The sequence below is a fragment of the Neodiprion fabricii genome, chromosome 7 (assembly GCF_021155785.1).
Source record: "Neodiprion fabricii isolate iyNeoFabr1 chromosome 7, iyNeoFabr1.1, whole genome shotgun sequence".
Lineage (NCBI taxonomy): Eukaryota > Metazoa > Arthropoda > Insecta > Hymenoptera > Diprionidae > Neodiprion > Neodiprion fabricii.
This window is the reverse complement of record NC_060245.1, coordinates 14,011,716-14,072,663: the sequence shown is the minus strand read 5'-3', so window position 1 is coordinate 14,072,663 and position 60,948 is coordinate 14,011,716. Positions and strand designations below refer to the sequence as shown.

Below are 60,948 nucleotides of genomic sequence, written 5' to 3'. Positions count from 1 at the left end.
TTTGTTCTTCGCGATACACGATTAAACATATCTTAAAAATGTCCGCAGCTGCGTATATTGCATTTTTATACATATGTGATTTGTAATCACCAGGTGACCTAATCACAGCACCGTTTGACTCATTACCTGTAATAAAACCCGCAAATGTAGACCAATTATCCACTATATTTGAAACGATACTCAGTCTCACCTCTGCGTGTCGATCCTGAGTGCCGTATACACGATACGTCAACGCGCGAAAAAGACAATTCCCGTCGGGAATCATCTTGATAATTTTCGTTTGCATGTTCATTTTTTGCGCGTCAGAAACAGATACCTATAAAGATATTTGTCAAAGACTGTCATAAACAGCCGATGACAGCTGTCAAAGGGTTTGCTAGATGCTTTTTGTTTTGTTTTCGTGATCTTACCCCACCGCCAACTTCATGCGTATACTATTGTTATTATAATCTTTTTTTACTATTGTTATTATAATCTTTTTTTACTATTGTTATTATAATCTTTTTCTACGTTCATTTGTTTGAAACTTTTTTATTAGATAGAGAGATTTACTGCGTGCGTGCGAATAAAAAAAATGATCGAGAGCAAAACTCGAACAAACAAGTGTCAGGTTATAACTCGTCGAATTCTCGGGATAAGAGGCATCAATTGTTTACATTCGCGAGCCGCGCGCTTGAACACGTCACGTACACGCAAAGTTAGCTCGAATTTCTTCGCGTAACCGAAAACGTATTTACGTTTAGCGAGAATCGAGAAGCTTTCTTTCGAAATTCAAAGAGATAAGATATCTTTTTACTTAGAAATCGACTATTTCGATATCTTTGTCACTGATACAATTTAATTTTAAATTAAAAACTTTTTTCTTTGAAAATAAAAAATGTACAACTGAATCTTTTAGTTTTTCATATTGAATCGAAACAAAGTGAATCGATATTTGAACAAATAAATATATTGTTAAAATTTAGCGCGTTAAAATAAAAATTAGAAACCTAGTTTTTTATCATTTTTGTGAGACGCCTGCGTGCGTACACTAGGAAAATTGCGAGACGCCTGCGGCGTACCTAGGCTTAGCTAGTTTCATTGTAATACGCTCGTAAGCGTAAGTTAGGTTTTATTTTTCCGTCACAAAAATGGGAGACGCGGCTGCACTTGATGCGGCACAAGCGCAAATTGCTCAGCTACAAGAGCAGTTAGGTCAGCTTCAAGCGGGGCAGGTACAACGAGAAATTCCTGCACCACAACCGCAAATCGAAGCAACGCGAGTTCCGAAACTTCCGCCGTTCTTTCGAAACGATCCAGCTTACTGGTTCCTACAAATTGAAGCCTCGTTCCGTAACGCGCATATAACGGTTGATAGGACAAAAGCAGATTACGTTTTAGGTGCTCTCGATTATGAGATCGGTCAAACGTGTCGCGATATCGTCACCGATGCTAATATAGCAGACCCATATGTGAGAATAAAAGAAAGGCTGATTTCAGCGTATTCAGCTTCTTCTGAAGCGCGTTTACGTCAACTGTTAAAAGGACAAGTCCTAACTGATGGAAAGCCATCGTTGATACTTAACAGAATACGTAGTCTCAACGTAGATAACCGGCTTGATAAAACTGCAATCAAATCGATATTTTTAGATCATCTACAGCCAACAATTCGAGGCATATTAGTTACAAACACTTACGAAAGCAACGATGATTTAGCCAAAGCCGCTGATTTGGCTAACGAAATTATGTATAACTCGCCTTAGTTTGTTTCCGCGGCATCAACAGCGCAATCAGTTCCGCAAACGAATGATCTTACAAGTACGCTTGAACAAATTCGCAAAGATTTAGCGAATCTCGCGACGAAAGTTAATTCTCTCGAAAAAACGTTTCGCTCAAAAAGTCGCGATCGTGCTCCTTCCAAAAATCGCAATAGCAACAAAGATTTGTGTTGGACACACCAGAAATTCGGAAAGAAGGCGAAATTCTGTCGTGGCACCAACGAAAAGCCATGCAAATGGGTAGACAATCCAGAAAATGGGCAATGACTATCTGCCTCAGAAGTCATTACTCAACAACAACAACTTTCCTCGCGACTTCACGTTTTTGATCAAACGACTGCAGAGACTTTCTTGATCGACACGGGCGCGGAAATGTCGCTTTTACCCGCTGGAAACCCAGCTGATAAAATTCCGAATTCTTTTAAACTTTTTGCTGCAAACAACACGAGTATAGATACTTACGGTAACGAATTTCGTACTCTTCATCTCGGAATACGACCGATTACTTGGAACTTTTGCGTTGCAGATGTATCGCATCCAATTATAGAAGCCGATCTTCTAAAACACTATGGCTTACTTCCCGATTTAAAAAAACAGTAGGCTCATAGATCCAAAAACAAATGCGTTTACCCGCGGTGTTGTTAAAAAATTTGCAGCATTTTCATTTAACGTTGTTGAAATCGCGGACGTGTACGCTAAAGTTTAGTCTGATTTCCCTGAAATCACAGGCAAAGCAGAACCAAAACCTCTCCCACAAACAGGCAACGATGAGGAGGACATTGTCCACCACATCGTAACCAATGGTAGGCCTATAGCCGAACGCCTGCGTCGTTTATCGCCGGAAAAATTAAAAATCGCAAAAGCTGATTTTAAACGTCTTTTAAAACTTGGTCATTGTCGTATTTCTGAAAGCAAGTATGCAAGTCCAGTTCACATGACTGTAAAAAAAGACAAGACATGGCGTATCTGCGGCGACTATCGTAGATTAAATGCAATTACGGAGCCCGATAACTTTTCGGTACCGCATTTGCATGACTTTTCAGCAAATTCACACGGTAAACGCATATTTTCAAAAATTGATTTGTATAAAGCGTACAATCAAATACGTATAGCCGAAAAAGATATCCCAAAAACGGCAGTAATTACACCGTTCGGATTATTCGAGTTTACGCGTATGACGTTTGGTTTGAAAAATGCAAGTCAAACGTTTCAACGTCACATTTTTCGTGCTCTTGGCGATTTAGATTTCGTGTTTGCTTACATTGATGATATTCTCATCGCCTCTGACAATGCTGAACAGCATGAAGAGCACTTGCGCATAGTTTGTAGTCGACTTAAAGACATAGGCGCGCTCATTAACATCTCAAAATGCGAATTCGGAAAAGAAGAAATCGAATTTTTGGGACATCTAATTAACAGCAATGGTTGCAAGCCAACCGTAGAGAAAGTTCGTGCTATTCTCGATTTTCCCAAGCCGGAAAATAGATTAGAATTAAGACGCTTCCTCGGGATCGCGAATTTTTATAGACGCAACATCCCACACGCTGCACAGATTCAAGCACCGTTAAATGACTTTCTCAAAGACTCTAAAAAGAACGACAAGCGACCAATTGCTTGGACGCCTGAGTCAGAAAAAGCATTTAACGATGTTAAAAACAGTATTGCAAACGCTACTCTCTTGTTTCATCCTTCAGATGGAGCTGAAACAAGATTAGTCTCTGATGCATCCGACGTCGGTATGGGTGCCGCGTTGGAGCAAAAGATCGACGGCGCGTGGAAACCCCTTGCTTTCTTTTCACGCAAGTTCACGCCAGCGCAACGTAATTACAGCGCGTACGATCGAGAACTAACAGCTCTTTTTGAAGCCACCAAGTACTTCAAGTATTTTCTTGATGCTCGGGACTTCACTTTTGTGACAGATCACAAACCACTTACGTTTGCTTTTCAGCAACGTACTGATAAGAAATCGCCTCGTCAAACTCGACAACTTTCGTTTCTTTCGCAATTCTCGACAAAAATTTTGTATTTGCAGGCCCAGAAAACGTCATTGCCGATTCTTTATCGCGCGTTGACTCTCTCGCTCTTGCTACTGAATTGAGTTTGCAAGAACTTGCAAAATTGCAAGAAAACGACGAAGAGTTAAAAGAACTTCTGGAATCCACCGAATCTTCCCTTAATCTCAAGCGAATTCAGTGGGGCCCAACACACACGTCACTTCTCTGCGATTTAGCAGGCGAAACGTTAAGACCGGTAATACCGAAAGCTTTACGAAAACAAGTTTTCGGTCTTTTCCACACTCAGGCGCACCCGGGTGCAAAGGTAACTGATCGTGTTATTCGCAAACGCTACGTTTGGCCTAAAATGCATAAAGATATCGCAACGTGGTGTAAAGAATGTTTAGAATGTCAGCAGTCAAAAGTTTCACAACATACGCATGTCGCACCCGCTGAATTTGTAGCGCCAGACGGTAGATTTAAACACGTGCATATAGATATTGTAGGACCCTTGCCAATTAGCGATGGCTACAGGTATCTTCTTACCATGATCGATCGTTTTTCGCGGTGGACGGAAGCCGTTCCGCTAAAAGATATAGAAGCTGAAACAGTTTGTCGTGCTTTTATAGATCATTGGATCACTCGTTTTGGAGCGCCAGAAACGGTAACAAGTGACCAAGGCGGCCAATTCGAAGGTCAACTTTTTACTGCACTTATGCAATTATCCGGTTGTAGGAAAATTCGTACGACTCCGTATCATCCTGCCGCAAATGGCCTTATCGAGCGCTGGCACAGATGCCTAAAAGCAGCCATAATGTGTCACAAGACAAGCAATTGGACACGCGTTTTGTCCACTGTAATGCTTGGTCTTCGATCAAATGTTCTTGACACTGGCGCGTCACCGGCAGAATATGTTTATGGAACAACACTGCGTATTCCTGGCGAATTCGTTCTCTCTGACGATTTCACGCCGAACCCGCAAATCTTTCTCGAAGAATTCCGCGAGCACATCCGCGCGGTTAAGCCTGTTCCGGTCGAGCATCGCCATAAGAAGCGCATTTTTGTTCACAAAGATTTGAGCACTTGCTCACATGTATGGCTTAGAGTTAATAGTACGATAAAAAAGTCGCTCGAGCACCCGTACACAGGCCCGCACAAAGTTGTTAAACGCGTGTCCGATCGAATTTTCGACATTGATGTGAACGGAACAACTCGTAGCGTAAGCATCGAAAATGTAAAACCTGCGTATTTTGTAAGAGAGGATATCGAAAATCTCTTAGCGCCGGAGCAGGTACCTGCTATTCGAACCTACGCGCGCAAACCAAAGGTTAGCTTCGCACCAAATGTAAAATAGAATAACGTAATTTTAAGTTTTCTATTATATTTTTTTATACTTAGATTTAAGAAATCTTGTATAAAACGTGAAGCGTTATATATTAAAAGATTAACATATTTTCTCCACTTGTATTAAATAACAAAGATTGTTTATTGTCGTTAACACTCGGGGGGGAGAATGTGGGGTATAGATACTCTGTCTCTCTCTAAGCGCTAGAGTGGGAGTAGCGGCGAAGTAGGAGAAAGCCAAGAAGGCGAGAGGGGAACATGGTGACTCTCGCGCGGCAGTTACGTGTCGACGCTTAAGCTGTACACATCTCTTGTACTCTTTATATCTTTAATAAATTCCTTTGTTACTATTAATCAAAGTGTTAATTATTTGAGTACACCTTCTCATTGAACACAGCGGGAGTGGGCCTGCTATCAACTAAGTGGACAACTTCACAACCTCTAACCCACACCACCGCAAATAGGCCATCCCCCTGTGGCGAATATTGGTTACTGCGTGGTCATACGTTTTCCAAAATTACCGCTAGATGTGGTGTAATGTGCTGCTCGCGATTTCGTCGTTGACACCAACTCGTACGATTTTGTAGCTGCTTCGGTTTACGGTCCAGGCTGCCTATCATCGGGGACTTCTTTGACAGAGGCATACACAGGGTGCCTCTCGGCCAAAGTCACCGGGTGGAGAGTGACGCCTCATTGTTCACCTCCACCGGCTTTTGCACAGACAGTAGCTAGCTGCCTGTGCCTGAGGTCGTGCAGTCAGACGGTTGGCCAAACCGTGGACCACGACCCACACAATTAGTCCTTGCCGATAGGAAGGCAGCGTCGATCCTCAGAACGATGGCTTTATCAACCTGAACGTAGTGGTTTGGGGTCGGTCCGGCACCAGGCCGGTAAGTCGGAGGATGGCAGGCTACGGTCTGCCCTTCACGCCATCCTTACGGCATCCGATAGAGCGGGCGGCTGGTTCCTCTTCGAGAAACGGTGCCCTCGGCGGCCGGGAGGATTTTTATCTCCCTGTTCACCGGCAGTTGAGGCGATAAGGAAGGTTCGGGTGGATGCTACCCCAGGTGTATATAAAGGTGCACCAAGGTAGCCAGTGTAGTCTAATGAGACCGTCAGTAGGCGAAGTCGTCGAGAGCTGCAAACGGTAGCTAGTGGTCCCTTGTTGATCGGGATCGTTGTCGTCCAAGTACCTTGTTAGCTTGCGCCGAAGCGCGAAATAAAGAATTTACAAAAAAAGAATTAGTTAAAAAGTAGTTATTGCCTATTTTGTATCGAGTTCGGTTGGAGTACCCTGCTGAGGACGCGTAAACTAAAAATAATAGCGGTTGTGTGCCCTTGTGACGGGCGATTCTGAAACGCCACGTTACAGTACAAAATGCAGGAATTCAGAGAATAAAATATTCAATTACTCGAAAAGCAAGAAAAAATACTAGTTGCTATTGATAGGGTAAGTAGTCCATATCACCCCGAAAATCATATTAAATTTTGAGGAAAAAAACAATGGGGCTTTTGAGAAAAGTGATTTTTTATATTTTCCAAAATCGTCGATATTGTCGGCAATTTTCAAAATTTTTGGGAATTTTTTTTCCTCGACAGAGTACGAAATTCCGGATCAAATGAAACAAGAATGGTCGACAAAGCTCGAGAATTACGGATTGGACGGCTATTTTTCGAATATTTGGCTCCTTAAATTGGCGAAAAACGTTTTTTATTTTTAAATCTTAAAAAATCGATATCGGACTTGGATAATTTTTTCAGGGTAAACAAAAAAATACGTGTTCGCTCAGTTTGTATGGGAAATAACATATTTCAACGCCGGATGATTCTGGAACATCACGTCCGCTGGCCTGCATGATTTCATTTGGATTCAGTCTATAATTTAAATTCAGTGTTGTGTTCCTGTAGTCACCAGCTAAGGTAAGGCTTCTGCCTTTGTATTGTATCATTACAAAGTTGCTTATAATTTCTATTTTCGTTTTTATCGTATTTGTCATTTTTGGTTGCATCATGTGATGCCAGTTTTTGTGTGAATCATGGTACACGGCTTTGAGTTGCGTTAAGCTGCCGTGTGGCTGCATGGTTTCAGTAATTGATTAATTCCGTGCTTTTGAGTGACCTGGTAACTACCAATTAAGTAATTCTTTTGTATTTGTGAATTTCTCGGATTATCTGTAAATTTCTATTAGTCTGCTTCTGTAAAATTCTACTGTATCTTGAGCTATTTTGCTTCGCTTTCTTTTTAATTTTCTGCGTTAGTGCTTATTATATTTTATTTCTTTTACTGCTTATTATATTTTATTTATATTGTGCCTATTGTATCGTAAATCGAGTTCCTTGGAGTATAACCGAGCATAGATTGAGCCGCTAAACACTACCGTACTTTTTCTATAGCTATTGGCAATTCTGGATTGTTTTCACTTGTTATTCTTTGCATTTCTCTGCCATACCGTAATTCATTGCTAATTCAGGTTCTGCGTATTATCGTTAATTTTATCATAATAAGGTGTATTTAGTGTATTTCTTCATTTTGCAAACTCGTCTCTGAATCTCTCACTTTCTTATAGTTTTATGTTCTCTCGAAAATTTATGTTTCAAGATTTCTTTCACAAACGTATAAAATTTCTAAATATTGTAAAACAATAATTCTATTGTCTACGAATAACCCTCTCTCAAGTTTTCTCTCGTATTTTGCAGTCCTTCTTATTCTCCCGGCTAAGCTACCGATTTCGTAAATTGTTAATAAATGTCAATCTTTCATATTAATTAAAATCTATGGTAACGTCTGTCTTACTCTTTTGTCACATCTTCCGAGCTATCGTCACTTGGTTGTCTACCGATTTACTATAAAGTTTTCACTCTTGCTATAAATTAACAGAATAATAATTCTCAGTGTCATTCTTTGGAAATTGGGTGAAATCACGTCGCCCAGTGACGTGTAGTCTTAAGTAAATTTTTGCATTATATTGCCTCACCCAACCTACGTTCAACTCTCTCTGTTAACTGTCGTCTCTTATTTAAAGCTACCGTTTTGATTTTATTCTATCGAAATTGTTGGAACTGATCGGTGAATAACAATGATGCATCTGGTGCACAAGTTAATCAAAAAGACTTTGTTTCCATCCCATACGTTGCGGGTTTGTTTAAGTCACTCAACAGAATATTCTCTAAGTATAAAATCCAATTTGTGGGTAAAAGTGCACGTGATCTATCCTCTATGTTTGACTCTGGTAAGGACCCTTTACCCCCGTGTATCCGTTCTTGTGTAGTCTACAAAATTCCCTGCAACCAATGCAACATGTCCTACATAGGTCAAACAAGTAGGCAACTACACACCAGGATAACTGAACATAAACGCAATATCCATGAACATGAGGATAATTATACTGCACTGACTAGGCATGCCATCGATTTTGACCATTCATTCAATTATTCTCAAGCCAGCATTATAGACGTTGAACCATTGTACTACAATAGATTATTGTTAGAAATGTGCAATAACAATGCACATCCCAATTCTGTCAATCGAAGACAAGATATTGAACATCTGAGTACTATTTACACCTCTGTGATACACCCATCGTAACTATCTATTACCGACTGAGCTTGCTCTCGATTTTACGTTCTTAACATTTTCTGATTTCTATTTAACCCGTTGACTCTGTGCTTGCTCTGATAATGACTGATATCGGTTTCCCCCCACTACATACTAGACGTTCCACACGTTCAAAAGTGCTCCAGACTCGAAACCTAAAACGGTCGTTGTGTGTTTTTATTTAATTAACAACCAGGATAAATGCTTGGGAGTTTCGTATCGCTGTCGTAGTGTTTTTTAGAAAAATGAACTTTTGTGTTTTACTCGGTCATTCTAACACGCATTCACTATATACTAGTTGGTTCCTTTTCTTCGTTATTTGAAAGTGTCAGTTCATCATCAGGTAATTCCTCTCATTTATATTAGCACAAACATCCCTGCTTATTACCTAAACCTTTCACATTCAATTTTGTTATAACTTAGTTGTACATTATTTTATAATTTCTGTTCGTGACAGATGTTCTAAATAAATTGTTCCGAGGAGGGGCCCCCATCCGGGCTGAAACGTTAACACAAAAAAAGTGTTTTGATGTTCACGACCTTCATATCCAAGAATAATATTATTCGACATTTTATAATATCGCAAAAAACATACGTTGTTAAGGGGGGGGGGTAAGGTCAAATCATACGAAAAAAGCCATGTTTTCGTGATTTTTTTTCTGACGACGTAGTTAAAATTTCTTTACTCAACCAATGGTACATTGAAGTATGACATTCGAAGAATATTTCATCAAATTTTTACAAAGAAATATTAAAAAATACGGCAATGGCAGCAATTGTTCGGACGTGTCTCGAAAAAGAGTTGAATTGCGGTGCCCCTCATAACTTGGTGCTGGATCATCGAAAATCAAAAAATCAAAGTTCATTCGTTAGATAATAGTTTTTCCCAGGTAACGCTGTCGAGTTTTTTTTTTTTTTGTTCATAATTTTGATTTCGCAATAACAAATTAGGCGATTTTTTCCCAAAAAATTGTGTTTTTCATTTCAAAGTGTTCGAAAAAATGAAAAAAATTGGAAAAAAAAAAAATCGACAGCGTTACCTGGGAAAAACTATTATCTAACGAATGAACTTTGATTTTTTGATTTTCGATGATCCAGCACCAAGTTATGAGGGGCACCGCAATTCAACTCTTTTTCGAGACACGTCCGAACAATTGCTGCCATTGCCGTATTTTTTAATATTTCTTTGTAAAAATTTGATGAAATATTCTTCGAATGTCATACTTCAATGTACCATTGGTTGAGTAAAGAAATTTTAACTACGTCGTCAGAAAAAAAATCACGAAAACATGGCTTTTTTCGTATGATTTGACCTTACCCCCCCCTTAAAGGTCATGCAAACAAAGTGTCCAGTATAATAACAATCACACAGATAAATATATGACATTATATCATTGTTATGATAACTAACATTAAGCAGGTCAATTTGACAGACGGATAGTTCACTTCCTTCTATAACTCCATGTAAGAAACAACTGTTAAGCTAAGGAATGTCTAAAAATGTGAGTGTATAATATTCTATTATTTTATGACAACATAACAACTATAACAAATAATGGCATTTATGTATATAAATAATTTTAATCGAAAGTTCAAAGTGTAAAATATGTTAAATTCAAATTAGCCACTTTTTTGTAATTCTCTGTATAATATTTTTTTAAGAAACCTGATGATGGTAGGCGGGGTCCTGCTAAAACGTCGTTAATAAAAGCATCATTCCATGAATTGCATCTTGTCATCATTGACTGTTAATACCAACGAAAATTTAATCAAACGATGGTAACGCAGAGCGCAAAACAGATGTTTTCTCTGATGATCGATACGGTGGTAACACATAGCGCAGAGCGGATGAAGGTTGTGATAACGTCAGTCTTGGCGGTGATAAACCCCCTCTCTCGAAAAAGTTTGTGGCCACGGCTGTGTCGGTGAAGTGGGAATTTATATCCAGAACTCTCCTTGTATTACTACTCTGGTGCGGTTTTTGTGACAACTTATTCTACAAAATGGCGGAAATTCAGCTGGTCAATTGGATGCACGAGCTTACACGTTGGGTATAAGATAATATCCAATCCAGTGTAGTTATATATCAGTGTCTATGGGCTTACCTACTTTGAGTTAGGCGGGCGTATTCAAGTAGTTACGACACCTGGTGGCACCCGGAAATGCAATTTTCTTCTTTTTGATTTTCTCGAAAACCGTATGGGAGCAAATAATAAAAATTAGAGAGCAATTAAGAATAATTTGAGAGCAATTATTTGTCGTAAAAGCTTTCAAGAAGAAATCCGAAGCTCGCAGGCCAACTTTGCATAGATCTGTGTGTTTTTATACATCTTCAATCGACGGACAAGGATATTTCGTGCTGTCATAAGTTCTATGAGATTTTTTTTCTCAACTGTGTAACTTCTCATCTTTCTACTACTCAATAAAAATAATTATCAACATGTTTGATGATGAGCATGTAGCAATGCGTTGGAAAAATATTCCAAACCGTGTGTGTTCATGAATTAATGTGGAAAAGAAAGGTTAAATATCAGTTTTAAAGTAATATACTCTCTGGTATACTATATTTACTAGGTGCCACTGAACATATCTGAAGTTACTATTAACTTTTCCATGAAATACGAGATTCGACATCCAAGCCTTTACCCTCGTTTAAACCCTGAGATTCAGAGCAAATTTTTTATTGACTGGATGTGTTGAAATGGGGCGCCAGTAATCCAATTACCTATCTGCGGATCACCGTATTACAATTTGTTTAACATACGGACATACACTTTCAGAAAAACACAAACACATGTAGTGTGAGCCATGAACTTCAAATCAAGGTTCTGACTGACAAAGAAGGTTGAAGTAAACTATTGGCGATTCGAAAACGACCTGGACCTGTGTCGTATAAGTGGTTTAATATGTATCGCTTCGGATGGACACACATTCTAAAAAAAAACACGTGAATGCATATCGTGTGAACCATGAACTTCTAATCAAGCTTCCGACTGATTAGGCAGGTTGAAGTAAACTACTGACTATCCGAAAACTGGCTGTGTACTTCTGTCGTCCAGGTGGTTTAAGAAGTATACCTCTGAACAGATATTAGACAGGAAAGCAAACGCGTAAGGCTTTCTCTAGTATACTTCGTACACTAAAGGAGTGCCTGAGAATACGATCGTGTTCTCTCTTTCCCAAAACGTCTAGGAATATAGAAATTTTTTCCACCGAGGTTTTCCTTGATAAATTATCCACTTATCCACTAAAATCTCATAATTATAATCAAGTGTTACGATGCAAATTTTAAAGCCATAGTTTCACTTGTTTTGATTAGTTTTCCAAAAGGTTCAAGTTGAACGGAAGTCTTCATGTTGTAGAGTTGAAAAAATTAATGCTTGAAGAGTCTAGAGTTTAAAGAACGTAACAAGATCATGTTGACAAATGACCGCTGATTCTTATTCAAATTCTGAACATATTATGAACGTGAGTTGAGTGTTGATATCACTAAAATATTGAAAATTATTTGAAGTTTTTTATACACGAACTTTTTTGGACTGAAACCAGTAAGATATCTTGTAATTGTGTCTAACAATAAATTTAACTCAAAGAGAATTTCTTAGTACATAGTGCGATTTGAGTTATCGAATAAACCATAGGAGTAGTTGCCAATTTTTCTGCGAATGAATGCAATCTCAAATATTTAGGATTTACGTTGTTTACGAAAATATACAGTTTTATAATTTTTTTTTATTTGAATATAAAGCTCACAGTTTATTAAAAACATCTTTTTCGTTTTCATAATCTAACCGTCGATTTTAGAATACAGCATATATTTTCGTTTCCATTTTTATCTACTTGTGGAACCACATTCAAATCACTACATCCATTGCTGTGTCAATAGCCGCTTCCGGTTCTGCAGGAATAGTTATGCCCCCGGTGTCTATGTTCTCTTCTTCTTCCCTAGGGATTGCCAAGAAGCAATGCATCGTCTCGTCGTCTTCTTGATCCATCGTCAAACTCCCGCTCTTAGAAACGTGCTCACTCGTGGGCAATGTACCTTCCAAATCTTTCGACGGTATTTGAATCGTAATGGTCTGCGATGTGCCATCCGCGGACGTCGACGATGTCATTAAATTCGCCTCGATTGTTTTACCGTCTTTCGAAAATGCGCCAAGACAACTGTAGATCAATTGAGCCGCAGCTATGTTACCCGGAAATACCTCCACGTTCTCGTCACCTTGTTCGTAGAGAAAACAAAATTTGTTATTTAGTATAAATGAAAACATAATTAAGATGGTACATACAAGTAAACGGCTAAAAAAGAGAGTGAATTTTGAGAATTCATAACTCGACAACCAATTATTCAATTCGATCTAGGTTTGTTTTATTTAAAAGTATAAGATATGTACACCCACGAACACGGAATCTGTCGCCCCGGAATAGGCAATTAAAGTGACACGTTCAATTTAATTTGACGATAGCTTGGGTAATATAGGGATCCGTTAACTCGAGTGCAGGCAAAATGCGAGGCTAGCGAGCGAATAAAGCTTGTAGTCACCAGATCCCTACTTTATCTAAACTATCGTCAACCTAAATTGACCGTGTCACTTCGGTTACCTATTCCGGAAGCGACAGACACCGTGTCGGTAGGTATACGTCAAGCTTCATTTAATTTTTGTTTTTAAAATCAGAATCCATCAACAGGTGGCTATAGGTAATGGCATCAACCTTTTTGTTCAATGATAGGTGTGAGCATGATGTTACTTCAAAGCGCATTGCCGGATGACTATACGAGAACTACCCCGCTCCGACCTTATCTTCATTCAAATCTATTGCGTACTCATAGGTAAGTAAGCTCTGAGTAAATTTTCATGTAAAAATATTGATTCATTCGCGTGGTACTGTCAAAAAACAAAAATTCGAAAATATTTTTTGTCTCACAAACTATTTGAATGGTTTGTTCCGCCTAAACGCAAGTTGTACACTACCAAGTAGTATAACTTTAATAACAAAGTATAATTTTTGGACTGTAAAAAGTGTTTATAAAATTTTTGAATTATTCCATACAAAATTTTCGGCTGTCTCGGAAGAATACCACTCTATTTTTTGTAAGTTATATTTCTATAACTACAATACGACATATATTTTTTGAGTATTTTCCAAGTGGTGGAACAGGGCGAAAAATAATAATAACAATAATAATGAATCTTAATAATTCTCCGTTTGTTGAGGAAACCAAGCAAGCGAAATTCTAGCTGCATAACAAGTGAATGTTGAAAGGTTGTTGATTTTTTTTTTTACTATACGATTTTGGATACGAACGAATATCCCATAGGAAAAATGGTTTTTGGTAAATTTCTTCGTCGGGTTCGGAATTATTAGTTTTTTGAACGAAACAACTTTTCATAAAATTCCTATATGCAGTTGATAGGATCACACTGTGGAATACGTGCAAAAATCGGCGAATTAGATGTTTCAGAAGAAAAATTTTAAAAGAAAAAAATAATGAGTAATTTCCTGTTTTTACTGACAGACTGCTCAGTTCTAAGTATTATAACTTTCACTGCAATAAGATATGTGCGTAATATGATAATAAATTAAAATCGAAACTTATCAGGAGGAATAAGCCAAAAGTATATTTCTATTTTTATTTCACATGAATCAGATGTATTTATTCACATCAATTTTATGTTATTCTACTGAGTCAATGATTTGAAATTCATAAAGAAGGTTCAAAATCATCCAGCACTCTACATAATGGATTTTACGTTGTCCCTTCGTCCCTTATAGCCTGCAAGTAATTTGTAGTAGGCTGCATCTTTGACAACTTTTCGATCGTCTTTTTTCTGTCTTTCGTGCAATCGATTGCTCAGTCACTGTGAATTCGTTGTCTGAATGTTCCTTACATTAAATTCGCTTATTGCCGTCTAGAAAAAAGAAAAGGTGGGAACTTAGAATGAATTGCATACAATGCTGGACAGTTTTCGAATTTTTTAATCGATCCTAAATCATTTACTGGAAAACATGGTACCATGTTGCTGTTGTTACGTACTCAGTTCCGCTTCGCACTCACACCTCATTTTTCGTCCCTTCTATCTAGAAGCCTCTTCATTTCTGTTCAGGCCGTTGGCCAGTATAGATATTCAAAGTTGCCGCTCGTACGACTTATCAGCCGCCAGAGGCGCGCTTGGGGTCTCTCCCCTCTCGCGAAAACCGTTGCCACGCCGTAACAGCAGCCAGAGATCTCACGACGCCTGATCACATGGACGTGCGAGAAAAAAATAAAGAAACCCAAAACCAGCAACACTGAGTTTGATTAACCTACAAAAAAAAGTAACAAATAAAAGAGAAAAAACGTGCCAAGCACACGGCTAAACAAAAGCTGCACGTAACATTGGTCCTTCGAGCCGGATAAAACGAACTGTTAGCGCTAAATACGCGTGTTTGTGTGTGTGTGACTTGTGCGTGCGACAACGGATATTTTTCGATCGTACCAAGCACGATCATCGTGACACGTACAAGCGTGTAAATGAATCAATTCAAACAAAAAATATTCGAGAATATTGCATCTCTATAGCGTTGTTTATCGAGAGCGAAGAAAATTTCGTTCGCGTCAACACCACGAGGTACGCTCGTAATTCGAAGACCGTGCGAAATAAGGCAGCAAAGAAGCAGGGCATCGTTGATCATCCAAGGACGAAACGAGATGTACGGCGACGGCAAATGACAACAATCAAAAGGTTCTCAGGTGAGTCTCCGTTGCCCATTCCTTAAAAATACAGTCCATTCTCTAAAAAATATAGTCCATTTAACTCCCATAAATTTATATCGCTTCGGTAAAAAAAAAAAAAAAAAAAAGGCGGGCGTATTAACATGGCCGAAGGCGAGGCCGCACAGCGTCTTGCAAAGGCGGAAAGAACTCAAGCAAAATCGGCATGCACGCGTGGAAAAACTTTTGTAGACGAGTTGGGCGAGAGGCAAGTTTCGGTTGTCGAGCTGCGGCAACGACAAACAAAATTTCGCGAATGTTGGCAAGCATTCGAGGACTCTCAATCGGAGATCGAGCTTTTTGAAACAACAAACGAACAACAAATTGCGCACAATGTTGAGCGTCAAACTTTCGAATCGAAGTATTTCTCGGTTGACGCGAAATTCGAGGAACTTACTGTCGAACGTTCGGCAGTCGGACTCAGCCCATTCGAGCATCTCAGGCTATGCGAGAGTCGCGATGACCTTCACCAGCAAAATGTAAACATGCGTTTACCGCGAATCGATCTTCCGACGTTCTCGAGTTCGTACGAAGATTGGCGTCCTTTTCACGACATATTCTGTTCCATGATATAAGAGAATGCGGCTTTACCAGCGATTCAAAAACTGCATTATTTCAAGGAGGCTTTCAAGGGCGAAGCAGCTGACGGCATTGGCTCTCTCGAACTAACGGTCGAGAATTACGTAGAGGCATGGGCAATGTTGAACGAACGATACGATAATCAACGCGTGATCGTGCAAAAGCACATCAAGGCCATTTTTGATCAGCCGGTTTTGCACAAAGAAAATCACGTGGAGCTTCGACAGCTTTTAGATACGATTCTGAAACATTTGCGGGCTCTTAAGGTCTTGAAGCGTTGTACTGACACATGAGATGACCTCATCATTCATTTAATCACGAGCAAGTTGGCACCGGCCACGAATAAAGAATGGGAAACTAGTCTAAAGGACTCGAATTTGCCAACTCTGAGTGAATAAACCGATTTTCTTTCTCATCGTTGTCGCGCTCTCGAAGCGGTCGACAGAAGGCCACCGGGTACAGCGTCGTCAAATAATACTGACAAAACAGTCTCGAAAAGATCTACGTCATCGAACGTAGTAACCGAAAAGGTAGTATGCAGTTTCTGTAAGGGCGATCACCCGGTATTTCGTTGCAGCAATTTTCGCGGGCTTTCGGTCGATCAGCGCTTTCAGGAAATAAAGGGGCTAAGACTATGCTCAAATTGCCTGAATTCTACCGAATATCAAGCTAAACAGTGCAACGCCGGTTCGTGCAAAAAATGCAATAAAAAGCACAATACTCTGCTTCACATGGAAACAAATCAGCATTCGAAGGGCACCGAGACGAGCTCGTCGAAGTTCCGCGCTCTCGCCCAATCATCGCCAACAAGCGCAAATCACGCAGCAAGCTCAGCAGGACATCACGTTTTATTGTCAACAGCGATGGTTCACATCCGAGACGTCAAGGGTGGCATACATTCTTGTCGCGTGCTTCTCGATAATGGTTCACAATCGAACTTTATAACCGCAGATCTCGTGAAAAAACTCGGGCTTAGGCAGTTTTCCACCTGCGTACCGATTAACGGTGTGGGAGATCCGAGGGCCGAGACGCATAGCTCCGTTAAGGTGATTTTACAATCTCGTTTTAACGGTTTTAACTCAGAACTCAATTGCCTTGTATTGCGTAAGATCACGCAAGACATTTCAACAGTCCCTATCAGTCAATCTGACATTCGCATTCCACCGGGAATCGCGCTAGCTGATCCAGTTTTTCTGAAGTCATCAAGAATCGATATGCTCATAGGCGTAGAGGTTTTTTGGGAAATCACGTGTATAGGTCAAATAAAGGCTACGGAAACTCAGCCATGTTGGCAGAAAACGCACTTGGGATGGATCGCGGCAGGCGGAGTTGTCACGGCATCTCGCATGGGATCGACGGTGTGCAATCTGAGCATAGTAATATAAATGACGAGTTAAACAATATGATGATGCGGTTTTGGGAAATCGAGCATGGCGCGCGGAAGAGCGAGATGTCCCTCGACGAACGCAAGTGTGAGGAGCATTTCGATTCGACTAGCAAGCGAAATACAGAAGGACGATTTATTGTCAAGCTTCCGATTAAATTGAAGAGAACAATTTCGAAATTTTCAGGTCAGTTGAAAAATTAACGACGGAGCCAGGAATCGAACCTGGTATCTAGAGAAGCTTTACCGGAGACTTACTCTACTAGACCACTTAGCCGCCCTGACTACATGTCATTAATTTCTCTCATTACCTGTATTTTGAGAAATGTTTGTTTTCGTGTGCCTTTGAATATATTTACATATTTTGAAGTTCGTCGCGATAGCACATATTTTGACTTTGTGTGTGAAACTTGTTGACATGTGCACACATGTGACGTTTCTATGTGGCTATTAATATTTGTTGATATGAAATACCATATACGATGATCTTCCGATTAAAGCCGAAGAATTTTCTCGTCTTGGTCTATCCGAGGACACGGCAATACGTCGATTCAAAAATCTCAAAAGGCGTCTCAATCGAAAAGAGAATACGCTGAATTCATATACGAATACGAATCCTTGGGACACATGAGGGAGGTCCAGGGCGATGATTCAGCTACGATGCCTAAATACTATCTGCCGCACCACTGTGTAACTAAGGTGGAAAACTCTACAACCAAATTGAGGGTTGTTTTCGATGCCTCATGTAAGACGACTTCAGGTATTTCGCTCAATGACGCTCTTATGATCGGTACTGCATTACAGTAAGATTTGTTCTCAATCGTCGTGAGGTTTCGGACATTCAAATATGTTATGATCGCCGATATTGCCAAGTTGTACCGTCAAGTACTCGTCGACCAATGACAAGTGGCTTTGCAGCGGATCGTCTGGCGCGATCACCCGGACGAGAAAATCAGAGAATTTGAATTGTTGACGCTCACGTATGGAACGGGTCCAACGCCGTTTTTGGCGATCAAATCGCTCAGAACTCTCGCCGAAATAGAAGCAAAAAATTATCCCGTTGCATCGAAAATCGTTTTGCGCGATTTTTATGTCGACGATTTAATCACTGGGGCAAACTCGAAACCGGAGGCCATACAAATTCGTAACGAAACGACGAAACTTCTCGTTAAAGGCGGGTTCGTACTGCGAAAATGGGCCTCAAATGACTTGGAGCTGCTCGACAATATTCCCGAGTCGTTGACAATGAGTTCGATACGCTCATTGCATAAGGGAGCTGTCTTCAAGACTCTTGGCATTCAGTGGAACCCGAGCGACGATGCATTTCAATATATTATATCAATGGACACGAGTCATACTCAACGCGTGACTAAAAGAACAATCTTGTCATGCGTCGCACAAATCTTCGACTCATTGGGTCTCATCGGTCCGGTCATCTTGCTGGCGAAGATTATTATCCAAAGGTTGTGGATATTGCAGCTATGCTGGGATGAGTCACTGCCGTCGGAATTGCACACGGAATGGAACATTTACAAATCACAGATCGAGCAACTCAATCAACTTCGAATTCCACCCAACGCGGTAGAGGCCAACGCCGGCAGTCACGTTGAACTGCATGGGTTCTGTGACGCTTGTGAGAGCGCATACGGAGCATGCGTATACATGCGTGTTACCGATCGCAATGGTGTGCATCGCACGAGTTTATTGTGCTCGAAGTCTCGGGTAGCTCCCTTAAAGGCGGTATCTTTGCCTAGATTGGAGTTGTGTGGCGTTTAGCTATCGGCACAATTAATCGACAACGTTGTCCCGATATTGGAGCTAAAGATACACGCGAAATACTGTTGGACCGATGCCACAATAGTCATCGATTGGATCAGATCACCAAGCCACAGTTTCAACACGTTCGTCGCAAATCGCGTTGGAGAAATTCAAGAGCTTACAACAATAGAAAGTTGGCATCACGTGGATAACCCTGCGGACATTCTATCTCGTGGTACTAATCGCGAGGCACTCAGGTGTTCAGCTCTATGGTGGAGCGGTCCACAGTGGCTAAACAAGGACAAATCTTCGTGGCCTAGAGTAGTCCGGGCAGTCGCGAATATCGAAGAATTACCCGAACAGCGTAAGGCGGTTGTCGCAGCCACTGTATTACAGGAGTTTGACATGACCGAACGATTCTCATCCTACGCTCGACTATTAAAGAGGGTTGCAATGTGTCTTCGTTTCGCGCATAATGCACGGTCTGAATCAGATCGAAGAAGGTCGGGTCCCATATCGGCACGAGAGCTAGAAACGTCCAGAAAGACTACTGTTAAGAGATTTGAACGCGTGACTTTCCATAAGGAAGTCGCGGATATCGAAGATCAACGATCAATCGGACGGGAAAGTCGTCTACTCGGCTTAAATCCGTTCTTGGATCGCGAGGGACTATTACGGGTCGGTGGCCGTCTAAAAAACTCGAATCTATCCTATGCGGCCAAACATCAGTTGGTTTTGTCGGCTCGCAATCGATTCACTCAGCTCATCATCGAGCATGAGCATCGGAAATCGCTTCACGCGGGCTCTCAGGCTACGTTGGGGGCCGTACAATCTCGGTACTGGCCGCTAAGCGCTGGAGGAGTCGTTCGCACGGTCGTACATAAATTCGTCACATGCTTTAAAGCAAAACCCCGTGCGTCCGAACAAATCATGGGCGACCTTCCTTCTTCTCGCGTAACACCGTCGCGCCCGTTCAGCAATACCGGCGTGGACTATTTCGGTCCAATTTTCGTTCGAGAAGGGAAGAGGTGTAACGCGAAAAAATCGAAGGCCTGGGTCACGATATTTATTTGTCTCGCCACGAAGGCCGTCGACATCGAGCTAGTGTCGGACTTGACCGCGGAAGGTTTTCTAAACACGCTGAAGCGCTTCATCGGTCGACGAGGAAAACCATCGGACATATTCTCAGACAACGGCACCAACTTTGTAGGAGCAAACCGAGAATTAGAGGAGTTGCGCAATCTCTTCAATAGTGAGGAAGTTCGACATCGCATCATGAATGAGATGGCCGCTGATGCTATCACGTGGCATTTTATTACCCCGCGAGCACCGCATTTTGGTGGACTATGGGAGGCCGCTGTACGATCCACCAAATATAATTTCAACCGAGTAGCAGTGGATGCGTCGCTGACCTTCGAGGAAACGGTCACTTTATTAACTCAGATCGAAGCGATATTAAATTCAAGATCATTAACTCCCGTGTCCTCTGATCCTGAAAATAGCTCCTATCTAACTCCTGGACACTTTTTGATTGGAGACTCACTTATTTCCTATTATTATATATTATTATATATTATTATTTTGGCACCGGAACCGAGTTTGCAACATTTGCCAATGAATCGGCTATCTCGCTGGCAACGCATCGAGCATATGCGTCAGCAGTTTTGGAAGCGGTGGTCTGTTGATTACTTACATCAAATGCAACGACGCACGAAGTGGAAACAAAATGAAGGGCCTCTCATCGAGCTCGGGCAAATGGTGGTCGTGCGAGAAAACGATCTGCCCCATCAGGCTTGGCTCATGGGTCGGGTCGTCGCAGTTCATCCCGGGGCCGACGAAACCGTCAGGGCGGCCAGCGTCAAAACATCTAGAGAAATCTTTAAGCGACCAACTAGAGATTGCATATTACCGATTGAAACCTAACTTTTTGTTTTTTGACCTTACAGGCCAAGTTTTCTTTTAAATATATTATCTGTATCAATTATCTATCATTGTTTTTCACAAATCTGTATTCATTTATGTTGATGAGTCTGACCACATCAAGGCGCGTGATATGTTCAGGCCGTTGGCCAGTATATATATATATATTCAAAGTTGCCGCTCGTGCGACTCGTCAGCCGCCAGAGGCGCGCTTGGGGCCTCTCCCCTCTCGCGAAAACCGCTGCCACGCCGTGGCAGCAGCCAGAGATCTCGCGACGCCCGATCACATGGACGTGCGAGAGAAAAATACAGAAACCCAAAACCAATAACACTGAGTTTGATTAACCTACAAAAAAAAAAAAAGTAACAAATAAAAGAGAAAAAACGTACCAAGCACACGGCTAAACAAGAGCTGTACGTAACAATTTCATTAGACTATTCAATCTCTCGCACAGCCGGTGCACAGCTGACTATCTCCTCTCATTCCTAGAACCCTGATCATGCACTCTGCTTTCTGCACTCAATCAAGCTTTGTTCTGCTCATCCCAAGTCACTTTATCTTTACCTCTCAATCTACGTACTTTTCATCTACCTTCGAAACTGTTCGCTTCGTCTCCACGGTTTCAAACCAATAAATAAACATCAAACTCATATGCCAATAATACCACGCATTTATTCAATCCTACTGCTCAACTTCTCGGTTGCTCTTAAGCGCAAAAGCAAAGTTGAACCCAGTTGGACTCTATTATAATAGAAACATAATGTGAAATACTTTTTTAAACATCTACTTGGAAAGTTGGATTTTCGAACCCTGTGAAGCGCGCGTAATATGCCCTATTTTCTAACGGTGCGGTAAAACTCTCATCGTTGGCGCATGCTTACTGTTAAAATGCTATATTTTACATAATAGGACTTTTTTGGCACATGCGCACTTTCAAATAGCTTAAATAGACGCATTGTGTAATTGAGCGTAAATTATCTAACTTCTATTTCATGCGCTGTCAGTGGCACCTCGCTTGAAAGCAGACGAATGTGCGAAAGCAGTTAAGTAGTAACGGTAGAACAATAGCCGCGAGAAAGCGCGTACATATGTACAATAATACAAGCGCGCTGCATATCCTTATCCGTTGAAAGTATCAAGATTGCCACATTATTTTCGCTTTTATAAGCAACAAAATGAAAAAAAAAACTTTTTTTGCGTATAATTGTTAATAAAACAAAGACTATAGATACGAGCTGAAAACATAAAAAAATACAACTACGGACTGCCGTTCGTGCGATAGCACAGTCGGAATTCCGTTAGTAGTTTTGTCACAGAATCACTTATTTTCTGCTCTATTGCTTGGTCTATGAGTCTTGTTGCTCGGCACAGGCGAGCAGCTTTGGATGTTTTTGGCCTAAGTCAGTTCCGCTCCGCAGTTTCGGTGTTCATTACAATGTGCATGTGGGGATGTAACGTCACAGAGTAGTGACATGAGGCAGCTCTAGTGAAAACCAAAGTCTGTGAAAAAGACAGCTTTGGTACTCGTAGCGAAGTCAGTGACAAGGCGACTCTGATGCAAGCTCGAATCCGTAAAACGCATTAGAACAGCTAAACTGGGGTGTTTTCAAGTTGGCCGGCCCAAACGCTTCCTTTTATGAATAGAGGATTTCTGTTTCTTGTATCATAAATTCCATGTATTACGAATCACAAAACTCGCCGTAACAGGGGATTCACGAGCTGACGCTTTTACAAAATTCGGCCACGTTACAACGGAGACAGAGTGAAGTCGAAAAAAAAGGAAACTTTCATGAATTATGAGCTGTTAAATAGCACCAAAAAATAGCCACTCAAACATCGACCCCCAGTTTTTCACCGTATTATTGAAGTCTATGTATTCTTCCTAGCATAGACATTTTCGTCTGCATCAATTCTAGGCACGGTACAAAGTAAGCAGCCTAATTATATTTTTATATTACCCATGAACTCAAGCGTGTGCTGTAACATGCACGAGATTTTTGAGAGCAAACTTCTCATGAACCCGCGTTACTGTGAATAATCTTTGTCTTTGTACATGTGGAATGTGATTAAAGAATAAAAAGAAACTACCCTTTTACATGGGGAGAAAACTTAGTTGGGTCTGCTAACTCGAGGTACCTTGAGATATCGAGCCTGCCTTTTTCGTAGACTTGGTCGAGTCGCCAGAGATACCTTCTAGCCCTATTGCAACCGACTAGGGTAAAGGTTGCCGTAGCCGCCATGTACCACAAAACAGGCAAATCAGAATTCGGTGTCTGTCGTGCCTAAATCATGTTTTAAAAATTTTATCTGACCTACTTTTTCAATTTATATTTTTAATTCTTATAGTTTGCAGTTTTATTAATTAAAAATTTGCTTAGTCTAACTATTTTTCAAAGGTTGTTCTGTTTATTTTACCAGAAACTTCGTAAATACAACGCTATTCGTAAATCATATTTGCGATAGCAAATTCCGTACGGTAAAAAATCACTTCAATAAATGTTCGAAAACATTTCCGCTCACTTCAAAGCACCGTTGATTATTTATTTGAAATTGTTCGACTGTCGATAGTAGTACAGCTTGAGGTACAGCTCTCGAAATTGCGCGACATTCGTTGATAATTCGATAATTGTAATCGTACATACGGTTTACGAATAACGTTTCATTCTGAAGGTTTCTGACAAAATATACAAAAATCCTTTTAAATATAGTTTAAATGCGGTAATTTTCTACTACTATTCGAGCCCTACCTATATGTACGGAGGATCACCTTAAGATCACACTTTTACGTTTTACGTTTGAAAGTTTGAGAATTTAAAAATTTTTTAAATTGAAGTAATTTTTTAGAATTTTTAATAATAAAATGAACAAAATTATGAATAAATATCTTCAAATCAGTGGAATAAATATAAAAAAAATAGTTTCCACTTTCGGATAGGGGTTATACATAAATTACATCAGACAAATGTCATGGTTTCTGCCCCTTTCTTCGTTGTGACGCCATTCATTTAGCAATTTTTAATTCAGAACTTGATCAAACCAACACTTTAAATATTACTTGTTAATTATTATTATTTGTTGTTTTTTCAAATAAAGTAACAATTTGCACGTTTTCAGATAATAGATAGGTACTCAAAATCAATAGAAAAAATTCTTATATTGTTTTTAGCTGAAAGAAAATTTGATAATCCTGTGTCCATGGACTTTCAAAGCATTTCTTTATATTATTAATTACTGGTAGCCCCTAATTCCTTATATTATTTTATGGCGATGGAAAAAATGGAAGAATCAACATGTTCTTCGTCGAGTTACAGAGCATGGTCGTTATTGTTTATCAAATTGGTTCTTGTATAAACTGTTTACTTGGAATGGCAACTAAATAATAAAATTAAAAACAAAAAAACGAACATATGAAGAATTTTGGAGAATGTATTCGTTTTGAGGGTAGGAAAGTTATTAAAAAAAATAACCGCTAGGGAAAAAAATCTAAAGTGATTCAGAATTAATGCTATTTAAAGTTAAGATAACCATACGAAAGATTATGAACAAAATCAAAAATGGTGAGGGATAATCATTGGTTGAGTTGGCATGGAATACCTCATATACTCGTATTTATATTAAAAAAGGCGGATTCTCTCAGCCTGCCCCAGGTTCCATAAGCGATGGGTAGAAAGTTATCGGCTATCCAAATCTAACCGTTAAAATAGTAATGACTTGTGGAAATAAACTAATAATCCAATTACCAACAAGGTCGTTGTATTTGAAACTTTCTCATTCATTAAGCACAGTGCATGTATACATTTTTGAAACCTCTCCTAATGAGGTAGTCCAGAATAAATTATTTGTCTGATTTACCATTGAAATTGACAAATAATATGCAATATGCATAGTAGTTTTTTATCTTCTCAACAAACACTCTAAAATATAAAGGTTACTGGTACTTTAAGTTTCATTGTTACGCCAATATGTAGCATTGTGGCATCATTAACAGGTAGTCGAAAACTGGGAATATTTCATCATTTTGGAAATGTTCAGAATCGAAAACAGTTTGCGAATAAACATGAATACAATTTTTCAAAAGATGCAATAAGAAAATGTCAAAAACAAGTCTGTTGAACTTATTCTTATTTCTATGTCAAATAAATACGTGTCCACGATCTAGTCTAGTCGATATGCTCAAAATGGTCTAAAATAGAGATACTGCTCTTAAAATGATGTGCGATAGCTCATTGGATTCGGAATGACGCCTAGACAAATCTACTAAAAAATTTTATCAGCACATAAAAAATTGCAAAAGTTATAAACAATTAAAGATGAAAAAAACGTCATTTCGTTTTTCGCCAATATCTCGTAGACTATTCATACTTCTGAAATTTCAAAATAAGATTCTTAAAGAGAAGGAAATTTCCAATAAAAAACTAAATAACAAAATATTGTTGAGTATGTATATAAGAAAGCCTCCACGAAGCGAAATATTTTTGCGACAATTATTTAAACATTTTTTTTTCATTTACAATGAACACGGAAGTTGGACAAAATTTTGTTACTTAACAATCGTTTAACGTGTTGAAAAATTAACTTTAAGTAAAATTTCCAACGGGGATAAATTTTTTGAAATGTTCAAAATACACCATAATTTTTTCAAATTTTCAAAAAATATTCAATACCTTAAAAAAATTAATCAACATGTCGTACTCGCTTTTGACGCTGTGCGCGTGACCTAAAAACGAAGCGCGGAGACCCATTTTCAGCGTTAAATTAAAATTATAAATAATGGAGATAGAGTTCCGGAAGCTAGAAGTTTTTTATTGGAAATCTCCTCCTCTTTGAGAATCTTTTTTAAAAATTTCAGAAATATGAATAGTCTATGAGATATTGGCGAGAAACGAAATGCCTTTTTTTCATCTTTAATTGTTTATAACTTTTGCAATTTTTTATGTGCTCATAAACTTTTTTAGCACATTTGTATAGGCGACATTCCGAATCCAATGAGCTATCGCACATGATTTTAAGAGCAATATCTCTATTTTAGAACATTTTGAGCTTATCGACTAGACTAATATAGGTATAGTGCCAGCTAAAGGTTGAATAGGGGCTATTCCGCGTCAACCGGATCAGTCATCTCTCAGATATTTTTTTAATTTGGCATGTGGATTGTGTAGGGGGAGTTAGATTTTTGTGCCAAAGCGCGAATCTCGTAATGCAAAATTTATTATTTTTTTTTATTAACAATAACAAATTAGACTCCCATTTTTTTCAAAAATTCATAACTTCGGCAAAAAATTAGATACAATATTTTTTTTTTTTCAAATTACGCGGATAGCTCCATAGAATTAAAAAAAAAAATACGAAATGGTAAAAAAAAGTTGTTATCAATTGTTTATTTAACAATTAATTTTTCAAAGATTTTTAAAACAGTGACTGAGACGACCAAAAAATTTTTTTTAAATTCTGACATGTTCCTCGAACTGTACTACAACCTGTGAATTAATTCCAGAGGGGTGTTTTTCTTCGTTTTCGAATAAAAAATCATTGAAGGTGTCGATGCGCATGAAATTGCGGCGCGCCGAGTCTCTACGTAATGGCGGGCGGCCAGTTGCCGTCCACCGCTAGCCCGCGGTGGCGTCGCAGCGTTATTTTAGAGTCATTTTCACGATGTAGGACATGATTGAAGAATCTGAAAAAAATACCGTACCTTCACAAGGCCTGCTCAAAGCGATAAGTGAAGTTTCAAGAATGTGTTTTTCACCGTTTTTTTATTACAGAGATTCAAAATCTGTTATGACGCATTATGATTCACGCATGAATTACGGATACAGGTCAAGGGTTGTTCCAGGATATGGAATACCTGCACCTGTGCATGCGACACCTAAATCCTTTATTATCCGGGTAATCCGTGTCACCACCTCGATTCCGCGAAGGGGTCATTTGGTCATTCTATTCTTCAATCAGTTGAAGACACGTCACCAAATATCAAATAATAGAATTCAGGCAAATAGATTCGCTAAAATCAGGTACATTGAATTGCACCTGCATTATGTTAGCCCCATTGGTGGAATTCAACCAATCAGAAGGGTTGTTGGGTGGGTGAAGCACTATTCTGAACGTATATTAATTTCGAGCATTTCAAAATGCATAACATTCAATCGAATACCAGTGTATCGATCAGTGCAATATATCGTCTCATTCTTCACACAAGTAATTCATATCTGAAAGCAATGTCTACAATAGTTGTGAAACGGTGCCGTAATTCTTTCCAAAGGGTTGGCCATAATTGGGTGCGAAATTTGATAAAGCCAGTGACACCAGCATTACGGAAAAAGTTTCCAGACCTAGGAGAATATGTGTGCATGGATTGTCGAATAAAATTGTACAAATGCAACACAATTACTCCATCTGATAAAAACGAGGTAATTGATATGAATCATAATTATGCGAGTGGTGACGATCTTGATTCACCTTCACCAATTAGTGAACAGAGTAGTGTGGAAATATTTCTTGAGAATGATATCGGGCAAGAATTGTTGTGTGATATGAAAGAATTGTTTATTAACGCGAATTGTGTCGCGCAAAAAATTAAATATCTCACAATGACTCCTCGTAGCTGGTCCATCAGAGAATTGGAGTTACAATTTGCTTGTTCATATAGAATGGCTCGTAAAGCAAAAATATTGCAAAGTTAGCGTAATTATTCGACGATAATTTCGTAGAAAGTATCAGCTACAAACGGTGGACTCATACGGATCGATCTGTTTTAGAAACGATCACGCAAGAAACGGAAACGTTCCTCGAGACGCTAAAGAAACAGACGATATCCCTCAATAAACATAATTTCATCGCTAGACAGCAAAGTGCATATTTGAAAGACAGAAAAAGTCGTCTACAACCAGGGGAGTTCTTAGTTTTGGGTGACTTTGCTGAAAACTATGCATTTGTTGTTCAAGATGAAATTCAAAGCTTCCACTGGAATAACAATCAAGCTACCATCCATCCTTTTGTTGTGCATTGTGTTGAAAATGAGGACTTAAAGCATAAGAGCTTCGTTATTATCTCAGAAAATCTACAACATAATACAGTCGCGGTCCATCTGTTTCAGAAGAAACTAATCAGTAGGCTTTTTGAGTTCTTCGGTAGTGAAGTTATCAAGAAAATGATTTATTTTACTGACGGTGCTAGTGCACAATATAAAAATAAAAGTAACTTCATTAATTTGACTCATCATTTTGACGACTTTAATGTCGAGGCTGAATGGCATTTCTTTGCAACGTCATATGGAAAAAGTCCATGTGATGGCATTGGTGGAACTGTGAAAAGATTTGCTGCACGTGCAAGCCTACAACGGCCCAATGAAAATCATATTTTGATTCCAAGGCAATTATTCGAATAGAGTGTGAGTGCATTGAAAAATATCACATTTGACTTCTGCAGCAACAGCGAACATGAAGAACATGAAAAATTATTGAAGCCGCGATTGAACCAAGCAATAACGGTCGAAGGCATTCGACGATTCCATTCATTTTTACCTCTGTCAATAAAAACTGTAGAATGTAGGGTTTACTCTTCCTCTGATGAGTCATTCACCCGTAAATCTATGCGCTAAGATAGCAACGTAAGTTATGACGAAAACTTTTGCTCACATTCCTAAGTTTAATGCCCAGTTTGATCAAAGATCAATAGATTGTATCCATAGAATGAGCGATTTATTTGTATGAAATATATAATTGTAAGTGCGTTCATTTCGCAGCTTCCACATATCTTCGGGGGTAATTATAAGTACTAAAATAAGTAGCAAGTTATGTAATTATTATCATTTATGTGCACTCTCATGGTGTGTAACCGTTATTTCCAATCTCTGTAATAAAAAAACGGTGAAAAACACATTCTTGAAACTTCACTTATCGCTTTGAGCAGGCTTTGTGAAGGTACAGTATTTTTTTCAGATTCTTCAATCATGTCCTACATCGTGAAAATGATTCTAAAATAACGCTGCGACGCCACCGCGGGCTAGCGGTGGACGGCAACTGGCCGCCCGCCATTACGTAGAGACTCGGCGCGCCGCAATTTCATGCGCATCGACACCTTCAATGATTTTTTATTCGAAAACGAAGAAAAACACCCCTCTGGAATCAATTCACAGGTTGTAGTACAGTTCGAGGAACATGTCAGAATTTAAAAAAAATTTTTTGGTCGTCTCAGTCACTGTTTTAAAAATCTTTGAAAAATTAATTGTTAAATAAACAATTGATAACAACTTTTTTTTTACCATTTCGTATTTTTTTTTTAATTCTATGGAGCTATCCGCGTAATTTGAAAAAAAAAAATATTGTATCTAATTTTTTGCCGAAGTTATGAATTTTTGAAAAAAATGGGAGTCTAATTTGTTATTGTTAATAAAAAAAAATAATAAATTTTGCATTACGAGATTCGCGCTTTGGCACAAAAATCTAACTCCCCCTACACAATCCACATGCCAAATTAAAAAAATATCTGAGAGATGACCGATTTGGTTGACGCGGAGTAGCCCATAGTTCATGGAAAAACATAACTTTTTTCAATCTTCTGTAATATAAGAAAAACCATTTCCGAAACGAGTAAGTTAAAAAATCTTAAAAAATTTACAGAGAGTACCTTTAAGAAGTACTACTATGTAACCAATTGTGGAACAGATCCGAGAGAGTAAAAAAAAGTAGCTGATTGTGAGTTGGCGGAGAACACCTCACATATGCCTTGCGTCGTATACTCACAATCAGTATATTATTTCATTGTCCAACCCATCTTGATTTAAGGAAGCAAAATATTAAACGCGTCTACACTGCTTGATTGTTCTGACGAAGTGACCATGATAAGCTTTGCTAACGAGGACCTAATAGACGTGAGTCTGTATTAAAATACATGCAAAGGTTTATGATGTTACTGTTATATCTGTTCTAGGTAATAGAATAAGTAAGTGGTTTAAAAAGCCAATCGATCACAGTTGTGTACAACTGATACGTCATTCCTTTGCCACGCGGAGTACGTGCGCCAGATCCGTGAAGGTAAATCTCACAAAATAGGAAATCAATATAAGATGATTTTCCTTATAGTAACTTTATCGGCAATAAAATTCTTTTCTTTACAAAACCTGGTATCGTTTTGGTATAGTCTTAAGGGGTATGGCCACTGTAAATTTTTTGAAAAATCGATTTTTTTTTTATTGGCTTCAAAAATAGTTTAAACCCTCTAGAATAAGGAAAAAAAGGTCCCGTGCGAGAAAAATTTTTTTTTGGCCCCCAAATCATCTTCAAGCCGAAAAACTGTCCTAGATATCGCGATGGATATCGCTGTTTGCACATTCAATGGCGGCCTTACCAACGTCTTGCAAATATTCAAGATATACATACAAGATATTCACATACAACAGCACAAGAAAACAAATTTGAACTAACTGGTGATGAGAGGAATTAACGACATCAGAGTCAGGGCGGCTAGGTGGTCTAGTGGAGTAAGGCTCCGGTAAACCATCGCTAGATACCAGGTTCGATTCCTGGCTCCGTCGTTAATTTTTCGAATTTACCAGTTTTTCAAATTTATATCTTCAAATATTCAAGATGTTGGAGGTGGAAATTGGTGTACAGTTATATAATTTCTGCATCGAAGCCGACGCCAAACGCATTACGCACGCGGAGACATCTCTGAGCGACGCAGAAAAAAGTGCGCGCGCGCTCCAAAAATCCACCAGGAAAGACGAAGAAGACGAAAATTTGGCCATCGAAGGACAAATGTATGGTGCTGGGATTGCAGACTAACGGTAAATTTTTTTTTTACCTTTTTTTTTTTATTTTTTCCAATAAAAAACTATTCGCAAAACTTTAAACGCGTTTTTCTCGAAACACGGTTTTTCAAAATGGCACGCAGCATCACTCGAACAATTTTCATTTTTTTTACTTGAAATTTTGACCAGATGTGAACATTAACATTATCTTGAGAATGTCGATCCGGATTTTCAATAACTTTATTTATTGATTTTTTATTAACAAAAAACTAGCCGTTTTTTCGTCAAAAATCAATTTTTTTTTTTCAAACGCACGCCAAATCCACAAAAATTGATAATTTTTAAAATCCGATCGACATTCTCTAGCTATAACCCTCTAGATTGATGGTTTTTTTTTTGTTCTAGATTCAAAAGTGCACCAGTGGTGCTGCGTGCCGCGGAGCCCTGCAAGCAAAACATGCCCCGGGAAGATAGCTGTGGAACCGCCATTTTGTTTTTTTTTGCTGTAAAAAAATTTGATAATAAAGTTTAATGTATGCCCGATAACACCCTTAAAAGTTTTTTTTTCAATTACTTTCAATTTTGGAAGCAGAAAATTCGTGAAAAAACCTTTTTTTTGGACCGTTACAGTGGCGTTACCCCTTAAGATATACGAGAAAATAACTTAATGTTTGTCATTTCATATGGCTCTGTTTGTGGTGTAAGACTATTGGAGTCTTTAAGGCTCACGTTCAAAAGTATTAAAGCTTTTTGGTGATCACCCTGTGGTCACCTATACAAAAAACTACTGTGCTTTCGCATTGATTAATAACAAAGCGTTGGAATATTAATATTGAGACATTTATATTTCTCCTAATGGTTACATAACATGAAATTTTTGCCGAGATGTACTATACTTCAGGCAGGTAACGGAGGGGCATACGCACAGCTCATGCTTTTGCTCTGTTTTCTGCGCGACCGTTTGCGCTTAACTCCATGTTGTTGTGGAAGTAACTTAAATAGCGGATGCCAACCCTGGTAAAATAGCTAAGTTTCTAGAACAGTCAGTAGTTAAATACCCCAGATTTCAGGGTGGTGAAACACTAATATCGCTTGACCGTTATGAGATTGTATAACATTATATATAATTATATAAAAGAAAATTTACTCGAGTTGTTATATGAATTCATCGTACAGCAATAATTATTTTGGAATAGTACTCATTTCATTTTTTTTGGATCGTTGATTACGTTTCGAACGTCGAATTCAGACAATTCGGTATGAAAAGTTCTAATTTTTGAAATTCGATGTGAAATTCGTAATCAGCAACCCAAAAAACCCAGGAGCACCAAGTTTCATCCAAATCGAGTGATGATTAGATTCTGGTCCAACATATTGGATCCGCCATTTTTAATTTTGAAATTTAGAGTTTGGATTAGTAATCAGCGACCTCGAAAACTTCTGAATACCGAGCTTCATTCAAATCGAGTAACTTCTTAAACTTTGGTCCACCATATTGAGTCCATCATTATGAATTTTAAAATTATAACTCCAGATGCCTAATTACACCCTCGAAAACACACGTGAATAGATTTTCAGGTTTTTTCCCGTAATTAAAATGAGATATAGGAATATGTCCCCAAATTTGACGTTTCAGCCCATTGTGTGCTGTCGTGCGCGCTGTAAACGCGAAAGTATAAATATATATGAGAATGTACAGATATCACTCGCAAAGTTTGTGTTTTGCATGTGGGACGCATATTAAACCTTTTATTTGCTATCAATAAACAAAAAAACTCCGAACTTTGATTAACAAAACATTTAAAAAGAGATTGAGAATACTCAATTTGGAAAAGACACGTCAATGCAATCAGATTCTCTAACGAGAGAATCCTAAAGAGAGACAGATCCTCTTCTTGTTGTAATACCAACTCTTCAAAACAAAAGAAGAAAGCAATGTCAACTCCGTTCATTCGTCATCGACAAATATATATGCTTATCTCATCAAAATAGAAAATAGGGGACGGCACTGATTCCTCTTCCCACTCTTCCCTAACTTCACACTCATCGGAAATCGCCTACTTTCCGCACTTTTAACACATACTATTTTATTGACATTCAAGATTACTTTTGACTTTATGATCACTGCTAACCTGTACATCCTACCACAGTGAAAGTTATAACACTTGAGACTGAGCAGCCTGTCGGTGCAAAAAGCACTTGATATTACGATTCCCCGATTTTTGTACACATATCACAGTGTATTTCTATCAACCGCACATAAATATTCTGCAAAAAGCAGTTTCGTTCGAATATAATAACTCCGAAAACGATACTGAAAATTAAGAAAAATAATTTTATGCAAAAAAAAAAAATCAGTACCCATCCAATACACATCTAGGTATGTGATGGAGCTTGAATTTCGCTTGCTTGGTTCCCATAACATAGTTGACAAGGTGGCCGCAATTAACATGGAAAACTGTACCCTAAAAGACCCACCTGCGGACGAGGGGTTATTGAACGGAGAAATATTCAATTCTATTTTCATTGATTTTTATTCACCCTGTTCTAGCGCTCACAATTAGAAAATTTTCAAGAAGTAAAATATTGTCGTTCAGTGACAGGAGAGCTAAATAAAAAAAAAGTAGGAGTCTTTTTTTGAGAAAGCGAAAGAAATTTTTTTGAATGTGTCAAATTTTCTTAAATATTTTAATCCTGTCCGAAAAATCTGATTTTTATTTACAGTTGTGCTACGTTTCCTGACAATATCTCGTGAATGAATGAATATTTTTAATTGAAAAAGTACTGAAATCTTACTAATGTATGAGCACATAACATATGTAAATGAGGTTATTTGAGGTTATTTGAGGTTAAATGAGGCAATTTTCGAATGGTTATAAAGTTATGGCTTTTGAAAACAGTGTTTTTGGGTAAACGATCTTCTTTTTAAATTACCTATCTTTCTTTTCAGTTGAATAAAAAAAGTTATAAATTTTGGACTTGAACTGAAATTTCAGCTTCAGATAGCTACGGTTTCGTTGATATTTTTTTTTTTTTGTACTGCATCAAAAAAGATAAACTATCCAAGAATACGGTCTTCGAATTTAAACTAAGTTGGCTAAACCGTTTTTGTGATATCTTGGGCACCGAAAAACATTTTATGGAGTAAAATAGTTCACCAGTTATTTTCAGTAACAGTACTTTATATTAATTCATTCTAATAAAAAAAAAAATATGTAAGTGAAGCTCAGTCTGCGTAAAGTTGAATAAAACAAACCCGAATCGATTGGTTGATGAAATATAAATTTTAGAAAATCACCGACGATTACAGCTATCTGTTCGTCAATAGCGTATTGTTCAGAGTATAAGCTGATCTCGCATGTAAGACAACCCCTAATTCGGAGACAGTATTTCAGTGTTTTTCTTAATTACGCACATATAGTCGGAGAGCCGACTGCACCATATCTTCCCTCATCGAACATACGGTTAAAATGCAAAAGAATCGATATAGTGGTCAATAGGGTGCCAGACTTTATAGACAATGGATCCTGTCCGGAGTGTCAAAAAAATGTTACTTCCGGTCAGTTTTTTCGAGGTTATCTTTCCTCATCGAACATATGATTGAAACTAGTACCAATCGATAGGGGAGGTCGAATACTTGAAGAAAAAACCGGGGTGCCAACCCCCAGCCTGTCAGGGGGGAGCGGCAGCCACCCCTAAGTGTAGGCTTTTTTGGTCCTTAACTTCTCTCATTATTTTTTTATTAATTGAAGGTTGAACCTCCCCGTACCTGAAAGCCACCCCCAAAAGTCGAACGACTTTACTTACGACTACACTTAGGGGTGGCTGCCGCCCCCCCGGACAGAGTAGGGGTTGGCACCGCGGTTTTTTCTCCAAGTACTCGACCTCCCCTATCGATTGGTACTAGTTTCAATCGTATGTTCGATGAGGGAAGATAACCTCGACAAAACTGAACGGAAGTGACATTTTTTTGACACTCCGGACAGGATCCATTCTCTATAAAGCCTGGCACCCTATTGACCACTATATTCCCCATCGATTCATATGCATTTTGGCCGTATGTTCGATGAGGGAGGATATGGTGCGGTCGGCTCCTGGACTAATAAAACGGGGTCGCGTATAAGAAGAAAATAGTGTCGGCAGGTGCTCTCAACGACTAAAAACCTCGGCTTATACTCGGAGGAAAACGGTATATTCCCTTAAAATGGATACCTTGAAATTCGCCTTACCTTTTTTTTGAGTGGCAGCCTTTATGAGTCCCTTTTCGTGGTTTCCAACGTGCTGTACGTAACTTTCCTTATTCACCGTTTTGAATGGGCACAAGTCGCAAGTATAGACACCAGCCAGCAAAGGATGTTTAGATCTTAGGTGGTTTTTATAGCTGTTGCTCTGAATCGCGGAATAAGAACAATGGGGACATTTGTAAGGTCTTACACCTGCAACAAATGAAACTTTTTTAATAAGAAGTCAAAGAAGGGTAGAAAAAAAAGAGATCAGATGATCAAGTTGATTAGTTTTTACTAATTAATGAATTTTCTGAGACCGATACATTATATTCAACTCCACAGTTTTATTGCCGGTTAAGAATCGAAAACTTTTACATTTAATTCAAAAAATATTAATAAATAAGTAGAGAAATAAATATGAACATTAAAAAGAATCTATCTTAAATATTTTGCAAGCAATTAATTTAGACACGAAATGATATTTAATTTATGAAAGTTCGAGAGATAATGTGCTTCTGGTCACACAAGAATACATCAGAAATAAACCGTAAATAATAAATATGGATAAATAATCAAATACAATAACTACCTGTGTGACGCATTATGTGTCGTCGCAATGAATTATGATCACCAGTTTTATAGTCGCAAATGTCGCAGCTGTAAGGTTTGTCGCCAGTGTGTTGACGTAAATGCATTTGAAGCATAGCTTTTCGCGCACTCGAATGTCCGCAGACATTGCAAACGTAAGGTCTCAGCTTGGAGTGAACAGCTTGCATGTGATTCTTGAGACATTTTGAATCGGCATATGTCTTACCACATAATTCGCAAGTCTTTGACGTGTACCACCTAGGTGCTTCGTTTGATTTTCTATTTAAATGCATTACGCGATGATTACGTAATTGGCTTGATTGCTTAAAACACTTGCCACATACTGGACATTCATATTCACGATTCTCACTGTGTACTCTCATGTGAGTGACAAGTTTCACCATAGTTGCACTTTTGTATGTTTCACACATTTTACATGACAGAAGGTCAATATCTAGAAACAAAGGTCCAATTATTTTTTTTTTAAGAAAAAAAAAACAGCGTAACGTTCAGATGATAATCCTGGTAACATGCATGTAATCTGAATAACAATGGTTCAACATTTTATGAGCACTAAAGCTGAAGAACCTGCAATGAAGTCGACTCACCAATCTTATGCTCTTTCCACAAATGCAAGCTGCATGGTTTCCATTTAGAAAATTTGACGTCTTTACAAATATTGCATTTGAATGCATGGGCGTGCTGTGAATCCATATGGCAGTTGGCGTGTTGATGCATCAGTTCTTCGCTGCTGAACTTGTATAAGCAGCCTTGGTGCATGCATCTGGAAAAAAAATATAAGGGCGTTTGGATTTACTGACAATCTAACAATGCATCAAATGGAATTTACAACAAGCTTTAAGACTTGTATCTTACACGAACTCTTGCACACGGAAAAAAAACTAACAGACTTACTTAACGTTTTTTTCCTTCATTTCGAGCCTTTGCATATTTTTACCAATGATTTTTCTCGGACCAAGCATTTTAGATACTTTAATGTTGTGTTTGCCATCATTATTCTCCCCACATTCGTCTGAGTAACCATTTACCAAGTAAGGTTGTTGAGGATAACTGAGAGAACCGTTGTTCACAGCTGTATCAGATCCGTCATCCATCAGTTGGTGATCCTGAATATAAAATATTTCTATCAAATCTGAAACTAGATTATTACAAATTTACAGATTTGCAAATAAATAAAGTTCACTATATAATTGACAGAATAAATTTAAATTAAACTATAACATAATTATTATGGGATGAAAAATGTACTTCAATGAAAAATTACTTGTATCATGTGATTCCGACACTCGTCAATTGTTTCAAAACAACTTGAACATTCACCACACATATAGACAAGTTTTATATCATCGTAATTTTTAAATTCATTTCGTTCCTTTTCCTACAAAATATGCAAAAATTGATATGTGTTTTTTTTTTCAATTAAGAAAAGCTACAGCTTGTAAATGAAGAAATGTTAGTGCCTGAATAATGTGAAACACAATTTATACTTACCGTTAACCTAAAAATGTTACCAAGATAATAGTGAATTCTGAGCAATTGGAGTAGTTACAAGTATTCAAAAACAAACCCAGATAGAAAAGTTATAATTCTTACTGAAATCCATAGACGTTTTCCTTACCTGTCCTCCTGGATTTATATGTACATTTTCGAAGTGTTCCAACAACTGTATTTTATCCTGAGTGGTATACGGACATATTTTACACTTGAAAGCAGTAACAACTTCAGCAAAATCACTAGCGTTCAAACTGTCCAGTCCGATAACGAATTTTTTATCGTCAAGAACAGCGACATGGTTAGTCAAAGAATTTTGTCTATCGCCATTATCAGCATCATCAATTTGTTCAACCAAAATATCATCTTCCCTCAAATATTCAGGCGATCTAACTGAATCCGCATTTTCATGTTCGTCTTCTTTTTCTGTTATCACGGACTCAGCGTTGCTGGACTGATCGACATATTTATTAAAATCGAATTCCTTCAACTCTCCGTCTTGAAAGGTATAAATTTGTCGATCCAAATAGACTAGCGGAACTGAATATTCGTCATTCTCGTAAGGGGGAACATCTGAGTACCCGTTGGCAGCCTTCTCCTGCGGCATTGAATTGGCAACAGTGTTATCGTAGTTTGGTATTGCTTGTAGAAGAAATTGGGTGCCATTTATTTCACATCGTAAATACGACATATTATCCAAGTTATCTTCTTTACTCATCTCAGGTGATTTAAAATTTATGCCTCGTGGAAAACCTAAGAATAAAATAAGAGCAATTATTATCATACATGCGTATAAGAAAGGTACGTGAATAATTTCAGATGACCTACTTCACAGACTGTATCAAGTTTCATTAAGTTCTATACCTTTTTATGCTCTTCCTAGAAAATTTGATATGTACAAATAGCTGATCATCCGTGCAGGATTTTTTCAAATAGGACTTCCGCACAATTGGTATTTTAAAGCGATATCCTGGCGCCATATTAAACTAAGGAAAGGGTGAAGAAGAAAAGATGTATAGCGTGTGAATAGAGGTCGATCATTTTGTAGAATAAGTCAAGTGCTGCGATTAAAGTACATCGTTACAAAACAAATACATTTGATTTGAGCAATTATGTGAGTTTATACGATGCAAAAAACAGATACGAATGATCACTTACTTTGATCGATATTGGAAGAGCCTTTACAACGGTGACATATCATCACAATTATTATTGTACAATTAGATTGTATAAATAACAAATGCTGTTGATATCATAATAAAAGAAAATTATTCAACCACTTTGATGTATAATTCTATTTGTACAAGCGACCAAATCGTCGTCGACTTCTTGGAATATTTTCAAAAATTAACTTGTCTCTGAGAAACAAGATAATCACACGCACTTGCGAATCACGGACATTATTATTCGTTACCATTGATAACAGGTGTTAAAACTGAAGATTTTTATGGCCGTTCATTACATTCAACGGGATAAAGCCGGCTGTTGCTCTCCAACCATTAACATGGATCCACTCAAGCCCTACGGTCACGAAGATTTGATTCGCAGTCAATCGGTTAAGATAACCTAAAAATTATTCTCTACGCAAAATTTTGCCGCACGCTCAAATGCAAAGCGTTCCTAAACTTACCGAATTCCGCTCAACAATGGAAATTCATTGAGCAAATTTCCAAATAGTGACGTCCCTGTGTAACATCCTGTGACGTCATAACGGTGAAATCCGGACAAATCAAGTTACTGTAACATCCGACCGCAACATCCGTATGTTTTATCGACTATTATTACTGCATGTTACTTTTATCAACTAACCAAACTCGAAGTACGAGAATCTTGTAACCATAAGAAATTAAAACAACTGTCTATTTGGAATATCCCTAGATGGAAATAACTATGACATTCACTAAACAAAGCTTGAAAACCATGTTACGAGATCTTCGCACTACAAAGAGCTATAATATTATTATACGTTATTATATTGTTACGTGCCAGCCGGTATCCACGGCGGCGCCCTCCCTGCGCCCTACCTGACCAGCGTGCAGTTATCATAAGAGAGCCTCACGTGCTCTTACCGATAGTCGTAGATTAATACTAACACACATAGCTACCATCATAACGTCCAAATCCTTATATCGATAGTTCTCACACGCTAGATCAACCGTTATTTTATCAGTCATATTCATAACATACATGGTATGCACATTTTTTCCCATTTAACCGTTATACCTTTCAACATTAGCTTTCACATAAAACCTTTGATTTACGATCTCAACCGTAATAACTCAAAGTAATAAACACCTGCAGTAATTAAGATAATCAAGTAGACTAAACACCGGAAACATGGGAAGAGAAATCACGGATAGTTCACGGACAAAGAAACCCTTATTCTCAGAATTCAGGATAGCGCCTTCATTTTAATAACGATAAGACCAATTAACGCTCCGCCGCTTGCTTCTCTAAACCAATTACCTCGCACTAATCCACCACCGAGATCTCATGCACGAATCAGAAATCCTACCCTCAATTATTTCATCATCTTTGACCAATCATCCGAGACCCGCGAGAAATCGCGACTCCTTTGAACTCCTCCTACTTTTCCTCTAATTCAACCTCTCCAGAAAATAGAATAGATCAGAAGAACTTCAGACATCATAGAGAACAGATCAGATCTCTACCTAAATCCTAGAATAAAATCAATATAAGTCATTCAGAACCTTCGAGACTTGTAACAGTTAATCACTGCGATAGTGATTAACACCAATCTGTACCACGATTGTAAACCTACCATCGAGAACTGGAAGAAGACCGTTAATAAATGTGTAATTAACCCAAGTGTTGTCATAAACAATTATTTCAATCACGCATAGTGATGGTTGGCACGAGCCCTACCTAACGAACTTTCAGAATTGTGGGCGAGTTGAACGAGAAGATCTGAGGAGCTGATCAGCGGATTCCCGAGATCTACATACACCAACTACGTAAGTCAAGAGAACGATTTAAACCACGCGGCGAATCAGGATCGACTCGGAACGTTCCTCTCGGAACGTAACAATATATCACTATCATATTAACACCATAATCAACTAACACGATTATATCCAATTATTATATAGCACTCGACAATGCCATTTGTGCATTCGGAGCTGAGAGCTATACTAAAAGCAACTTAAGCTATACCATATAGTCTGGAGTATAGAAGACTGTGAAACCATAGATAAATGTATAACCAATATAATGTAAAGATAGCACTGCTGCAATAATCCATAAAACCAGAGACTGCAAAACCTTCAAAACCGTGAATACTAATTATCCAGCATGAACTATACCTTTCTCCGTAACGCCGTATTGTAGGCAACACGCGCAACGTTTTGAAGGCAATGCAGATCTCCAATGTGGAGCCATACAGAGCTTCATCTAAAGAACACATTAGGAAACTTACCGACGAAACGATTGAAGGTAAATCAACTCGCAATAAACTCAAAGATGCATACGTGGCAACGCCCAATGACAGGCAACCAACAAACATAAGAAAAACGTTCTAGAAGCTTCCAAGCCGATTTATATCAATATAAGAATTATTAATTACAGAAGAGAATTATATACGAAAGCACACATGTAAACCTGCTCTAAAACTATGGATTATCAAATTGTTAAATACCCTAAATCTGTTAAGATAATTATAACACAAACACCTAAGAATATTCGCAGCAGCGCGATTCTAATAATGTTAAGCAAACAGCAACTATGTCTCATGAACAATCGCTATTGTACTCCAGGTGAATAACGACAGTAATCAATTATAATACATATGCAATTTTATATAGATACACGCTATAAAACTAACAAACGACGAGTAACCAATATGACATATAGACTTTGTCATGAACAGGATAGTAAGAATATTAAGAAGTAAACAGGAACTAGAATTCAGCGCATCGTGACCCCGAAAATGCACACGGCACTAACATAAAACATGAGTCACCACTAGCGCATACGCACTGCGATTACCATATTAGGAAATAGCTGCCGAAAGCACGAGACGGGGGGAAGAAGCACAGTAGCCGAGGGGCCAAGGGGGGCTTGCGCCCCAACAACAAATCCCACGCAGAATGGAAAACTACAGAACAACCACCCCGCACCTACACCACCGCACCAGTGCAGCGTTATACCATATGTAAAAACTTGCAATATAGTAATAGCTCAAGAACTAAGATCACAGGCGTGCATGCGGCGAAGATGTCGTGCCCTAATTAGAATTCCTAGAAAAAGGGGGAGGTGCGCAAAAGGTGACAAAATCTAAAGAAGGGGATCGTTCTGCGCAACGATCGACCCCTATAAAAACGGCGACCGATCATCCGATCGTCCTCTTGGTTTCTACCACCAGATTCGTCATCTTGTTCCGGTACAGTCTCGCGGTAAAATCCTTTTGCCTTTTGCATTTAAACTTTTCATGCAACGTTACTCTGCCCAAAAGTCCAGAGAGCTTTCAGCTCCGTTTTGTCATATTAATTTGAGATCTCACACTAAGTAACTCCGTTTTTGTGACTTGAAATATTGAACTTATAAAATAAATCGAAGTTAATCAAAGTATCCAAATATATTAGAATCAGTTATTCCGTTAAATCCTCTCACCAATCTACGGTGCAAGTCATCATATCCAGAGTACTCTGAAGAGGTAAGCCAATTAATTAAATCTTTTATTCAATAATTACTCTTTCCTCGGTTCGTTCGATTAGAGCGACAGAATGCCCGTTGTCTGGTGTATTTCAATACTTTATCGGTAATTGGTGACCCAAACTACTGATGTGAGTCTAACTGTAGCTGTGTGAATCACTTTGGTGTCTAACATCTGGAAATTTCCACCAGGTACCGTTCCGACGTCACATTACATTCAAAATTGAATTGTGAAAATGAACTGAGACGTATGTATGCATACAAAGAATCAACGTTGACTGAGGATATATAAGGACTTACAACCCTGGGTTATTTTTCGTAACAATTTACCGGGTCTGGCCGGGTTTGGGGGTATTAGCAGTTTCGCGTATTATCAACCAAGCAACTGACCACGCCGGTAAAAGAAGTTCTTCGTAGCCAACAACTATCGCAGGCAGAACGTTGGTAACATATCGGCGTCGTTGTAAAATTGAGACATTCCGCATGTGACAATGGGTCTGAAACATCGATAGGTTGGATGAAAATGACGACGGAATCCGAAAACGCCATTGTATTCGCGGGTGATTATAGATCAAAAATCCTTTCAAATTAAAATCTTAGCTGATCCTGCTTTAAGAATACGGATATTTTTTATTTTCAACCTCCATAATCGGGTTTTCAGTATATTGATATAAATAAACAAAAATATGTATATATTTAAGTTATAAGCGTGACTCTTATAACTTAAAAGGGTTGCGGAAATAATAATTCCTGAGTCTCAACGACTTGGGTTGATGTAGAAACGATACTAAAACATTATATTAACACCAATTACAAATAATTACATAAATAATAAATAAAATAATTATAACACTTATAGTCACCTAAATCAACAACAATGTCGGTTTTGACGATCGGGATTATAGGCTTAGTTGACAATGAAAAGAATAAGTTTACAATATAATTTACAATATATTTTACTGAGTATCCACTATAACACTAGTGGATGTCTCGAGCGCCTGTCAATCACTCCCCTCTCTCCCGAGGCGATGATTCCGCGATGGTCACTCTTGCTTATCCTTTCCGTAACCCGTTCAGCGTGTTTGTTGTTTTTCAGAGATAAGTTTGGGTAAACAGGCCGCAAACTTACATCCCCCCTTCCCGGAGAGGATTGGTTAGGACTCTGGGACGGGTTGTGAATATGGGACCATTTTGCTTTTGTGAAAAATATTTACATCTTTTTTTTCTTGTACCGATATCAATTTCATAAATGGATTTAGATATTTTTTTTGTAATTTTGAATGGTCCAGTTCGGACGGGATCTAATTTTTTTCTATTTAATTTATTCCCATTTTGTATATACACTAAGTCATTTTCGTTATATTCTATTGCATTTGTGTGAGTGTCGTAGTATAATTTATTCCTGTTATGCGATTTTATGGAATTTTCTAATGCTTTTGCTCTATTGACATCTAAATTTTCTTTTGTGTTTTCATTTAATTCCTTTGGAATTATTGACCTGTCCATTCCCGAGAGCAAATAGTTTGGTGAAAAACCTGTAGAACTATGTACTGTATTGTTATATTCACTTATGCATTGTTCGGCAATTGTTGTCCATGATTTATTTTGGTTTTCGTAAAGTTTACAGCGAATTCTGTTCACTAATGTTTGATTTGTACGCTCGTTTTGTCCATTGGAAAACGGACAATCTACCGCTGTGAAAATCAGTGTTATATTTTTTTCTTTCAAATATTTCTTGAATTCTTTGGAATTTATCCCAGGATATTGGTCTGTCAGAAGTGTTTGAATTTTACCTCTCTTTTCTATTATTTGGACTAGGTTTATAAAATCTTTTGCTATTTGTGTTTTTGAAGTGGAGATAAATGCATATCGAGTTAATTGATCTACCATTAAGTGCATGTACTTTTTTTGAGATTTATTTCCCGTGAAACCGCCTATTGTATCTAATGAAACTATTTCTAACGGCTTGGACGCAGGACCCAACTGCGACAATGGCGCCTTAAAGTTTCCAAATCTTGTTTTATTTTTGATACAAGTTTCGCATGATCTGCAGATCATTTTAATATGTTTGTGCATATTTTTAAAATAAAATATTGGTGTAATCGTAAGTGTCATCTGTTTAGTTCCAATGTGACCTTGTGACCTATGTAAGTTTTCAAGGGCTGCAATACCATATTCTTCTGTTAACCAGATCTTTTTCCTTCTGTTCAAGGTTTTGTATATAATATCATTTTCTTTACTACAGTGTTTGTCCCACTTTAATTCTTTTTGGTTCTGTAAGATGTCTTGCATAGTTATGAAGTTGACGATTTGTATTTTAGAACCTTCATCATTTTTGTTTTCTGATAGAACCGGGTTTCTTGATAAACAATCAGCCTCTGAATTATTTATGCCGGGATTATATTCGATATCAAATGTAAATTGTGAAATGTAATTTAATATGTGTAAAAGTTCTGTATCTTTGCAATTTTTTATGTTGAAATTACGTAAAGGTTCATGATCTGTGAATATTTTAAATTTTTGTCCTATTAAGTGATATTGCCAATATAGAATCGCCTCTTTGATTGCTAAACATTCAATAAATATAGCTCTTTTTATTTTTTGAGATTCTGACAACTTTCGCGAAAAATAGAAGACCAGTTTAAGTGTGTTATCTTCTTGAGGTTGTTTTAGTATTGCACCCACGCCTTCTAAACTAGCATCTGTATATATGAAAATTGGTTTAGTGGGGTCGAATATTGCTAGAATTGGTGCTTCACATAAACAACCCTTAACCTTATCAAAACTGTTTTGACATCTAGCGGACCAATCAAACTGCACATTTTTTCGCAAGAGATTGTGCAATGGATCCAAGATAATTGAGGATCTAGGAATATATTTCAGATAAAAATTTACTTTCCCCAGGAATTGTCTAACTTGTTTTTTTGTTTTCGGAATCGGAAAGTTTTTGATCGCTATTAAATTGTCATTAATCGGTTTTACACTATTGTTTGATATTGTGTGTCCTAGATACGTAACTTCTTTTTTAGCAAAACTGCATTTATTCGTGTTTAATTTCAAGCCTTGCTCATGTAAAACTTCCAATGTTTGTTTAATATGTTGTACGTGTTCGTCGTAATTTTTCGAAAATATCAGAATATCATCGATATAATTAATTGCAAAGGTGTCTAAATTGTTGTTTCTAATTATGGTTGAAAGTATTCGTTGGAATATTGCTGGAGCCGATTGTAAACCAAAAGGAAGACACGCCCATTGCCAGTGACCGTGGTGTGTGACGAAAGCCGTTTTATATTTATCTTTCGCACGTAATGGTATTGACCAGAAGGCTGAGTTGATATCTAACTTCGAGAAGTAAACACACCTCCCAACACGAGCAATCAGATCATCAATTCTAGGAAAGGGGTAACCTTCTGGTACTATGAGTTTATTTAGTTCGCGATAATCAATACATAGTCGCGATTTTTTGTCTTCATCTTTCTTGTGTACTAAGGTCACTGGTGAGGCATATGGACTATACGACTCCTCGATCAATCCTAATTCCAATAATTTCTTTATTTGAAATTCTATTTCTAATTTATCGGGAATGGAGCACTTATATGGTTTTCTCGATATGTACTTATTTTCCGTTAATTTTATTCTTGCTTCGAAGTTTCTGACTGTACCTATATCGAACTTTTCCTTGGCGAAGACTGAATCGTATTTATTTAACACACCATTCAGACTATCTTCGTTATTGTTCGAAGCATAGTTTATTTTAACGCAATCAAAACTTTGGTTCGAACTTATATTTTGAGAAATTTCGAGTTTTTCGTTTTGACGCAATCGGAATGATTTTATACAATCCAAGCCAAGCAACAGATCTTCTTCAAATAAATCATTTTTCATTATTAGGAATGGCGCTACTTTTTCTATTTCAAATATCTTTAATTTCAAAAATACCTTTCCATTCGTACTTGCTACGCCGCCCATTGTTCTTATTGTTGAGCCCCCACTCATAGGCATATTCATTTTTAATTTTTTGTAAAATGTATAATTAATCAAGGACACATTGGCTCCTGAATCGTAAAGAGCAACTGCCTTTTCATTACAATTTACGGTAACATGTAGTCTTATAAGTGGGAGGCTATCTAGTTTTTTGATTCGGCAGATTTGATAATCGCTGATCTTGCATTTCTGCAAATTTCCTCTGGATGGAATCTATTTTTGTAACCGGCTTTCTCGCAAATACGACATGGATCGAACTTTCGATTTTGCTTATTTATTTCTATACGTGAGCTGTTATTGTTTGATGCTGGTTGAAGTTGACTCAGACTAGACATTAAATTTTCTATTGTTTTCAATTCACGTTTATGAAGGTGTGATTGAACAAATTTTGGCAGGGCAATAACGATAAAATTTATTTGTGAACTGACGCCTAATTCTGGATCTGCATCTATTAATAGGTTTCTCTTTTTTAATGCAAAATCTAAATATGGTCCACTTATCCAACGAAAAGAGTAAGCGTATTCGACCTCTGACCACGATTTTTCCCCGAATGTTTCCAGAAAGGAACTTTCCCAAAAGCTCCAAGGTTTCGTCATACCATAAGTTTTGAAAATTGATGTAAACCAGTCTACGGCTGGTCCTTCTAAAACTAGTTTCAGAACCTCGGGGAATTGATTTTCTTCCACTTTAAATCTTTCACATTCAAGAACAAATAAAGTGAGCCATGATTTTGCGTTCTGATTTTTGTTTGAAAATTTTTCTAATAAAATGCCCTTCGAAATCAATTGGATCGGGGTTTCACGTGCCGGAACTGATAAGCTGGATGAGTTTGGAGTCGGTTGGGGGGTTTCTATTTCCTCCAGGTAATAATCGTTGAATACTACGTTACCCTCTTCATCGAAGTATAACCTTTGCAGATGCGCATCCAGTGAGACGATAGCTTTTCTCTGCTTCCCTCTTTTATCCAGACTCTTGATAATTCCTTTGACCACTGGTAATTTGGCCAGCTCAGCATGATTCGAAATCGGTTGATCTTTTTGTTCGAAAGAAAAAATTTGATCCTGTTCCAATACTTGGATGGATTTAACCTTGATGACGGTCGTCTTGGCATCCCAGGCTTCTGCGGCGAACTGGAATTTGACCTTGACCTTCTCCATTTTGTTGTTGATTTTTAAGTTATAAGCGTGACTCTTATAACTTAAAAGGGTTGCGGAAATAATAATTCCTGAGTCTCAACGACTTGGGTTGATGTAGAAACGATACTAAAACATTATATTAACACCAATTACAAATAATTACATAAATAATAAATAAAATAATTATAACACTTATAGTCACCTAAATCAACAACAATGTCGGTTTTGACGATCGGGATTATAGGCTTAGTTGACAATGAAAAGAATAAGTTTACAATATAATTTACAATATATTTTACTGAGTATCCACTATAACACTAGTGGATGTCTCGAGCGCCTGTCAATCACTCCCCTCTCTCCCGAGGCGATGATTCCGCGATGGTCACTCTTGCTTATCCTTTCCGTAACCCGTTCAGCGTGTTTGTTGTTTTTCAGAGATAAGTTTGGGTAAACAGGCCGCAAACTTACATATATATATATATATGTAAGCCAATAATTATATTGTTAGGTAGGAATGAAGATTAGGGTGATAATCCACACATGTAAGATGCAGTTAACAACTGTAATATTAAAAATATGTACAAGTTAGTGAAATACAGAGATATTACCATTTACTAATAATCTTATAGCTAACCTGAATCTATACAATTGCCGATAGCAAACCCTTGTATACATCAATATAATGACATTGATGCTAACAGCTCGGAGTCTTGTTACATACTGACTCTCACACGCGTGTCAATAAGCGACGCAGCCAAGCTTGATTACGCACAAGCTTACATATATATATATATATATATATATATATATGTATATATATCAGGGGTGTGCGGGTACTCGAAATTTCGGGTACTCGAACTCGGGTTCGGGTTGGGTTTGCATCGGGTAGGGTTTTTTGGCAAACCCGAAATCTTCGAGTAGTCCGAAAACTTCGGGTAATCCGAAAACTTCGAGTAATCGAAAAACTGTGAACAGTCCGAAATTTTCGAAAATCTATTCACGTTAGAAATCCCGATATTTTTGGAAAAGCGAAAACAGCCACGAGCAAAATTTTCTAAAACTCCACAATTTTCGGCAAACCCAACATTTCTGAGGAACTCGGGAATTTTAGTAATACGAGTTTTTCGGGTAACCCGGAATTTTCGGGTCCATCGAGATGTTTGGGTAATCCGAAAGTTTCGGGTAATCCCAAGTTTTCGGGTAATCCGAAATTTTCGTACCCGACCCGATCCGACCCGAAGAATTTCAGTACCTGCACACCCCTAATATATATATATATATATATATATATGTAAGTGGTGCCAGAAAGTAAACCGTTCCCCAGAATTGCGGATCTTACTCTACGTTTTAGAAACTCCAAGTTTTTACAAAACTTGATATAAATTCAGCATTTTGGTCGATACCAATTCGTGAAAAAGACAGACACAAACTAGCGTTTGTGACCCACCATGGCCATTGGCAATGGAACTGTCTACCATATGTTTTAAAGTCGGCATCAGCAATTTTTCAGAGAGTTTTATCTAGTGTCATAAGAAAAAATGAACTAAATAATTTTGCAGTAAATTACATAGACGATATACTAGTATATTCCAAAACTCATGAAGAACATATGAATCATGTGGAGCAAGTACCAAAAGCACTAAGCGATAACGGATTCAAGTTAAATAAGCAAAAATGCCAATTTGGTTTAAAAGAAATAACCTACCTAGGCCACAAAATAGGCAACAATTATATAAAACCAATAAACGATAATTTGATTGCAATAAAGAATTTTCCCGTGCCCGAAACAAGAAAACTAGTAAGACAATTTCTAGGGAAAATAAATTTTTATTTAAAATACATACCACAACATACAATCTTACTGGACCCATTACACAACTTGCTCGGAAAAAAATAGAATTCCACTGGTCTAAACAATGTCAAGATAACTTTGAAAGAACAAGAGAATACTCATATTTAGCTCCAGCTCTGGCAATATTTAACCAAGATGCCCCTATATACTTGTACACGGATGCCGGTATGGATGGAGTGGGAGCAATCTTAAAACAACCGCAAGAAGATACATCACTGAAACCAGTATTCTTCTTCTCAAGAAAATTGACAAAGACGCAGAAGACAAAAAAAAGCAATATACATAGAGTGTCTAGCAATAAAAGAGGCCATCCTATATTGGCACTACTATTTAACGGGAAAAAAATTAATAATTTTCACAGACCATAGGCCTCTAGGAAACTTTAATATAAAAAAAAAGTAATGATCAAGAAGTAATTGACATTTTGAACTATATTTCGCAGCTTGAGTTTGATACTGTCTATAACCCAGGAAAAGAAAATATAGAAGCGGATTGTCCGTCTAGAAATCCTGTACTAGAGTCACATGAGAATGCAGATAATTAAGCAAACTTCTTACAAATTGAAGAAATAAAAGAAAATTAAAAATTACTTAAAATAGGTGACTCATGTGAAAATAACGATGACATCATCTACAAAAGACTAAATTAGTAAAAAAAAGTACTGAAAGATGGCAAAGTATCAACCATTTTAACAGACCAATATGCAGGAATAAATTCTGCACAATTCGAACAATACATAAAAAAACAAGATATGACACTAATTTTCACAGCAGTGGACTGTGCATTTTCAAATGGATTAAATGAAAGAACGAACCGAACCTTAGTAAATAGAATAAGATGTAAAATCTACAAAAATAAAGAAAAGTCATGGGCAATCATAGCAGAAGAATGGGTAAAAGATTACAACACAATACACAGCTCAACAGGATTTACACCAAACTACTTAAAAACAGGAATAGAAAACTCGTTCATACCAAAACAATTAAACAATAATAATACCAAAAATTTAGAAAATAATAGATTATTAGCGTTGGAAAACTCCAAAAAAAATAGACAATCAAAATAAGATGTACTATGACAAAAATGTTAAAAAAATCATACATAACGTAGGGGATTTAGCATATACATATATTCAGAATGGCAATAAACTAAACAGAGACAAACTAGATGTAATAAGATAAGGACCTTAAAAAATAAAAAAGAAAATTTCTGATACAATTTATCTAATAGATAGTAGATTAAGAAAACACGAATCAAAGTTATTTCACGCTAGTAAATTAATTCCGTATACAGCAGGGCTCCACCCTCTGTCTTAAAAGGGGGGGATGTAAGTTGAACGTTACACGCCAAACCCAGTCGTACGACACTGCCACAGAGCGTCAGTACAATAGAGGTCGCCAAACAGAACACCTCGTGAAAAGGCCACTCTCATATCCAAGTGTACAACTTCGGTAGGTTAACAACAATAGTATAGATTCAGGTTAGTATTAAGTACTTATGTTTATTATAATGTTGTAGCTAAAGCTAATGTCTAATTTTATCTTAATTACCGTTACCGTAAACTGCATCTTACGTGTTTGATTTCAACCTCCCCGTTAAGTTTCTGGTCACGAAACTTACATATATGTATATTAGGGTGGGCCAAAAAAATTGACTAATTTTTTTTTCACTTTGTACTCCGAAAATTTGGTTGGTAGAGACCTCAAAAACATTCTCTCCTAGTATGAGCTCTTAATTTTAATAGGAAGGTCCTCCGCCTCGCAGTTTTCTATTTTTTTCTTACGGTGAGGAAGAAAAATACATATCTCGGTATCTACTATTTATAAAAAAAAAATGTATCACATTTTTGTAGGAAATTGAATTCCCTCCAAAAAAGGTCTCTTACAATTTTTCATGGGTCTCTTACAATTTTTACCGCCCGCGCACACGCACGCACGCACGCGCGCGCGCGCGCGCGCAAACACACACACACACACGCATACACACAGAAATACGAAATAAATGAATTAATTGATACAAAATAAAAATGAAATGATGGTAATAAAATAAATAAAATGAAGATAGATAAAATGAATGAAATAATTAATTAGAATGAAGAATTAATAAAATGAATAAACAAATGAAATAAATAAATTAAATTAAATAAATAACATAAATCAAATAAATGAAATAAATAAAATGAATAAGATAAATGAAATAAATGAAATGAATGGAATAAATAAAATGAATAAAATGAAAGAAAAAAATGAAATGAATTGAATAAGTGAAATAAATGAAACGAATGAAATGAATGAAATGAATGGAATAAATAAAATGAATAAAATGAAAGAAAAAAATTAAATAAATGAAGTAAATGAAATTAATGAAGAGAGAGAGAGAGAGAGAGATTTTTTAGATTTAGATTTATTTTATGCCGTGGCCTGTAGGAGCCAATGGGCAAGTTGAACAGAGACAGAGAAAAATAATAGAATATCTTAATAGTATAAACATAAACAGGAAACTACTAAATAGATATAATACTATATAGACGTAAATAGGGAAAGAAAATAGAGAGGTACATTTGTGACATTTATGGAGGGCAATGTAACAAGATAACAAAAAATACTTATAATTACGATAATGAGTAGGGATGAACGGGGATATGAAATGATGATGGGTAATCTGTAGTTGCAGAGAGTGGCATCAGGAATAGAAGAGATGGAGCCGCAATCCAATCCAACGAGGGTAGGTTCAGATGATTTCGACGTTAGTCAGGTGCGATGCGAGAGTAGTTGAAGATCGGCCTCAGATTTTATCAGGATGTGATCAGAGGACGCATCCCGCTTGACGTATACTAATCCATTTCGAGTCCAGATGAAGCGATAGCCTCTCTCCTTGGCATAGGCTCTCACCTTTCCTAAAAATTTGGAAAGAGTAGGGGGCAGATGCTCGTTGATGAAGATAGGAGTCCGGAGCTGATCGTGCGGCAAGCCAAGCTGATTTGCATAAATGGGGCCTTCAGCTCTTTTGGCGGCAAGTAGGCGATTTCGACATTGGACGGATCTGAGTTTGCAGAGAATCAATCGGGGCTTATTGGAATTCAATGTGCTTTTGATGCGCCCAATCTCCAGAACATCGGTAGGCGGCACATCGACAGAGAGTTGGGTTGTAAGGGCGCCAAATGTAGCCAAGAGGTCCTCGCCTTCTAGCTCGGGAACTGCAGAGATAATTAAATCGCTATTTAAAGAGTTTCGCTCTAGAGACGCCAGCCTGTCCGTCAGATTAGTGTTGCACAGTGGTAGCTCAGTATTTGATGTCACTAGGCGGGTGATCTCGGCCGCCTGTGATTTACTAGTATCCTCGAGGTCGTCGATACGAGCACTAAGAAGTGCATTTTTGCTTGTGAGATCCTCTACTTTTGCCGTAAGGCTGCTGAACGTCTCAGTTGTGGATTTAGAAAGCTGATCAAACTTGGATGTCAAAGATTCCAATTTAGCTGGCAGCAAGGTCAGACCGGCGATTTTAGTCAAGAGCTCTGCGAACTCTCGGGCACGGGAATGCGAATTTTCCTCTAAACCTTTCACTTTAGTAGAAAGTTCACCAACCTTATCAGGCAAGGTTACCAACTTATCAAGTTTCGCATTGATAGCTAACGAGTGCTTCGAAGAGGCTTCAATAGCTGCAAGGAGCGTTTCGAGCGAAGGTGAACCTGTGGGAGGAACTGGAAGCGGTGCAGGTGTGCCGACCTCAGGCAGAGAAGTAACAGCTCCAGCGGTATCGACTGAAAAGGGAGCAGCCGGTGTGGAGTATGTGGCAGCAGCTTGGGCCGTGCAAAACTTGCATCTTGCAGCCGGTCTACCATTAGCCTTTGTAACTTTCGTCGCTTGGGCGCAACTGGGATGGAAATAACCAAGGCATTTGTAGCAACAGATAGGTGATTTGACATCCTTTTTGCATCCTTTGCATAATCTTGTTGCTGCCTGTGCAGAAGTCTCGGTATTGTCGTCGGACATGATAAGGCTGATGTGTATAGAGTGGAGAGAGTCAGGTGGATTTACACGTGACGACGTGAAGAACGGGTTAGAAAGAAAGTAAACAAATACGCTATGGCGATAATAGAGTGTGTTAATCCTTAGAGATCAAAGATCACAATAGCACAGACACAACCACGCACTGACACACTACGTTTGCACATGTATACCAGCTAGAATTTGAAAATTGTAAAAGTCGGCAATAAATGCAATGTATGCACACTAGAACTGGACACTGACAGTATTGAAGGGAACGGAGGCGATTTCACTATAACTTGTCCATAGCTGAATAATAGAAAATTTGATTGAAAGGTGACAGAGAGAGTTTGACTGAGAAGGCGAAATTTACGTGACAGTTGACGTTGACAGTATCCAGAGAGAGAGAGAGAGAGAGATGGAATGATGCTGAATACTGCAAAATTGAAACAAATCGAAAAACTGCGTTAACGTACTAATCAAAACCAATCAGCCAATCGTTCATGGGGTGTACGCCTCGTGACATACAGGCAAAAATGTTACGCGACAACAGCTGGGAAAATTTTCTCAATAGATCGCTACCTACTTTTTTGATGATCAATTTTTTCCCATCCCATGCTCCACGCTAATATGGTTGGGGGTGTGCAGGCTCGGACTTGTTCGGTATAAAGAGTCACAAACCCCAAAACTGTATGTGCACGAACCATCCGGTCAAGAGTCGACAAGACAAGACTTTTTTTACGCCAAACACTGCTCGCTACCTGCTTTTCGTTGACCGATTTTTCCCATCACATGCCCGACGCTGATAAGGGTTGGGGTGTGCAGGCTCAGACTTGTTTGTCATAAGATTTTTTTATTCTTTCATGGCTGCGGTGGTCCACCACTGCAGCCCTCCACCCAGTCACCACTGCGCACTGCCCACTACCTGCTATTTCGTTGACCGATTTTTTTCCCCATCACATGACCCAACGGTGGTTGGGGGTGTGCAGGTTTTTGATTTTTGCTTAGCCACATGAACAGCCATATTGATCAATTCCACAACCGCTCCCCACTCATAATCCTGGATCGGTAAACACACCGGCTTGCAACCCGATGCATGCACATTTTTTACACGGAAACTGTGAATCGTCTAAGAATTACAATAAAATATTCAATTATACAAAATATCTCCACATTCTCTTCCCTTATGCATACAGGTATAACATATCATCATCAATAATAATAATAATAACAATAATAATAATAACAATAACAACAACAGCAACAACAACAGCAATAATTAAATCTCAAAGTAAAGTACATGCATAGATAACGATCTGGCAAAAATACCGAGTCAATCAAATGATACTAGACGAGCACGAGATCAAAATCAAGATGTGGAAATGCAAACAATAAACGGTATTACGAATAGCACAAACGTTTTAGTGAATCAAAATACCATTAAGAATTTCTCAGAAGAGTCCCCAAACAAAAAGATCACGACACAACATCGAACCAAATTTTACCAACGTTATGTAACCAAGATAAACGACGCTATACTTAAAAAAATTCACTGCTAAACCTGAAAATAATCTATAACTAACTTACAAGTTATTTACAGAGGAAATGAGTTTTAATTCATAGACACGATCAAAAATGATATATAACGGGTCGATATATAACCCTTTGTTTTTATTTTAAATCATTTAAAAAAAGAGGCATTGGGGGAGATGTTTAGTAATCCGGGTGGTAAACCGCCCACCATGCCTCCGGCGCGTGCCGCACCGGGTGATCCCAATCCTCGAAGGGGCAGCGTTACCCCCACCACCCATCGATCAACCATCTGATGCCGAAGAAGTGTATGAAATCGTCACCCTACCATCGGCAGTCGTCAGCTAGCCCTCAAAAATATGCAATTTCGATTCGAATTTCCGCCCCACCTTGGCGGCGTTTCATAAAATCCTTTATACTGACCCACCCTAGGGACTCTAGAGTCCTCAGCAGATACTGTAAACAAGGATAAACAACCAAATTTAAATTAAAATGCTACGCAAACACTTCGAATAAAAAGAGCAAAAACCATGTGCCGCAGAACACTATCATGAACAATGAACAATAAATCAAAATGAAGAATTCCCAAAATTTGAATACTTTTTCTTTGCACATATAAACACAAATAATTAAACGATTCAAAAACTTTTAAACATGTTACGATAAAAATATTTATAATGAGCAAGATGATGAAACTTGGTACTTGCAGAAATCTTCTCTAATTCGAGAACCATTTTTTTCTTTTCTAACTATGTACTTTTATAAATCGTCAACTCAGTGAAGTTTGAAAAATGGATACAATTTTTCACGCAGCGACGCGATCTCAATTTCTTTGCCTCGGTTTACGGACACTTTCTGTACGCAGAGATCGTCCTCCTTGCATATATCATCCATAGCTCTAACCCGACCTAACCCAGCGGAGTAAAAGCTAACCTAACCTAAGACGGTAGGACTTGACCTAACGTAACCTAACTTGACCCAAGACACTACAACCTAACCTAAATTGATAAAATACTTTCTGAAATGATTTATTCGATTAAGCTTGATCGCTAGCTTCGATAGTTCAATGATTCTTGAGCAATTCGCGGTTGGCGCAACGGCCTCGAGGTTTCTACAACCTGACCTACGTCAAGGCTACTCCAACTTAACACAACCTAACTGGACCCTAGACACTACAACCCAACCTAATGTAACCTGTCCCAACCCAAGACTGTACAACCTAGCTAACCTAATATAACTTAATCTTTCACAGGTTTTCCGGTAACATGAAAAGATTTCCGTTTCCTCTATAGACGGGGAAGCTTTTGGTAACATTCGTTCATTTTCCTTGTTCCGTCGACTTCTGGTTCTCACTTTGTTACACGTACTACTTCTCATGAAATACAGGTAATGTTGTGACGTTGCACCTAGAGTGCAAGTCACAACAAACCCCAAACCCGCGGGGAAGAGCCGAACGGGTGAGTCCCGTCCCATCGGGAAACACCCGAAGGTAACCGAAGCCCACCGACGCTCGGCTGAGCCGAGCGCCAGCGAGCAGTACGATCCACTGATATATATATACACTGGATTGGATATTACCGTATACTCTACGTGTAAGCTCGTGCGTCCAATTGAACAATTTAATTTCCGCCATCTTGTACAGAAAGTTGTCACAAAATGCGCGCTAGATTTGAACTGCGTAATATATGCTATTTAGATCTAACGATATATTCGTCACACAAAAAAGTTTTTGACGAGTAAAATAATGTTTGATACATTAAATGAAGAACAAATCATTTTTTCGAAGGTATATTATTATTTACAATTATATGATGTAAAAGATCATTAAATAATATGACGAAAAACTTGTATTTAAGCGTGATTTTTCTTTATGTTCAAAAGAAGTCCTCAATTCTGAGAAGTTTCCGTCCATTATCCTTTATCCTATGGTGGGCTGAATTTCATACGGATTATGCAAAAATTTGTATAACACTAATTCAACTGTTAGGGAATCCATTTACCATCCATTGATCGTCAAAGTGGAGCTTAAGACATGTAAAAAAAGTTTTGAATTAAATTATATCGAATTGGGTGAGTAAAAACTTTATTCAAAAATATGGAGAATAAAACATTCCTTGCAAACGTTAAGAAATTTTTATAGAGTTCCGTGCGATAAACCACAACCGTAATATAATTAGTAGTATCAATCCACAATCCATTCACATGAAGAAAAAGTTACAAGCACAATCAAAAGAAAATAAAAAAGATGTACATATCTGATTATGCAAATCAGGTACAAATGTGTAGGTGCTCATGTAATTTGGTTACATTCACTGTGGTGGGCCGATCGGATTCATCCTGAAATTCGGTCTGCTGCAAGTTTTTACCTACAGATAAGTTACTAATAAATAACGACAATGGAAATACACAGAAATGTGTCACACACGATTTTTCTGTAACAGAGCACTTTATAATCTGTAGGTAATTGACCGCTTAGACGGCATTGGCGCAATAGTGCATCACATCAACGTGTCTTTATGCACACTGAGTTTTCTCTGACCTAAAAGGGATTAATAGTGTCAGATCTTACCAAATAACGTTGGGATACTGCCTTTTCGTAAAGTTATATAATTTTTACTTTTCTTCTGAAAGCAAGAGGGTTCAAAGTGGTCGGAACACAGAAAGCTATCACTTGATGGAGACCACGGTCCAATGTTAAAATTTGCGATCCACTGCTTCATAATATCAGGTTCATCCAATGGGAACCTACATAACAAGCAAAGTTTAAATTTATTAATTCACACGTTATATTGCATTAAGTAACGGTACTTACTTGAAGAATGAATAGCCACGTCCATATTCCCTTAATCGGTGACAAGATGAACACTCTGATTTTGGGTTGTCAAATATAGTTGGTACACTGTTCTTTTTCAATGTAATTAGGAATCCTGTCCTATCAAAGCAGTCATTTGTAAAATGAGCTGAACACAATGTGCTATTTCGGTTTGGCTTCCAGTCCTTCCTTTTCATTTCTTTTAACCACTGCTGAAGGCGCAACACATCTTTCACGGGAAATCTACATATCGAATTATAATTTAATCCCTGAGTCAATAATACCCGAGTTTTTAATTTCAATTATAATAAGATCGGTTCATAATTCAAATATTGTGAATTTTTACTGACACGATTCGTACGTTATAATACTCGTTAAATATAATTAGTAAATACTTCGTATGCTGACATAACCTCTGCATGTTATCATTTGCAGAACGCTTCAGCGTTGTATACTCACTTGTGAAATGATCGCCCACAATATTTTGATTGCTTGTTTTGCAAAAAACGCAGGTACTCATTGTTACCTCAATAATTGTTACTGTAATTTTCCATCGCAATCGATTATATACACATACATATATCACGTATATGGGCTATTCCGCGTCAACCGGATCAGTCATCTCTCAGATATTTTTTTAATTTGGCATGTGGATTGTGTGGGAGGAGTTAGATTTTTGTGCCAAAGCGCGAATCTCATAATGCAAAATTCGATTTTTTATTAACAATAACAAATTAGACTCCCATTTTTTTAAAAAATTCATAACTTTGGCAAAAAATTAGATACAATATATATTTTTTTTCCAAATTACGCGGAAAGCTCCATAAAATTTGAAAAAAAATACAAAATGGTAAAAAAAAGTTGTTATCAATTGTTTATTTAACAATTAATTTATCAAAGATTTTTAAAACAGTGACTGACACGATCAAAAAATTTGTTTTGAATTCTGACATGTTCCTTGAACTGTACTACAACCTGTGAATTAATTCCAGAGGGGTGTTTTTCTTCGTTTTTGAGTAAAAAATCATTAAAGGTGTCGATGCGCATGAAATTGCGGCCCGCCGAGTCTCTACGTAATGGCGGGCGGCCGGTTGCCGTCCACCGCTACACCGCGGTGGCGTCGCAGCGTTATTTTAGAGTCATTTTCACGATGTAGGACATGATTGAAGAATCTGGAAAAAATACTGTACCTTCACAAGGCCTGCTCAAAGCGATAAGTGAAGTTTCAAGAATGTGTTTTTATTTTAAAATAAGTAGCAAGTTATGTAATTATTATCATTTATGTGCACTCTCATGGTGTGTAACCGTTATTTTGAATCTCTGTAATAAAAAAACGGTGAAAAACACATTCTTGAAACTTCACTTATCGCTTTGAGCAGGCCTTGTGAAGGTACAGTATTTTTTTCAGATTCTTCAATCATGTCCTACATCGTGAAAATGACTCTAAAATAACGCTGCGACGCCACCGCGGTGTAGCGGTGGACGGCAACCGGCCGCCCGCCATTACGTAGAGACTCGGCGGGCCGCAATTTCATGCGCATCGACACCTTTAATGATTTTTTACTCAAAAACGAAGAAAAACACCCCTCTGGAATTAATTCACAGGTTGTAGTACAGTTCAAGGAACATGTCAGAATTCAAAACAAATTTTTTGATCGTGTCAGTCACTGTTTTAAAAATCTTTGATAAATTAATTGTTAAATAAACAATTGATAACAACTTTTTTTTACCATTTTGTATTTTTTTTCAAATTTTATGGAGCTTTCCGCGTAATTTGGAAAAAAAATATATATTGTATCTAATTTTTTGCCAAAGTTATGAATTTTTTAAAAAAATGGGAGTCTAATTTGTTATTGTTAATAAAAAATCGAATTTTGCATTATGAGATTCGCGCTTTGGCACAAAAATCTAACTCCTCCCACACAATCCACATGCCAAATTAAAAAAATATCTGAGAGATGACTGATCCGGTTGACGCGGAATAGCCCATATACGTGATATATGTATGTGTATATAATCGATTGCGATGGAAAATTACAGTAACAATTATTGAGGTAACAATGAGTACCTGCGTTTTTTGCAAAACAAGCAATCAAAATATTGTGGGCGATCATTTCACAAGTGAGTATACAACGCTGAAGCGTTCTGCAAATGATAACATGCAGAGGTTATGTCAGCATACGAAGTATTTACTAATTATATTTAACGAGTATTATAACGTACGAATCGTGTCAGTAAAAATTCACAATATTTGAATTATGAACCGATCTTATTATAATTGAAATTAAAAACTCGGGTATTATTGACTCAGGGATTAAATTATAATTCGATATGTAGATTTCCCGTGAAAGATGTGTTGCGCCTTCAGCAGTGGTTAAAAGAAATGAAAAGGAAGGACTGGAAGCCAAACCGAAATAGCACATTGTGTTCAGCTCATTTTACAAATGACTGCTTTGATAGGACAGGATTCCTAATTACATTGAAAAAGAACAGTGTACCAACTATATTTGACAACCCAAAATCAGAGTGTTCATCTTGTCACCGATTAAGGGAATATGGACGTGGCTATTCATTCTTCAAGTAAGTACCGTTACTTAATGCAATATAACGTGTGAATTAATAAATTTAAACTTTGCTTGTTATGTAGGTTCCCATTGGATGAACCTGATATTATGAAGCAGTGGATCGCAAATTTTAACATTGGACCGTGGTCTCCATCAAGTGATAGCTTTCTGTGTTCCGACCACTTTGAACCCTCTTGCTTTCAGAAGAAAAGTAAAAATTATATAACTTTACGAAAAGGCAGTATCCCAACGTTATTTGGTAAGATCTGACACTATTAATCCCTTTTAGGTCAGAGAAAACTCAGTGTGCATAAAGACACGTTGATGTGATGCACTATTGCGCCAATGCCGTCTAAGCGGTCAATTACCTACAGATTATAAAGTGCTCTGTTACAGAAAAATCGTGTGTGACACATTTCTGTGTATTTCCATTGTCGTTATTTATTAGTAACTTATCTGTAGGTAAAAACTTGCAGCAGACCGAATTTCAGGATGAATCCGATCGGCCCACCACAGTGAATGTAACCAAATTACATGAGCACCTACACATTTGTACCTGATTTGCATAATCAGATATGTACATCTTTTTTATTTTCTTTTGATTGTGCTTGTAACTTTTTCTTCATGTGAATGGATTGTGGATTGATACTACTAATTATATTACGGTTGTGGTTTATCGCACGGAACTCTATAAAAATTTCTTAACGTTTGCAAGGAATGTTTTATTCTCCATATTTTTGAATAAAGTTTTTACTCACCCAATTCGATATAATTTAATTCAAAACTTTTTTTACATGTCTTAAGCTCCACTTTGACGATCAATGGATGGTAAATGGATTCCCTAACAGTTGAATTAGTGTTATACAAATTTTTGCATAATCCGTATGAAATTCAGCCCACCATAGGATAAAGGATAATGGACGGAAACTTCTCAGAATTGAGGACTTCTTTTGAACATAAAGAAAAATCACGCTTAAATACAAGTTTTTCGTCATATTATTTAATGATCTTTTACATCATATAATTGTAAATAATAATATACCTTCGAAAAAATGATTTGTTCTTCATTTAATGTATCAAACATTATTTTACTCGTCAAAAACTTTTTTGTGTGACGAATATATCGTTAGATCTAAATAGCATATATTACGCAGTTCAAATCTAGCGCGCATTTTGTGACAACTTTCTGTACAAGATGGCGGAAATTAAATTGTTCAATTGGACGCACGAGCTTACACGTAGAGTATACGGTA

At 37.8% G+C, this 60,948-nt stretch overlaps 3 protein-coding genes and 1 long non-coding RNA gene across 14 annotated transcripts; 2 read left to right on the top strand and 2 right to left on the bottom strand.

Moving 5' to 3' along the window:
* Window positions 1-12,388: 12,388 nt before the first annotated feature.
* Window positions 12,389-38,776, bottom strand: LOC124186186 (zinc finger protein 211-like). Of its 3 annotated transcripts, none has more exons than XM_046577663.1 (9): window positions 38,319-38,775; window positions 38,025-38,146; window positions 37,288-37,913; window positions 36,934-37,047; window positions 36,564-36,775; window positions 36,257-36,432; window positions 35,650-36,102; window positions 35,064-35,270; window positions 12,389-12,912 (listed from the first exon to the last, which is right to left on the bottom strand). In XM_046577663.1, exons 3-9 carry the CDS (start codon window positions 37,876-37,878, stop codon window positions 12,545-12,547), a joined length of 2,121 nt encoding a protein of 706 aa, XP_046433619.1. In that variant the 5' UTR covers window positions 37,879-37,913; window positions 38,025-38,146; window positions 38,319-38,775; the 3' UTR covers window positions 12,389-12,544. The 3 variants fall into 3 exon arrangements, with proteins under 3 accessions (XP_046433619.1, XP_046433620.1, XP_046433622.1); XM_046577664.1 differs by having other exon boundaries at window positions 38,575-38,775; XM_046577666.1 differs by lacking the exon at window positions 36,934-37,047 and having other exon boundaries at window positions 38,319-38,776.
* LOC124186193 lies at window positions 30,381-31,358 on the top strand. The gene is made up of 3 exons (XR_006871590.1): window positions 30,381-30,575; window positions 30,671-30,870; window positions 31,240-31,358. It is a non-coding gene; the product is annotated as an uncharacterized LOC124186193 (long non-coding RNA).
* Window positions 38,777-56,317: 17,541 nt separating the features above from the next.
* LOC124186191 (THAP domain-containing protein 1-like) lies at window positions 56,318-57,717 on the bottom strand. 5 transcript variants are annotated; one of them, XM_046577681.1, is made up of 4 exons: window positions 57,482-57,586; window positions 57,132-57,374; window positions 56,889-57,064; window positions 56,318-56,343 (listed from the first exon to the last, which is right to left on the bottom strand). In XM_046577681.1, the coding sequence occupies exons 1-4, from the start codon at window positions 57,550-57,552 to the stop codon at window positions 56,333-56,335; spliced, it is 501 nt and encodes a 166-aa protein (XP_046433637.1). In that variant the 5' UTR covers window positions 57,553-57,586; the 3' UTR covers window positions 56,318-56,332. The 5 variants fall into 5 exon arrangements, 4 of the variants coding, with proteins under 4 accessions (XP_046433637.1, XP_046433636.1, XP_046433634.1 ...); XM_046577680.1 differs by lacking the exon at window positions 56,318-56,343 and adding an exon at window positions 56,575-56,671; XM_046577678.1 differs by lacking the exon at window positions 56,318-56,343 and adding an exon at window positions 56,580-56,685.
* A 1,408-nt stretch (window positions 57,718-59,125) lies between these two features.
* On the top strand, window positions 59,126-60,525 carry LOC124186192 (THAP domain-containing protein 1-like). 5 transcript variants are annotated; one of them, XM_046577686.1, is made up of 4 exons: window positions 59,257-59,361; window positions 59,469-59,711; window positions 59,779-59,954; window positions 60,500-60,525. In XM_046577686.1, the coding sequence occupies exons 1-4, from the start codon at window positions 59,291-59,293 to the stop codon at window positions 60,508-60,510; spliced, it is 501 nt and encodes a 166-aa protein (XP_046433642.1). In that variant the 5' UTR covers window positions 59,257-59,290; the 3' UTR covers window positions 60,511-60,525. The 5 variants fall into 5 exon arrangements, 4 of the variants coding, with proteins under 4 accessions (XP_046433642.1, XP_046433641.1, XP_046433638.1 ...); XM_046577685.1 differs by lacking the exon at window positions 60,500-60,525 and adding an exon at window positions 60,172-60,268; XM_046577682.1 differs by lacking the exon at window positions 60,500-60,525 and adding an exon at window positions 60,158-60,263.
* The last annotated feature ends 423 nt before the right edge of the window (window positions 60,526-60,948 follow it).

Bases quoted from the DNA above. Each gene is read 5' to 3' on its own strand.
- LOC124186186 (XM_046577663.1), bottom strand. From the start codon at position 37,878: ATGAGTAAAGAAGATAACTTGGATAATATGTCGTATTTACGATGTGAA. The intron at 37,048-37,287 runs GTAAGGAAAACG...CATATTTTGTAG, and splicing joins ATATAAATCCAGGAGGACAG to GAAAAGGAACGAAATGAATT. The intron at 36,776-36,933 runs GTAATTTTTCAT...TTTTATATTCAG, and splicing joins GTCGGAATCACATGATACAA to GATCACCAACTGATGGATGA.
- LOC124186191 (XM_046577678.1), bottom strand. From the start codon at position 57,552: ATGCAGAGGTTATGTCAGCATACGAAGTATTTACTAATTATATTTAAC. The intron at 57,375-57,481 runs GTCAGTAAAAAT...TTCGATATGTAG, and splicing joins TATTATAACGTACGAATCGT to ATTTCCCGTGAAAGATGTGT. The intron at 56,686-56,888 runs GTAAGATCTGAC...ACTTATCTGTAG, and splicing joins CAGTATCCCAACGTTATTTG to GTAAAAACTTGCAGCAGACC.
- LOC124186192 (XM_046577682.1), top strand. From the start codon at position 59,291: ATGCAGAGGTTATGTCAGCATACGAAGTATTTACTAATTATATTTAAC. The intron at 59,362-59,468 runs GTCAGTAAAAAT...TTCGATATGTAG, and splicing joins TATTATAACGTACGAATCGT to ATTTCCCGTGAAAGATGTGT. The intron at 59,712-59,778 runs GTAAGTACCGTT...CTTGTTATGTAG, and splicing joins CGTGGCTATTCATTCTTCAA to GTTCCCATTGGATGAACCTG.